The sequence below is a fragment of the Fringilla coelebs genome (genome assembly GCF_963513975.1).
Source record: "Fringilla coelebs genome assembly, chromosome: 2".
NCBI lineage: Eukaryota > Metazoa > Chordata > Aves > Passeriformes > Fringillidae > Fringilla > Fringilla coelebs.
The window spans coordinates 71,008,757-71,080,845 of record NC_140029.1 but is presented as its reverse complement, the minus strand read 5'-3'; the positions used below and the strand labels follow the sequence as shown (position 1 = coordinate 71,080,845).

General features: G+C 39.3%; 1 protein-coding gene across 2 annotated transcripts; it reads left to right on the top strand.

The window, feature by feature from the left end:
• Positions 1–22,250: 22,250 nt before the first annotated feature.
• On the top strand, positions 22,251–42,794 carry WASF3 (WASP family member 3; the record flags this gene model as incomplete). Of its 2 annotated transcripts, none has more annotated exons than XM_084226921.1 (8): positions 22,251–22,383; positions 28,327–28,461; positions 31,898–32,051; positions 32,476–32,593; positions 38,844–39,010; positions 39,682–39,945; positions 41,561–41,916; positions 42,637–42,794. In XM_084226921.1, the coding sequence occupies 8 exons, from the start codon at positions 22,251–22,253 to the stop codon at positions 42,792–42,794; spliced, it is 1,485 nt and encodes a 494-aa protein (XP_084083047.1). The 2 variants fall into 2 exon arrangements, with proteins under 2 accessions (XP_084083047.1, XP_084083048.1); XM_084226922.1 differs by lacking the exon at positions 38,844–39,010 and adding an exon at positions 36,925–37,100.
• Between the last annotated feature and the right edge of the window lie 29,295 nt (positions 42,795–72,089).

The following is a 72,089-nucleotide window of genomic DNA, read 5'->3' as shown; positions in this document are numbered from 1 at the left end:
GATATGCTTGATGATACTCAAGATGCTTTTCAGCATATATGTTCTCAAAGAGATTGTACTTTAAGTTAGGAAAAAGAAGACTTCTGGAAAATGTGTGCATTCACAATTTCCAGAAGGAAACTGTTTTGAGGAATGAAGTAGAATAAGGAAGCAATATGGTGCACACTGGAGTGAGAGTTATGGTAACAGCTTTTGAAGGAGAAAGGTGAAAGAAAACCTACTCTTTCCCCCTTTCCCCCTCTTGCATTACCCATTAAATGGAAAGATAAATCAATGGTTATATACTGAAATTGTTTCGAAAAAGATCTCTTGCTGTAAATGTCAAAAGTGGAGGAAGTGTGTCAGGGAAAGTAAGTGGTCTATAAAAAAAAAGGGGTAAACCAAATGGGCATATCCAAAATTGAAAATATGCTTCACTACTAGATTATCAGATTACCATATTGCTTATTATTTAATGAAGCAGTGAATGTTACATCACTATTACATTTCAGTTGTGTTTCATGCTGCATGGAAACATCATTGTTTTTATTTATGAGGAGCTATAGAAATTCGTTACTACAGGAATAAGAACCTTGGTGTTGGAATATTTTACCTTGGTTATATTTATTAATAAAGCTTCAGAAATTATTTTGAGCTATTTGCTGTTCATTCTCAGTGTAGTTTTATCACGTTTTTTTCTGTTTCTTTGTGTAGTTTAAGCCCAGCTTTCATGTACAGTTTAATTGAAGTGTCAAGTGCTTAACTAGACTGGAGTTTAATGTAACTGATAGGTGTATAAAGACAATACTGAATATACTTGAAAATATCAACCTTTAAGTTTTTAAAAAAAAACATTAAAACCTAATTCCGGTGAACAAATTCTGATTTTTGATTGAACATTGATCATTCGTGTATCACAAACATTTAGATTGGTCATACAATTTGGAAACTACTTGATCAATAAAATGAGAAACTGTACTTAATGGTTGATTTCTACAGAGATGTAATATATTTTCTTTTAAAATTTCTATTCAAAGAATTTCACTTGCAAGTCAATAAAAAATTTAAACAGCTTAATTCACCTGCATATGTACTAAGGCATTTGAATTTGAAATTCACTCATTTTGTCACTTGGATTATAGTTGTGCCTTGTCTTGCTTCTCTGGATTTCCTACTGTGTTTTGCTAATATATATATATATATATATATATATATATAAATACACCCAAAAAGTTGCAGATTGCTTAAAATGCCATACTAAGTGAGTAGCATGCACTAGCTTTTCTGAACTTACATTATAAACCTACAGCACCACAGTACAAATGTGTCTTCCACAAAGAAAGTTAGAGAGCATGCAGTGAGGAGTGAAATACCAGATGCAGGGCTTGAAAACAGCCTCTGATGCTTACTAGGCCCAGCTGTCAGTTCAGTACACTACCAGAAGAATTCTTTTGTCATCACATACAAGTAAGTCTAACAAATACACCTTTACACTTATTTTGGCAGATAAAAATACTGTGTATTCAGTTACATGTTTTGAAAAAAAGATGTTAAAATTATGTTTGTGATTGCTGTGTGGATAATACACACAGCTTGGATATTTTCAGTCAGGGTTAAACCAAATTTATGTGCCAAGGCTTTTGCCTGTACTAGACATCTGACTTTTCAGTTGTGTAATCTGTATCCTTTAACCTTCATGGCTGCTTAATTATAGTTATTTACTAACTTATATGTTTGATTTAAAACAAAACATTAAGAATAGTCCCCTGAAAAAAAGAAGCTTTTTAGAATGGGGCAGACTGAGTGTGAAAAGTAGGTTGAGCTGGAGAGAAATAGTCTCTGGAGAACGGTGGAGGGTTTTTGGACTACTTGACCAGCCAAAAACTGTGGATTGCTAATTGTGTAGTGGTGGATGGGGGGAGTAGCAAGACAGTGTTTTCCCAATGGTCTCTCAGGGGTGGAAAAAGACCTCTGAGAAAGGCAAAAGTTTTGCAGAATTCTTGCATTGCAAATGGTAAAGCCAAAATGAGGTGCAATTAGTTTTGGGAGAGACTAACTTCAAACATAGTAGAGAAGTGATCAGAGATTTCCATCTTCAGGTACATGCATTTTTGATGAGCCTTTTCATGTCTTCTCTCTCATTTTGATGTTAGGAGAGGCTGAATATTTTGGCTTAGCTCTTGCCTATCTGGGGTTAAACTCTTTTCAGTATGCACTTATTTACATTTTGGACTTGACTGCATGGAGTTGAATTAAATTGCAGTCTGGCAAAATGGGTTTGATGTTAGCAAATTTCTTCTCTTTGTGTATTAAAACTGGTGTCTGCACTGTGAGAGCCTTAGCATGCTCATCACATATAGAAATATTCTTTGTTATCACTGTCTGAGACTGGGAAATTTTCATTTTTGCAAATAAATGCAGTCATTGGCCTCTTCTCTGAACTTTTCTGTGATTGGCATCATAATAACTTCCCTCTGAATTATGCAGCTAGTGCACAGGGATCTGCTTGAAGATGAGGTTTAAGTCTTGGTTGCCTGTGCAATGATTAAATAAATCAGCTTCTAAATTTAACTGATGTAGTTAAATTACTTCTTGAACTGTGTGTAGATTAGTCTCTAATGGCTTGATTTTTTCCATACGTGCTTGTAGTCTATGTAGATTACGCTGATTATTTAACGTGTAGTTAAAAGCAATGTAAGTATTGATAGGTTTGTTACATAATTTGGTGGGGTGTATGGAAGATCCATGTAATCACAGATAACTTTAAATTACAGTCTTTGAGAGTTGGAGTCAATATGTTTGTGCCTACAGTCACCCTGTCAGTTCATAAAAACAAACTGGTCTCCAGTCACAATGGGTTTTGCTTGGTTTGATGTGATTCTCAACCTTAGGAAGGGTGCCAACAACCACAGCATTGCCGCTGGAGCCTCATCACAGAGATGGCAATAGCAGTCCTTTTTCTGTTTAGCAGCCAGCTGGTCACAGCTGTAGTTAAGAAATCTATTCCTCTTGGATTGGGGGATCTCATCAGCTCAATGGGTTTTAAACTAATAATTGCATTTCACAGGAGAAGATTTTATCACCAATATAACAGCAACAGCACTGCTTCGAGGGAGGCAAGTTTAGAGTAGGTTCACTTCAGAATTTAGCATCTTTTTGTTTCTGTAGTATATTTAAAGAAAAACAAAAGCTTCCTGAATATTAACATGCCAGGATTTAATTCCCCCTCCCCCCATTGTTTTCACTTCAACATGGTTAGGTTCAAAATCTACTTACTAGTGTTAAGAATGAGCATCTAGGAAATCTTTTTGTTTAAAGCAATTTAATGATAGGAAATACTGAAAGTGTTTTGATCCAGTATGCAAAATATTTTGAGGCAAACTCATGGCAAAGTTCACTACTAACCATTGTGGAACTGGAGGGGTGAAAAACATCAGTTGGGTTTTTCTTTCTTTGGAAATAGGTGCCCTAATTGATTTCCTGCTGCTTTCTTTAAGTTTACAAGAGACTGCTTGATCATGAGGATCTAGATGGGTGCCCTTTCTTTTTTCAGTTCAAGAATAAAGTTAAAGCATATTTCATCAATATTCATTGCAGTGTTATACTTTTACTTGTAAATAAAACACTTAACGTTTAATGCTTCCTCATTTGTTATTCGGTTTGTGTATTTCATGGAATGGGTCAGGTTGGATGGGACCACAGTGGGGCGTCTGGTCCAACCTCCCTGCTCAAGCAGGGTCATCCCAGAGCACGTGGCACAGGGTTGTGTCCAGATGGTTCTTGAGTATCTCTAGTGAGGAAGGCTCCACACCCTCTCTGGGCAGCCTGTTCCAGTGCGCAGTCACTGCACACTAAAGAAGTTCTTCTTTGTGTTCAGGTGAAACTTCCTGGGCATCAGTTTCTGCCCATTGCCTCTTGTCTTGCTGTTTCGCACCACTGAGAAGAGCCTTCAAGATAAAACAGACTGACCTGAAATTATCTGGTTGCAACTACAAGGTAGCCTCAGCTATGCATTAAAACAGTTTTAAATGAGGCATTAATAGCTCCTTATACTTCAAAAATAGATCACTGAGCCTTTGCGATAGCTACCTGGTCTGTAATCTGTCAGCATTTAGTAAGCTAGGCGCGTTCTCCTTATTGTGGGGGGAGAAGCAGCATTTACTTCTGAGGGTTTGTGGAAAGACTTGTCCTGCTATGGGGTGTGTTGGAAGAGTTTTCATGTTCAAATAAGAACAGCCTTTGTATAGGACTGACAGTGGGAGGGGAGTTCGGAATGTCTCTGGGGAGTGAATAGGAAAGGGGGAAGAGCAGCTACCCCATCTCATTCATTTAGTTACTGGACTCTTTCTTCTGAGAGTAAGAAACAGTCTTTAAAATCTGTCTCTGAATAGTAAACAGTTTCAATAATTAAAAAAAAAAAGTGTTTTGTACCAAATAGGACAAACACTGGATTGTAAAAAGGGTGAAAGAGTTGTCAAAAGGATTAGTTTATATCTCTCCTCTTAGCTACCAACTCTTGTTGGACCCACTGGCATCTTCCAAAGAAACAGTGAGACATGGCATTGCAGAAGTGAGGTGTGGAGAGCAGAGTCCCGGTGAGTAGAGGAAGGTGGCTGTAGGCCATGTGAAGGACACAAATCTTGGTTGCTGTGTCGGCAGCTGGAGTGGTGAATATGTACAAAGCAGAGGTGCTGGATATGAAGGAAGAGATAAAGCACTAGCAGTAGGACTCTATAAAGGAGGAGGTTGGACTGTGGCTCTAAAATATGGGCAGGGCATCTTATCAGTATAAAACTGAGTGGCTTCAGGTTTTTGGCTGTGGGATGCTGATAGATGCAGTTGGGAAATATGAATGTGATTTTGTTTCAACATGCAGTCTGCCTGTTTGCATTTTATGACTAGTGATTAGTAGTAAAAAGCTAAAGAAATATTCTGTTCTCTATGGATTACAAGACCAATTTGAATTAAATTTGGATTTTAGATTGAAAACATAGAGGGAATGGTTCCTTATTTTTTTTTAATGGCTTGTCCTTGATTCTACCTTAGTCTCTTGGAAAGAAAAAAGGGACCTTCACAATTTACCAGGAGCTAAGTGCAATTACTTTTCTTGAGATGTGATGGTACCTTTAATCAGAAAAGTGACTTCTTGTTCCTGAGAAGAGGATACTAATTTTTGTCTTGAGCTGTTATCCATGCTTCTGTTTCAGAGTACTGTGTATTTATTTTAAAAAGGACATATTTAATAATTCATTCTTTAAAAATAAATTTGGTCTTAAATATTTATAAATATATGCTGCTTGTTTCTTTTTATAAGCAAACCACAGAAATCAATGTATACCAGGTTAGCATTCACTAAAAGCCTGTTTTTCAGAAAGAGATGGAAAGGATACAGACATAAACTACTTATGTGGCCAACATGATAAGCAGAATTTGTAATGCACACGTGGGATATCTGTTTTTCTTCTGTTCAGTAAATTTTTTGTTGACCTACTCAGAGTTTGCTGGGATGCCTATGTGATTTTTGGGAAATGTCAACAGAAAGTTCCTGAAAGTTGCAAGAGTTCTGAGCTCTTTAGTGTCATTGGTTTTTGTTCTTACTAATAAGATGGGCTGAGACTAGAGAGAACAGCTTCTGAGGAGCAGCTATGTGTAATCTTCAGGAAGAGGGTACCTTATTCCTTCCTTATGAGGGGGGTGGAAAGGGACATGCTGATCCAGCCTGTGTCAGGTGTCCAGTGAGAAGATGCAAGGGAAAGACATAAAGCTGCATCAGAAAAGTTTAGACTGGACGTTAGAGAAAAGTTGTTCACTGAGAGTTGTGGTCAAGCACTGGAAACAGCTCTGCAGGAAAGTGGTTGTGACTCCAAACCTGTCAAGAGTTCAAGAAGCATTTGGACAACACTTTTAAGTACCTGGATTAACTTTGGGGTTGCCCTGTATGGTCAGGAGCTGGACTGTTCTATCCTCACAGGTCCTTTCCAACTCAGCATATTCTATGACTCAAGTAAAATTCTTTTAATGTGACAGTATTGGTGCCATTTCTTGTCGGAAGCAGTTGCTAGTCTTTCAGTCTTGTTATCTTGTCACTTGGTTTAGCTTGCTCTTAACCTACACACCTAAACACTGTAACTGGGTATGAAATGGGAGTTCAGCTTGAATTGCTTTGTTTTTTGGTTTCCTTTTTTTTTCTTTTGTCCTGAAGCAGATTGAGTGCTTTCACTATCACTTCCATGCTCTCAGATATAAGGGTAGTAATTCCATAAACTGCTTTGACTTCTTTCCCCTGGATTAGATTTTTGCTGACTTCCAATCTGATTCCAGCAGGAGAAGCAGCTCAGCCAGGAGCAGTAGCTATAATAACACAAATGTTGAAACAGGAATGGGAAAAGGAATCCATTTAATTAAATCAAAGAGCAGTTGGCTTACAGCTGTGTTAAAAAGCACAACTTTGGGTGGAATGGATCTTAAGGGAATGACTGGGTTTTTCTACTGAGAAGGAAACATAACTCATCTTCTGGTTGAAACATTTGTTGCTAAGTATTGATGTGATCTAGGGCCAATTTCTGATCCTTCTACAGGCCTTGATGAAGCTGACCAGCACACAAGTGGCTCTAGTGCCTCTCAGCAGTATGAATGAGATGCTGCTTCTTGCCTTTCTCATGTTTGGAGAGTAAGTTTAATGTGAGGGTGTACAGATACAGTGCAGGTATTGGGTAACCTTACTGTAATAGGCTTGGGAATGCTCCTTGGCAGTTGCAGCCTTGCTAGGTTTAGGCAGTCTGTTCCTCTTTCAGTGGGTCTGAGTTGGCTCTATTGCCAGGATTTTGTTGTGTGTTTGACTGACAGTTAGTAAGGAAGATGAGGTCCTTCCCAAAGGATTGGGAGGCTGAGTGCATTATAGGCAGTGAGAGGATCAAGGTAACGCTGACTCCTGTACATAGTTTTGTTTTATTCCTCCCTTTTCCATGGAACATTCATTTCTAAGTATTGGAGGGAAGCATAATTAAATACTGTTGCATATTTTCAGCCCTAAGATGATTCTTTTTCTTTCTAACCTGTATTTGCCTCTCTTACATCTTGTTCTGACAAAATTAAAACAAAATAAAACTACTCTTTTTCAGCCTTTATATAGCAAATTAAATCATGCTGAAACAACATTGTAGGATGTATTATGCTGTAGGTTTGGTTTGGATCCAGGATTATATTTATGATGCAAATTCCCCAGATGTGAAGTATATGAACTCTTTCAGATGCGTGTAAAACCAAAACATTGTCTGTAGGGGCATATGTGACAGTGTCAGCATCTGATGGTCCAAGGACTGGGAGAGCACTAGCTTGGAACAGCTATTCCTGTTTCCCTACAAAAAAGAGTGTATGCAGGATGGACTCACGATCATCACCGGCAGCTATTCTGCTCTGAAGGTGCTTATGCTCCTGTTGTACCGCACAACTTGCTAATGCAGTCTCTGAAGTCTTTGAACATCTCCAGAGGCTCACAGGTGAAAAAACTTGATGGCTCATGCTGTTCTTTATTGTGGACCCCATGTATTTTGATGGTTTGTGCTTTTATTATTCTAGGTAAGACTGTTTTCCTCCGAGCTCACACTTAGCATTCACCCATACTTGACTAAAAGAAGAGAATTACAGACATAACTATAAATCAGTGTGATGATTTCAGGTACTGTTAGGTTCTGGAATTTCATAGTTCCTTATAAAGCTAAGTTTATATTTTCAAGTCATATATATATATATATGTCTTGAAGAAAGACAGACAAAAGTTTGCACAAGGGGTATTTTAATGCACTGATTTGAAATACAGGAATAAAGCCGATGTAAAAAATTTAGTGTTATTATTGTTAACCTCTGCATCCCCAGTAATCTTAGCTGTGATTTGATGATTTTTTGCTAGGAGAAAAAGTTGCTTAAGCCTTTTCTTAGTGGTTGTTTGTACGTAGTAAGAATGCTTTTTTCATTGAAGCTGGTTTCTGGAGCACTTCTATCCTGCTCCATGGAGATGTGTTGATACAGTGCCAGATTTCATGGAACACAACTTTCTTTCCAGCCTTCAAGTGTTGAAAGGGGATTTTTACAGGAGACTAACTGCTGAATTCTGTCTGAGACTTACTATGGTTTTACAGTAGCTTGTTTGTCTCACAATGGGTGTTACTGTATGTGTAAGGAGGAAATCTCTTTAATGCTGAAAATGAGGTTTTGTTTGTCAGTGCTACTGTATCAAAGCATGTTACTTGTAGTACTGCCTGACACTGATTTTAGCTTTAACACCCCCCCAAGAAAATGCCAACCAAAAAAAACAAAGCCAAAAAACCCACAAAACTCCAATACGAAATGCTACTAAAACCTCAAAACAGCAGAAAAAGAAAAATCTGAGGCCAGCATTATACGTTGAATTATTAAGAAGGTAATGGTGGGCAGAACCTTGACATCTAAATTTGCGATCCTAGCAGGAGAGAGGATCTGTCACAAAAGAGCCAGAAACACCAAGAGAGGATGTGATGTCTCAGTGTGCCTTACATATCAAGTGTGCCTTACATATCAATAACAAATATATCAAGTGTGTTTAGTTTTAAGTTTTTTACTGTGGTTTTATTTCTCTCAGTATTCTGTTTCTGGTGAGAGGTACAAGTGGATCTCTGCCCATGTAAATTAGGTTTGAAAAAATGTCTTCAGTATTGATAAGGGCAGGAAAAAGGAGTATGATCCGTCTTGATTTCTGCTGGACCCCATGTTACTCACTTGTGATTCAGTTGTTGAGGTACAGGGAGCTCCTGTACTTCTGATAACTGATGTTCTGCTGTCATCTGTAACTGTTACTGTTTCGTTTTATGAACTGAAAAATTACACATTGCTTATTTCTCATGTGTCAAGCAGGAATGGTTTCTGTGATTAACTTGAAGATGTTAACTGTGTGGAGCAGACTGAGGAAGATTAGCTGGGAGAGGGAAATAGCATCCTTACTGCTCAGGTTACTGTGCACAGGCAGATCACATAGCAGAGCTCATATAGGAAAGACATAAAATGTGTCCCCACCATGGGAAAGTCTCTGACCAGAGCTCAGCCTTCTTTAGGCATCAGAATGAAATAACCACAAACAAAAAGCTGTATTAACAGGGGACCTTAATAAGGCTGCTTGAGCTTTGTGGTGATTTTTTGGGGGGTGGTGGGCTGGGGTTTTTTTTGTGTTGTTTTTCTTTGGTTTTTACTTTTATTTTTATGACTCTCTTGAGTGTTGCTTTCTGCCACTTGTATCTTTCTTGATTTATACACCAGTCCTCGATCACATGGCACTTTGTGATAATGCTGTAGTACATAGCTACCAGAAGATGGACTTCGTGGGAACAGATGGCACACTTGGCTCAGGATAAAAATAGTTGGGAATTTTCAATTTACTTAGACTCAGCTGTTGGATCCGGACACAAAATATTTAGTTCAGTTTTTCCATGAAAGCACCCAAAATAAATCTGGTTTTCCCTCACATAGGTTAGTTGCCATTTCCAGGTTTCTGGTATATAGGTAAAGTAAAGTGTTGGTAGGAGTGTCAAAATGAGGAAAATTTGTGGTGTGGACGTAAAGCTTCACTTGGAGGAACTTTTGTAACAATTTAAATCTTCTTGGGCTGTCCGTGTGTTTGCTGACACACACCAGGAAATTTCTGCTGCTGTTGTGTGGCTGTTCAGATGGATATTGAAGTTGCTTTGACAAAGTGTTTTAAGAATTGTGATACATAGTGTGGTAGCCTGAAAAAGCATCATTGCAGGTGTTTCCCAGTGGTAAAGTCTGTCCTGCCTGGTGAGAACTGGGAGTGGAGGAGGTTTGTTGGGAGTAGAGGTGGAGAAAGTATCATGGCAATTCAACATTAAGCTTAAGTGCTTTTTCTTTTGCTGTTTGACCTATGTTATTGGTCTCTTCCATCATCTGTGTGTCATATGTATAATAAATGTGTATAAATTGCATGTGTATATATAGAACATAAATGTACACAAAATGTACTTGTGTGTATATACGTATATGACATCCAGAGGGTTTCTTGTACAGAAAAGAACTAAAAGAAAACTTGACACTTCTCTGTGACATTTTGAATTTTGGATTAAGTGAATTATGTAAAAATGTAACACTTCCATGTGACATTTTAGATCAACTGCTGGCAGTGAAAATAGTTTAAGAACAGATTTTTGTTTTTCCAGGAAAAATCCCGTTTTAAAAGGTTTTTCATGGTGAATATTAGATATGGGAAATGGGGAACACTGTGTATTGCCATAAAATGGATATTATTTGACAAAAAATTCAATCCTGCATCCCTTTTTTACTTTCCCTTCCAATTTAAGGTTAATTTGAATTCTGAGAAACAAATTACTGAATTTGCTTCTGGTTTAGCTTGAGGTCATTGGAGGATCTGAATGGCATGTTGTCCCTGCAGGAGGGCTCCTGAGGCCTCACCAGGTGGCCTTTATCACATGGACTGTGACCCAGACAGTTATTTCGAGCACTTTAAATCCAGTAAGGCTCTGTTAAATGGGATCAATGTAAGTCAGCAAGCCTAGCTGCAACTTAGGTTTTCTTTATATAATCAAGGCATTTGCTTCTGATAACCCTTGCTATTTGGGAAGGAGGAAGGCTGGGACAAATGTACTTTAAATGGTCTGCAGGAGTTATTTGTATATTATTGTAGTCTGAAACACTAAGAAAAGGCTTGTTTACAGTTGTTTCAATATTCTATTACGAGTTCTTCCAGCATCAAATTGTCTGAAGCAGTGTAAAGAAATTATAGGATGATGGTTCTCGTCACAGAATTTTTCCATTTCTGTATTGTAGATAGAATGCAACTGTATATAACTAAACTCTTAAAAGAATGTGCATCAGATAACCAAAACAGACTTAAAGTAAGCACTGCAAGGTGTTTAATGCCATCATTCAAGAGACTGTTGAAAGAGTCATACTAACAGTAGCTTTTCAGTGGTGTATCCTAAATTGGGACATGAAAAGCTGTGTTTTGTCATATTTTAATTGTCAGATAGCTGAAGAAGGAATGTACTTGCAATGATGCTTTTTGGACTGCAGTAGGTGGGTAGGGAACAAAGAAATTTGCTTCAGGTGGGAAGTATCCTGGTATGGTTAATTGTTAATTAAGTACTAATGTTTATTCAATAGCAGTTCTCTTGGTTTTGTCATATTTTTTTCTTTTTTTTTATTATTATCGTTGCTTTGTGGTATTACTATGCTAGAAAAATTAACAGGTACTAAACATGTGGGAATGACTAGTGTTGTGGTACACAGCACGTTACTTGAACCATGATTTACATTTAAGGCTCAATTAATCTTAGCCAGTTCATGGCAATACTTCTGAGTTTTGAGATAGTGGCCGGTAGACATTTTCTCAGCTGTCTGGGCTGCTGAGTTTTGCTGTGGAAAGTGAGAACTGTGGCTCTGTCTGCATAGCAAACTCTGCTCACATCTGATTAAGATCCAAGCCTTTTTCTAGATGACATCTGGAAGCATTTTGACCTGCTAGTAGAGGGCTGTTCCTGACCTAATTAGCTTGGTGGTATAACTAGCTCTCTGCTGCTTTGTGATTTTGTTCCTTTTGACTTCATCTGGTTTACACTTCTCACTGAATGTTACCATGTAGGGTACTAAAGGTTAAAACAAAATTAGATTTTACAATCTGCTGCTCTTCCAGTCAATGTTTCAGTACTTCTAAATTTTCATACATGTAATCATTAGGTATTCCAAGTACAAAGAGCTGAATAATTCAGCAGCCGTATGGCTTGCACATGTCAAGATGATACAAAAGGGGGGGATGATCAATCTAAGTCTTCTTTCCTGTGCTGTAGGACAAAGCACTGCTTCCTTCTCTTTCTGTTCTGAGTTTCTCCTAGCTCTGCCTGGGTGCTTCTTTTCAAGAAAGAGGTGGTATTTTTAAAGGATAACTGCCACATGAGAGGTAGACAGTATAGTGTAGTAAGGTATTTATATTTTCATTTCTTTCAACCCTGCTTAAAAAACAAAAGGCTACCACTATTTCTTTATATGCACAAGCAAAGTATTTTTTTCGCTGCTGTACCAAACTGGACAAATGAAATTTAAACAAGCTCCAACAAATGCATAATGTGCATCTTTGCTGTAAAGACAAATAATAAATCCAAAGGGAAACAAATGGTGACTCAGTTCAATTCTGTTTGCTTGAGTAGGAGAAGGGATGATAATTCTTGGGGTATAATACAGAAAGGTCATATGAAAGAAAACCGTGTTTTCAGTACAGCATAAGTACTTTGTGATTGAAGCAAGTCTGTTCTTAAGATAGCAAAAATGAAACAAATGCTCTTACATGATTTGAAAAGAGGTTTTTTCCTTTCTCAAGTGCATGCATAACATTTACACTGTGTTTGCTGTTAGTCTAGCAGTGTTAGGTTGAAATTGTAAAATTGATAGTTGCAGTAAGGTTTTTATTGTTTTTTTAAACGTATGAATGCAGTGGAACAGATGTTCAGAGCAGCATGGAATATTCCTTGTTCCCCATCCCACCATCTCTTTCACACTGAGCCATCTGGAAGGGACTAGGAGCAGGATGAGCAGCCATCACGCTAAGAACAAGATTAACGTGTCGGCATCTTTTGTTGATACTTTAAACCGGTCACTGTTTGTTCAGCGGAAAGAAACAATGGGACGTCTTTCTCGTGACTCCCTGTGTGCTAAGATCATTCACGTGGCTATGGAAAGAAGGCAGAAGAGAAAATGTGATTTGTATAGAACAATTAATAAATTCAATGGTAGTCGGGCTGGACTTGGACCCATACAGGCAGAAACCAACTTTTTCCCCATTCAGATGTATTGGTGTGACTGGCCACCTTTTACCATTGAGCACAGTGTCAGGGAATAGCATTCTGTTAAAACAGATTCAAATTCACTTATTTGGGAAGAAACTTCTGTACATGTTTTTTCAGTTCATGCTCTTAATGCACTTTATTTTTTTTACCCTGAATTTTCTTTTGTACAGAAACAAGTATGCCATTTGTGGATGTCTTTCAGTTTACTCTGTTGAATTTCTTTAGTACCCTTTAGCCTTACATCTTTTGAGATAAAGCGTAAGTGTTCTGGCTTAATGAACAAAATTTTGGTTGGAGAAAGGACAGCTTGTGGTTTAGAAGCGAGGGACTTTAGTCATGTGTGAAGGTGCCCTGGATCATCTGTATTCTGAAACAGAATGAGTAGAAAAGGGTGGGTGGATCTGATGCTGGCAGAGTGATTGGATTCAGTGCAGCAAGCTATTGTATTGTGCACTCTTTGAACTTCTGTTAGATTTCAGGTAAGCAAATCTGTTTCTGAATAGATATCTGAGTAACACTGGGTGTCAAGGAAGACTAAAATGTGTTAGTAAAGGAGGAATTGGATTTCAAAGCTTAACACACAAGTTCAGTGGTACCACAGTGTATTTCTTGCATTGTTTTGTGTTTCCTTCAAAGAAGAGAATTTTAAGGAATGGAAATTTGAAATCAGATTCAGGAAGGTTATTTGAAAATGAGATGCTTAAAGACTGAAACTACTACTGCAGTGCTATAAGCTGTTCTAAGGGAGAAGATAATCAGAAGAAAGTGACAGAATCCAAGATATCAGATCTCCATTTTCAGAGTAAAGATAAGCATGAGAAAAATAAGAGAGGGTAAAACTAGTTAAGGGATATGCATAGGTGTTCTGGGGAAAGCTTATTCTGTGAAGAAATGGAGTGGTGGAATTAAGTAAATATTAGTGTTGAAAAAAAATACTTCAGCACAATATGCTTTTCCTGTATTTTTATGGAAACGATAAGACATGTTTAAAAAGTATAAAGATTTAAGTCAGAGGAGTTAAAAAATCCAATGCAATTTACTGGTAAAGATTTTTGCATATTGGGCAGTGGAAAAAATGCTGTGAGTATAAACTATGAAGTCCATTAATTTGAACAGTGAGAACTTGATACAGGAGATACATTCTGTATTCCATAGGTATGTTGCAGTTGGGCTTGAAAAGTTGCCTACTTGGAAATTGAGATAAACCAGTGTTAACCTTTAGTTAAGTGGTTTCATTAGCAGAGAGCGAGAAATACCTTTATTTCTTCCTTGAACAATGATGAAGCCATTTAATTGGTGAGATGTACGTGATCCCTGATTTTGGAGCAGGAGATGAAACTTCATCATAATCTGTCTGTACTTCCTAGTGGTAAGCTTTTTATTTTCTTAGAAACTGCTGTGAAAAGTATTGTAAATGGGAAAAATTATTCTTGGGATTGTGGCTTTGAAATGTTACAGTTCCTTGAGAGGAAAAAGTTAATGCAATAACTTTGAAGTGGTCCTTCAGTCTTCTTTTCTTCACTGGGGGACTCTTACTTGGCAGTAAACTGTAGACACAAGTATTTAATCAGAAGTTGATGAGACTTTTGATACTATCAAAGAACAGCTGGTGCCCCAAGATCAACTTGAGCTACAGTGGGCACTAATGCAAACATGGGGTTGTAGAACAAAGGGGAAAAGACTCCAAAATACCCATCCTGGAAGCTGTAGAGAAAATAAGTCCGTTTCTGACACTATAGTTGCTGTTTTATATTACAGTCTGTAGAGTCAAAGAAAGAATAGCTACTTAATTTTAGGTTGAATCATCCTCAGGGCCTCTTTTCCTGCATTTGTGAATGTTATCTTTTCTATGCATGTTTATAGTTAATCTGAAATATTGAGAACTAAATGTAAAGTACCGTAAATGTTCACTAGTGTGAAGATCTCTTCACTTTTTTCTCTCCCAACTTTTTAATTGATGGAAATTCCTGAATTAATATCTTCACCTTTTAATGGTTCTGCAAACTTTTGTATTGCAGGCCTGCTCTGTTATAGAGGTAGCTATTATTCTGCTTCTTATGAGTCTTTTGGAGGTATGAAGGGATGACTAGGAAAATGTACATCCATACAATTTTAGATTGCGGATAAGCAAAACTGATTACCATCCCTTCTCCTGTTGTCCTTTCTCTTGTCATTACTTAATGCCTTGATTTCCTTCATAATATCACTGGACCATAAAATCTGCCCTGAAGATCTCAGCACAGACAAAACCTCTGCCAAATAAAGAAAAGAAAAGAAAACAACCGTCCAAGTTGGTGAACCTTCACAAGCAGCTCATTGCAACAGACATTGAAGAGCTCTATTAAAGAAACAAAATAGCTTTAGGAATTCCTGTGCCCTTTTCATCATTGCTGGTACTTAGATTGGTATGATGCGAGAGGAGGATGAGATGTGGTGGTCTGATACTGAGAGGAAAAAACCTGCTTTCATGCCAGCCTTGACTCTCATCCCTTTAACACAGACCTGGCAATCAGGAGGAAGATCTGTGGAAACAATGGTGATAGAATTGGCTATTTATTAACTTTTAGTGAGGAGAACATTTTCTAAGCATTTCACTTTATTGTTGAAGGATGTGGTTTGTTGTGGATAAGAAATGTTCTTGATTTTTAATTATCCTTAGGAAATAGAATTCTATTAGATTTTGTTCTATTAGATTAGATGGATACAGCAAGTCTGCCCTTGCATCACCAAACTCCTATCAAAATCAAGAGAGTTGCGTTAAAAATTATGTGAAATGTGAAAAAATATGTATATTAACTAAAAAATACAATGTCCCTTAGATTGGGTTAGCTCTAATAAAAGTAAAGTACTTGGTACTTAAAGCATGATTGTGGTTTAGTAAAACAATATTTTGTTTTGAAACTAATTACATAGTAATGTGGCTGAGAGAGGAATTGCATACTTGATAGAATTCAAATAGCAAGAAAAGACTATTAAAAATTAGTCTTGTTTGGATGCCTTTTGATAAAAAATAATCCTGTGGTATTAGAGAGCAATAACTGTGAGACAACAACTGATGGGTAAATATTCTGTATTGTTTTGCAGTATACAAAATGTGGATTCAGATTCTTGTTAGAATGAAGCCAGTTTAAAAAAAAAAAAAGAAAAAAGCACAGAACTTTTAAAACTACAGAAGAATGACATTAGATGAATCTTGTATTCAATAATTTCCAGAATATATGCTAGTTACTGTTTGTTTTTAACTTGTCATTACTGATCAGGTAGTAGATGACATTCAGAGATGACAAGTTGGAAATGTTCACAAACATCAGGTTCTTGGTTGCTTAGGATAAGGAAAAAACCAGAAAGGAGCATGTGTTAAAGGCATATTTATTCCTTACATTAGGATAGGAGGGATAGCAGTGTTTATTTTCCATGTAGCCCTTTTCTTTCATCTCATGAAGGATGAAGAGCCTTTGGAGGACATGGACATCTGTGATAATGGCACCTCCATGGGGGAAAAAAAATGGGGAAGGGAGAGCATCTTGAAAGCTGGTGCTTGGGGTCTTTCACCTTTCTGCTTTCTCTTCTATTCCAGTTTAGCACATACATGAATCTTGAAGGTGGGTGATGGCAGGCTATCTAGAATTACAATCTTGAACAGGAAAATGGGCAGTATTACCAAACTGGGTGCCATTCAGAGATGGAAATTGTGTGCTGAATTGACTGGACATCAGATATGGGAAAACAGAACTGTCTGTAAAGGTTTTAAATGTTGAAATGCCCTAGGCGTGGAGACCGTGATTAGGAGGTAGTGTAACTTGATTGTGTGGCTTGATGTGAGCAAACCAACAGTATTTCTCTGGTTTTGATGAGGTGAAATGCAATTGTAGATTCAGACACTGAAATTTAGGTGAGTGCCTATCAGAGCTTACACATGAGGTGTTTGAGCACACTGTGTCGTTCTTGTATCTGTCAAGAGATGCCGGGATTTAGTTGCTCTCTGGGCTTCTGCTGAGCTCATATATATGTAGTCATACAAATTTAGGTGCTTAATTCTGAATGGAATCCCATCTGGTACATTACTCATGGCAAGCTGTGTATTCAGTCTGTCTCATTTTTCTTCTCCATAGAAAGAGAATTATGGTATGTTCTCTTTTTATAGAGAGCTGGGAGATTGATCAATGGAAAACTCCAAAGCTCTCTGAAAAGAATAGACTATATTCAGGGGGTATTTAGAATTGATGTATAGTAAGCTCTTTTTCATGGTAAAATGTTCAGCTTTGTCATATTTTACTAGAGGATATCAGAAGAAATCTCTCAAGTGTTCAAGAAAGGGATTGAACAGTGTCTTTGAGAAAATGTAATAAGTAAACATTCACAAGTAGTGAGGCTGTTTAATGAATTGGAATTTGTTTTGTGGCATTAGTGAATATGTAAAGAACTTAAAATAAAGAACTATGGAATTCAGGTACATTATTCTTAGCACTCATGTAAATTGCAGTGCCTTTTTGGGGATGTGAAAGGACAAAAGGCAGGTTTGGGGAACAGCTGGTACTTCCAAGTTTTTGCCAGTAGCTCAAATATTTGAAAAATTCATCTTGTCTCTTGTAATAGCTGTGCTCTGCTGTTGTTTGGAAAGATTGCACATGGTGTTTGTCATCTTTCAAGTTTGTTACTGCACATCTGCTCTCTACATGATTTTTTAAGAATATGACTTGCCAAGGCAGTGTCAGACTTCTTGCAAGCAGTTTAACAGCTGCTGTCCAGGGCAAGGCAGTCTGAGTTGACCTGCAGTGGCCACTTCTGTGGCTGTGGGGGAAGCATGCAAAGAAAAGCAAAAATGCTTTGATTAAGTCTTTCCATAGCACACTTGCCTCTACAGCAATGAGTACTGGGATAAGTGCCTTCTAATTTTACGACAAATGGCAAGTTGTTATGGATTTGTTATGCAAGATTTTATGGGAGGGAAAGAGAGAAGAGAAAGGGAGGTAAGAATACTGAGGAAGCATGCAAAATCTGAATTTTAAAGGGTTGATCTAAGCTAAATCAAGCTTTTGATGTCCTGTCCTTTCAGAATGTGTGTGGAAATCGAGTTGCTCATGCCTGGAGGGTTTGGAGAGCAGTGTCTGTTTGTACTCCAGTCAGAGTTCAGTCCAGCCAGATGTCGAATCTGATCCATGTCCAGTGAGGCACTCGTGGATTTAGGGAGATGTTGAGCGACATCTCACCCTCTTAGTTTTCTTCTCTCCCCTTTTGACTTCTCTGATTTTCTTGGTCTGACACTAATGTGTCATACATTTCCACTTCAGCCAGTTGTATATGTGCAATATAGCATCTTTCTAGAGTCTTCCCCTCTTGTGCTTGATGCAGCTGATGGGTTAAAGGCAACTGTCAGGCGTAAGTGGCCTCACAGTGGAGATGAACCCCTTTATCCAAATTATAAGTCTTTGTTTTCATTGTGTACTTGGCTGGGGTAAAATGAGTGGAAAAAAAACCTACCAACTTAGGATTGGGGCCAATCTACTGCACTGACTTAGTTTTTGAAGATAATAATTTATTTGCATTAGATTTTTCAATTATTTGTGGATGGAAGGCGTTCTGTTTTTGGCTGGGGTAGAGTTTTTTTTTTTTTTTCACAGGGGCTAGTAGGAAGCTGTGTTTCAGAGTTGTGCTGAACCCAGGGTTGTTACATTAGAGGTGCTGTTGCTGAGCAGGGCTTACACAGAGCCACAGCCTTTTCTGCTTATTGTACTTTGGCATTGTCAAGGAGAATACTGGGGTGCTTGAGAGATTTGGGAAGAGACATAGCTGGGACAGGTGACCCAAAATGACCGTGGGAGTATTCCAGACCATGTGACATCATGCTCAGTGTATAAAATGAGGGGAAGAAGGAGGAAGAAGGGGGGATGTTTGGAGTGATGGTGCAGTATTTTGACTTCCCAAGTCACTATTATGTGTGATGGAGCCCTGCTCTTCTGGAGATGGCTGAGCACCTGCCTGCCCATGGGAAGCAGTGAATTAATTCCTTGGTGTGCTTTTCTTGCATGGGCAGCTTTTGCTTTCCCTATTAAACTGTTTTTGTCTCAACCTATGAGTTTTCTATCTTTTACTCTCTTGATTCTCTCCCTAATCCAGCTGGGGGGGTGTAGAGAGAGCAACTCTCTGGGAGGCTTGGCTCTTGGCTGGGGTTAAACCACAGCAGAAGGGAAGTTATTAAACCTCTGTACTGCAAAATTGAATATGATTTCTAAATGCCAGTGTATTTCTTGTCTAGAAAGAAACTGGGACTGAGTGTGACTCAAAACAGGTGAAGATGAATGTGGAAGGCGGTGGAATTGCCATTGCAAATTCTTGGTTTCTGCTCCTGGTAACACATTCCCTTCAGTCTGCTTGTGTCTCATGAAGACCCTGTATTTCAGAGGCCTGTTTTGTCTTGATTCCTTGTCTAACTTCTTGCTACATAGATTTTGAAATGAATTTAGCCTCACTTCTCATGCATTTTCTTTAAAAAGGGTTAAGTTCATCTGAGTTGTGTGTGGTGAAGAAAAAGGTGGTCGTGCTTTAGTAGTAAGGACACAAGCTTTTTACTTAGTAATAGGTTAATATCTAAATAGGTCTGTAGTGTTTAATTCAGTTAGGTAAAGGGTTTAAATTAGAAGAAACTTATTGCAGTTGCAGAGTTCTTTTTTTCGTTTCCTCTGATTAGGAGCAGGTAGTGGATTGCTTAATTTTTTGCATATATTTACTCATTGGTGTTCAGTTTACCTTTTGGAACTAAACCTCAAACTGAAATGAGGTTGCTACATAATAATTTCAATCATGCATTCAAATGTGAAAGTTGTTTATTTTCCCCTACCCTCAGCCCTGGTGTGTGCTTTAGCCTGCTCTTTAGAGAAATGGGATTTCTTGTGTTGGTCTGTCACGCCCCTGGTAGCTCTTGAACACCCTGGACCATTTCATCAGTAAGTGGCAAGAAAACAAAAAGCTCAAACTGCAGTTCTATGTTTTCTTCAAATTAGCTTTTACAGGCAAAAAAGAACATTATGTGGAGAAGGGACTTAAATAAGAGCTCCTGGTGGAAGGCATTCTGATTGTACTCAGTATGGTAGGTGTTTCAAGAGGTAGAGATGATTAGCTGGGCAGTGTGCAGCCAGCTTCCAGCTGGGCCCAGGGTGCTGTGTGGGCTAGTGAGGGAGTTAGGTGAACTGCAGAATGTGAGGGCAGCGGGCAGCTCTGAGAGTGCTAGACAGAAGGCCATGGGAAAAACAGGCCTCGTCATATAATTAATGTAGCACTAATTTGTGCTCCTTTTAATTTATTTCTTACAAATTATGTTTATATGAAATACATTTTCACTGTAACATTTACATTACAGTGAAAGAATTCCTCATTATGATTCCTATTTCGTAGCTCCAATGCACTAGCTTGTTTGCAGAGTGTTGGTGCTAGATGTTGCTCTTCAGTAATAGTGAATATCCAGTTTTGACTTATTTTTGATCAATTTCAGAAAAGTGGCTGCAATGGATATGAAGTAGTATTTTGAAATATATATGTTTGTAGAGGAATACGAAAACATAGAACAGAAACAGGAAGGTTTTTTTAATTAAATACAGAAATTGTTCCTCTGTTACCTCTGATGTGCTGTGTAAAATTTAGCAAATTCAGCTAATCTTAAATTCTGACATATTCAAATCGTCTCATATTAAGAAAGACGTCCAATATCATTCAAGACTGCTTAGAAGTCATGAGCTTGTTCCTTCCTGACCTGTTATGAAATAGTCTTACAGTTAAATAGTTTCTTTTTGTTCATTAAGGCTGTTAAGCTTTTAGAAATGCTCTTGAGAAGAAAATATTTTAAATTTTCAGGCGGAAGTCATTACAAAAATTATTGTGCAACATTTGAAAGGCAAAAGAATTTTTTAATTTACTAATGTGATTTTAATTAGAGAAATTAAAAGGCTACTTTAATAGCTTTAGTACAGTAAAAAAATAAATTTTCAGCTAAGTCTTTCCCAAATGAACTATGTCCTTGGTAATAATGTAACTTCTTGTTCCAGAAAATTTCCATGCCACATGGTTTTAAACAGAATATTATTCATGAGTAGTACATGGACATTGAATTGACTATAGTTTTAAAGAAAACTGCTTCAGATGTTTTTGTTTTATGTCGCGTCCCTCTTGGGAAAATTCTGTCTCACTTGGGCATCCTTGCTCTCAAAGCTGCTCTCTGCAGGACAGTGTTTTCTATGCCATTGTGCCCTTTTGTTATGCTTTGAGATCTCTTTTTCTGTTTGTTTTCCCCATCTGTTGTGGTTAAGAATGGTACTCCACGCTTTAGTTCTCCCCCTGAGACTTTCCAAACCACACTTGCTTGCTCCCCTTCTCCCCCTCTTCTGCCCCCTGCCCCCAGGGTGGGCAGAGAGGAGAACTGGATGCACAAAAGGCAAAGATCACAGCGTGAGATAAGAACAATTTACTGGAAATAGCAATGAGATACAAAAGCAAACTGTAGCAGCAACAATATTAATAAGCATATAAAAAGAGAGAATGATTCACATGCAAAAATGCTCAAAAAATGCAGAGCCTGGCTTGACAGAAGCCAGGTTGCTCCTGAGTGTAGAGGAATGCACTGCTTCTTGGAAATGAGAGAGGAATCCCTTTTCCCTGCCCCTGGCAATGATGTGAGATGGTATCAAATGACACGCTGTCTTGGCTCCTCCCCTTGGTCTGGGCTGGAACCAAGACACCATCCTCATTTATTTCTTTTTTCCAAAACCAGTTCTGACAACCTTAGTTTTCTCAGATAAATGTCTTCCTGCATCTGGCATAAGCTGTTTAGTGAATGCCCTTATCCCATTCAGAATGCCATACAGCTCCCTGCGTGGAAAACCATCTTCTTCCTCATGCAGCCTAATTCTGAGAGGCACTTGCCCTTATGTGTCAGATGAATTTATCATTTTTACTGAAAACTGTCAGAGCTGGGGTGGGTTGGTGTCTGACGTAATTGGGGGCTGTAGTGCTTGGTCAGTCTGTTGGTGGCCAGCTTGCCAAGGCAGGATGCCAGCCTGCTCCAGACAGTGACCTTTCCTGCCACTCCTGTGGGGACTGCCAGTTTTTTCTAAATGCAAATGTGCACTGAAGTTCAGTGATTGTGGAACTGCAGCACAAGTTCTGTGCATACAGTAAATCTTACACCAAATCTAAGGCAAAAAGCCTACGTTACCTATATTGCCTTTACTTATTCTGGCACAAGTGCACAGCTCCAGTGCCCTGGTAGGAATTGTACAGTATCTTACAGTGGGAAGGCTGAAGTAAGGCTTTAAAAGAAGAAAGGTGAAGTACTTTTTGAGAAAAAAAGCCTGAATGTGTGCTGCACTGATTCAAAGCTCTTAATTTCATGTTTGTAAATGTCATACGTATTTGTTTGTAAATTCCAGATTGTGAGCCATGCCTTTGGTGAAAAGGAACATTGAACCACGGCATCTTTGCCGAGGAGCTCTGCCAGAGGGAATTACAAGTGAACTGGAATGTGTAACAAATAGCACCCTTGCTGCTATCATACGCCAGCTAAGCAGCTTAAGTAAGTATCTGTAACTTCCTGCAAGTATTTGATTCATGATGAAAAGCTTTGAGATGGATTGTTTTAAATAGCGAAAGTATGGTATGGGACATTACCATTTATGTATTGAAATAAAATGCTATAATAATAATTGCCTTTATGCTCTTCTATATTTTGGAGTTTATTAAAAACCCAATCCTCTCCCCACCCCCAAGAAACGAGCCAGCACTTGAGTTCTACAGGATTGAGCCAGCAAAGTCTTCTGCCTCTTGGCATCAAATGACACATTTGACTGAAATTTTAGTTTTTCGTAGTGTGCTGGTATTTCCTAAGCCTTCTCTTTTATATATATATATGTGTGCTCAATTCATATGAATGAAATTAAACACATTGAAAGGATGTCATTTGCTGAGCAGGCTGCTGTTGAGGCAGACTAACATCAGCTCTATATAGAGTAGCCTACACACCACACCTGTCAGGTGACACCACCACTAGCAATTCTAGAAGCATGACTGGAGTGTTTGCAAGATGAACAATATTTTTGATGAAAGGGATAAGAGATGTTTTTCAGACAGTCTTTAACAATCAGCAGCTGTTGTTTGTGCTGATAACGCTGCTCCTAGAAAAGAAATTACTGCTTCATCAGTTGCTTCTCTTTGTAAATGGATGTGGTTTTAAAACTGAGAATCTCTATGAAGCTCAGAGTATGGGGCCCACTGGTGTTCAGTTCATGATGATAGGAAAAAGCCTTTGCTTAGAGAAAGAGGACAAGAGACACAGCATTTCCTCTTTGCAGTAGTCAGGGATTTAGGGATTTTTCTGAGCTGGAGGTCCATCTGAATCATCCTATGTAATGAGCATTTGTAAAACTATCATCTGTGGTATTGCTTAGATCTGTTGAAATAGGGATTACACCTTTTTCTTGACCAATGACCTTTGGCAGAATGTCCCACAATGGAAGTTGACCTGTTCCTTCCTTTTGATACCTTCTCATTCTAGTGTGATGAAAAATAATGAAAGGTGCTTTCATCTTGTGCATTTCCATAATAATTTGTGGTTTTGCTAAGTCTTTATCCTGTTCTCCTGGTGATATCTTTTCCAGATTGAAGTGTCCTGGTCTGTAAGTGATCTTCTTGAATAGAAACCATTTTGTATTTCTGATCACTGTTATTTCTGCTTTGGATATGTAAGTTAGGGTATGTTGTGGGTTTTTTAAGGTGGCGTGTTGAGGACTCCAGATCGTATTCAAAACAGACTTCTATTTTATCATTGTTGCCCCAGGAATTTGTAGAATTTTGATTGTTGCTAAGCATGGAATTATTATTTTTAGATAAGCTTGCAAGTGGTCCTCTGATCACTTTCTTGAACAGCAGCTGATGATTTAATGTCTAATGTTATTTAGAGTTACTTTGTGTTTGCATTGTCATTGAGTTTCATCTTCTGTATTCTCAGACAGTTGCTTAGTCGTGCCATCCTTAAATTTCAGAAAAGTTAGAATGGCTAATCTTCTAATTATACTGAAGGAGACCTCACTTTGAATGATAAGACCTCATTTTGGTGTTGTGCTGTGGTTGTCCAAGTGCGGAAAATACACTTTTTACTTGTCTGACTTCCTAGGAATGTGTACAGCTTTCATTTATCCAGATTTGGTCTTTGGGCTAATCTGTTATGCAGTGTTATTTACATCCTCTTATGATTGTTGCTGAGGAACTGACTACTTATATTCATATCCGGCAGTTTTCCCTTAGCAGATTTCTAGGGCCATCTGAAGTCTTTGTAGACATCCCCTAAAGTTCTGTTAGTGTCAAGGTAAAGATCTGTGCAAATAAATGATGGGTCCTTAGTCTTAACAGATGAATACGTGGTATTTAACAAGTGAAATGTACCACCATTCTCAAGCACAGTCTGAAATATGCCATGTTTGCGGAGGGTTTTTTCTGCAGACAGCATTTGCTTTGCCTGTCTTTTGAGCCAACTGGGAGCAAGGAAATGATCACAGAAAAATGCTGTGCTGGAGCTGAAGTAGTATGTTGTGCTGACTGCATCAGAGCTGGTTGGTGTTCCCGCAGCTTGAGGCATGGACCAAGCAAATTCAGTTCTATCTTGCAGTCACACTGGTTTTTAATGTTGCACTGTGAGCTCAGCATGGATTTTAAAAACTGGCAGGTCTGTACTGTTGCATACAAACTTGGCTTGCTTCTGCCTCTGCTCTTTTTGGGACACGTGAACAAGTTCCTATCCAAAGGGAATGTGCTCTCAGGAGAGCTTTTTCTGTATTATGTTTTCAGATTTGGGTTCATTTCCAGCCAGCTGGCTCAGAGCACAGGCAGAGCAAGCAGCATTCTCTATGAAACTGTGCACTTTTATGTGAGGCAGAATCTTGTCTAGGGGATTGAGTGCCGCTTGGGTGGAGAGAATCTTCTGGATGGGAAGGACAGGGGGCACTTGCAGCACATACCTCTAAGTAGCATGGAGGAAATGTAATCTGTGGAGACTTGGAAGACTTTTTTTTTCCATGCTGAGAACAACATTCACCAACTCACCTCCTTGTATTTTCTTGGGTAGATTGGCCATTGATTCAGTTTCACTAGTTTTTGTGCAGGTCTGGGCACACTACATCTCTCTGTGTCACTTTCCTCTGTAGTACTGCTGATCCAGGCTGGGTTGGAAAGGTTGCTTTTTTGCCATTAAGTATATCATGCTAGAGGGACTGTGAGAAAGGAGATGGGAATCAAGACCTGGTCAGTAACAGCTTACCACTTTTGCATCTTTAAAAAAAAGGAGGGTAAAGTACGAGTCTAATGTTTCTAGTTAATGCAGTTACAAATGGGTGGGTGGAATCACTGTCTTCTGTAGTTGGAGGGAACCTTAGAAGGAAAGACTGCATAATTTCTTAGATGGGTTTTTAAATTAATGTATAGGTTGGCCACATGTTGGGCAACACCTATTGTTTTTAAATTATTGTCTTGCAGTACCAAAGTCAGCTCTCAAATTGAAAGACACATGCTTTTTTCCTGCTTGTTTCTGTTTTTTTAAAGATCTAATTTAAACCATGGCAACAGAGAAAACACTTGAAGTATTATTTTATTTCTAAAACTTACTGCATCATGTTAATCACAGCAGCATGTCCAATCCTGCTTTGCCATGCCACTGTTTTCACAGACAGGAGATTGACAGTCTGTCTTTCACATGTTCTGGGCTAGAAAGTGTTGAAAAAAAATCAAGTATTAAAAGAAGTATGCTCTCACTTTGCCTTCTGAAAGATAACTGACAAACATCTGTCTCCTTGACTTCTCTAGGGGTAATATGTTTAATCCTAGGATGTGGCAGTCCTCTCTCAGCAGGCTTATTTCAATATATTAACATAAACTAACATTTTTAAAAATTGCTTGAACCCTCAGTACTGGTGGAAGAATGTCGTAACTGCTTTATTTAGCTGAAGAGTTGAAAAGCTTATTTTTTCCATGGCTGGGAATAGCATGTTCATTTGGAGCAACTAAATCTAGTGGGGCTTATAAGTAAATTTCAACTAGCTGCTGGGAACACTTAGAGAACACTTTTAGTGTGCAGGCAGTTGAACCCTGGCACAGGTAGCCCAGAGGAGTTGTGGAGCCTCCATCCTTGCGAGTGTTCAAAACCCAGCTGGTCAGAGTCCTGTCTCATTGTACTCTGAGCTGGGAATTGGACCAGATGATTTTGAACTACAGCTGTTCTGTGGTTGTGTGTGACTTCTGTTTTGGAGGGGGAGGAGATAAGGAGCAGGTAGATAGCATACCTTTCTTTTCCACCTTCCACATATATGTGTATTAAGCAGAGCTTGCATACACTGATATATCTTAACATTTTGGGTTTTAGTTATTGGCTGATCTTACACGTAGTAATGAAGACTACTACTGGTAAAGTCCTTCATTCGGTGGCAATCACTTTTTTTTTCTTGTGATTCACAGTGTTTTCAGATGTTATTTTAGTCTATTTGTTGTTTCCTCCCCCCCCCCAGATAAGTGACCAAGAAAAGGCCAGATTGTCCTGTTGACTTCTTAAGTGTGGTCATTTTTTTACACTGAGTTATCTCCAGACGTTCACAGAATGGGATCTTAATGGAAATTTTAATTGTATTTTTACTTTTTTTTGTGAAGTATTTTTTTTGTGAAGTTGGATGTTGGACCAACTTAAATTGTCAATAATGGCTGCTTTGGAAGTCCCTGCCATTTAGGTGGTTAATGCATATTCCATATTCTTCCAACTAATAAGACAGTTTTACTTTGCCCCCTTCTCCCCTCAATTCCATTTTCACTTTTCAGACTCTCCTTGATACAGGTTGTAACAAGATGAGCTTAATTCAGAAGTAGGGTTTTGAAGTTTGTTTTTGTTTAAAAAGCATGGTTAAGTGCAGGAGGCAGGACTTTTCTTTCTACAAGGGTTTCTTGAGGGGGTTGGGCTGCAGAAATTGTAGAGGGAGACATCTTAAATGAAAATCAGCTTTTTGGTAGGCGGGACCATTAGTTCAGTGAGTGGGAGCAATGGGTTTGGGTGGAATCTGAAATTTGTAAGGGAAGTTCTGGGGCAGGTGAACTATTCAACTGGGGATCTGGAACCACTGATCTGGAGTGGATGAGAGTTGTGGAGTGGGGCACAAAGAGAGTCAAGATGTGGATGACAATGCCTAGTCCTGTGGGAGGACTGGGAGAGGAATGGCCACGCATAATGATGTGTGCATCAGAGAGGGATTTCGTTTATCATGTGGTACCTTCTGTCCACTGTAGCACTTTCAGGGAAGGGCCTGAGGCTGCAAATCTGTACTAGGCACTGGTGAGGCCACACTTTGTGTATGGTGTCCAGTTCTGGGCCCCTCAGTTCAGGAAGGACATTGAGGTACTGGAGTGGATTCAGGGAAGAACAACAAAGCTGGTTTAAGGGTCTGGAGCACAAATCTGAGGAGCAGCTGAGAGAGCTGGGGGTGTTTTGTCTGGAGAAAAAGAGGCTCGGGGGTATCTTATTTTTCTCTAAAAGTGCCTGAAAGGAGGGTGTAGGCAGGTGGGGGTTGGCCTCTTCTCCCAGGTGACAAGTGACAGGATGAGAGGACAAAGTCTTAAGCTGCTTCGGGAGAGGTTTAGGTTGAACATGAGGAAGAATTTCTTCACAGAAAATGTGATTAGAAATTGGAATGGGCTGCCCAGGAGATTATGGAGTCACCATCCCTTGGAGGTGTTTAAGGAAGGACTGGGTGTTGCACTTGGTGTCCTGGTCTAGCTGACATGATAGTGTTTGAATATAGGTTGGACTCAATGATCTCAGAGGTCTTTTCCAACCTAATTGATTCAGTGATTTGGTGATCTGCACTGCATTGTCTACTGTCACAGTGATTGAGAACATAGATCAGGTGAAAGGGAGGCTGAAAAATTTGTGCACCAAGTCCAGTGTGGCCATGGGTAAATGTGGTCAGTGGCCCCCGACCCCCTCAAATGACTCCAGAGGCAGCAGCGTTTGCAGTCAGCATTTGTAGAAGTAAGTGGGCTGCTGTTTTTATCTGTTTAATGCTGTTTTAATTTTGATGTTGGCCTGTGCTACTATGAGTTGCAAGATTTTAATTTCAAAATTTACTTCAGAAGCTTTTATTGACTGCAGTAACTTCAGACCTTTTCGTCACAGAGGTAGGTTTTACTGCTCAGTTGTCTGTCAGTTGGCACTAGCTCAACGACATAAGGATTAGAATTTGTTAGTCTCCCTGTGTTTTTAAAAAGATTGCTAACCAGGATGTCCAGAAGAATAGACTTCATGCAGAATTTATGGTATATTTTGACTTTTTTGTACAAATCTGTTATCCCAAATTTTGCTGAAGGACAAACTGCACTGTCCTTATCCTGCAGCTACTGTGTTTTATTATTCTTCATGATATTGAAGCCATTTGTCTAATGTTTTGTAAGCCACTAGCAAAGGGATTTCCTTGTCTATTTTCTTACACAGGCAAGCATGCTGAAGACATATTTGGTGAATTGTTTAATGAGGCCAACAGCTTCTACATCAGAGCAAATTCCCTCCAAGACAGAATTGATCGCCTTGCTGTCAAAGTCACCCAGCTGGATTCAACAGTGGAAGAGGGTAGGTAATTGCATGAAAGCATTGAGCCAGAAGTGATGTTGACAAGAGCACAGTATTTAATTGCACAATAACCTCTGTCTTTTCAAAGTAATCCTGTAACGATATTTCATCTTGTTGTCTCAGTAAGGCAAGCTGGGAATAATCACTTTAGCAGAGCAAGTGAAAGTATTCTTAGTCAAGAAGCCCCTGTAGTAATGGAGCCATTAAGCTGCCTTTTTCACTAGGAAAACTTTGAGTTTGTGAGTGTAATAAATCATAAATGAATAAATATAGACCTTACTGGGAGTAAGTCAGAATATTGGAAAAAGTTTGGGCTGGGTGTCCCTATCAATTTCAGAGTAGGGTAATCACAAACTACGTTAGTACATTAGTCTGTTCTGTGGTCATCAAAGATCTTATAATACTCTGTATCTAAACAAGGCACTGTGTTTGGATCAACTAGGTGAAATTCTTTAGGGGGTTCTACTCACTAGAAACTCTATTTCCTTTAAAAATATTTCCTGCTTATGAGCTTGGTCATTCACTTCATAAATACCCAGTAAAAACAAAGGCTTTAAGTAACATCGTTACATTGTTTGAAAGCACTTATTTGGGTAGATAAAGCATTTCTCTGTCTAGTTTTAAAAGCTGTTAACGTGCATCTTGGCCTTAATGCCACATGTCTGAGCCAGTTAATGCCTGTACTTCCTGTTTAGATGATTCCTGACATTTACTAAAATGTATGAGCTTTTTTTATCAGTACAGTAGTGTAATATTGACTCAGTGGTAGTTAATGCTACTTATGATATATTTAATAGTGCTATTTATATGGCTTATATAGTTCATGTGCCATTCAGATTTTTGTAGTTTATGTATTTATAGTGCCAATTTTTAGTGCCAATATTAAATTTTAGTGTTGATATTTAATAGTGTAATGGTGTAATATTTGGCCTTCCTTTTTTAGCTGGTTACTGTCTGGTAATCATTACGTGTTGTCGTTTTATGGTTTTGGAACAGATGAACTGTTAGACTATCACAGTTGCCCAGAGAAGCTGATGCAGGTGCCCTATCTCCAAAGAGACAGACCTGGTTGAGTGAAAGGTGTCCTTGTCCATTGTAGGAGGATTGGAATGAGATAATCTCTAAGATCCCCTCCAAACCAAACCACTCTTGTTTTTTTGGTACAACCTCCTGCATTTTTCTGTCTTAAGAGGCAAGAGCTATATGGGAGTGGGAGCATAAACTAACCTCCTATGGGATCACTGTTCAGCTTAGTTTTTGAGGCATATTGTGTTGGTACTATGAGCAAACTAGATGATGTTAATATATTGTACTTTTGGAAATGGCAGTTCTCGTCTTGGTTTTGCCGGTTTTGGCTCCCTTCCCCCCCCCCCTTTTTTTTTAAATGCCTCATTAATGTCTCATTAGTGTTATGCAGTAGCACCCAGCTAGTTTTCAGAGTTTGGAGGATAATTAAAAGCAATCTTTTGGAAGGGGAAACTAGTGTATGGACTGAGAATTTAATCAGTGTTTATTTTAAATTGACAGCAGTTGTTACTCTTGCATTGCTAATCATGCTTCATATTAATAAGCTGTATATACAAACTGCTGTCACCTTAGTGTCAGTAGTAAGTTTTATTAGCTGTTTCACTGTAGGAGTTGAAGTCTTTATAATAATACATTGTACTGTCAGAAATAGTATGTTTCTGGATAGCTTCGGCATTTAAGCAAAATGTCAGTTGCAAGGTTGTTTTAAAAAGCCCTTCAGATTTGATTGCATCAGTGATTTCTTATATTCTTAGCTATAGCTAATACAGTGTATATAATTTTTTTTTAATATAAAAAACTACAGTTGTAAAAACCTTTAAAAATGATTGTGGTAACGTTTTAAAAAATATGTAAGTAACTTATTCTAAAAATCTCCGGAAAAATGGTGGGGTTTTTTTGATTCTTTTGAATGTCTCCCATCAAACAAGAATGAAGCAATCCAAAAAATCTGTCTGAAATAGCTTTTACTTACAGGCAGTTTTAAATAGAAAGTACTTTTAGAAATGATGTTTTGATACATCAGATGATGTGAATGGGGGAACGACTATTAGACATTACATATTCTAGTTTTAATTTTTTGCTATTTTCAATTGCTATACATTTGCATTGTAGAAATTTTTAATTTTTTGCTGTTGTAGAAGTTACAGAAGAAAATAAGTAATTCTTGGAGTGAGAAGTAAGACCTCAGCACAGATAACAAAAATAGTTGGGCAGAGAAGTCTGAGTGGGATTTGGTGTCTATCATGACCAACAATAACAGTGTAGAATTTCATCCCTTTATCTTTTTTCAGGTCATCAGTATACTACATTTTTGGCCATTACTGTTCATTTGCCTTGTGAATTTTTTCACAGTTTGTCCTTGAGACTCAATAAATTGGATGAATGGGCAAGAAGTATTAGATGAAATATCAATGGCAATAAAAGCAGACTAAGCCAGTGCATTTTGTTTGCACAAGTCCTACAGCATACCCTCTTATAAAACACTTGGATTGAATCCAGGAGTGGTCAGTGTCATTGTTGACAACCTAGTGAAGACTTCAGCATCCTCTTCAGCTGCAGTCTAAAACCTGTATTTCAGGGTGCTTAGGGGTGGAAGATGGTATCAAGAACTTTCTGTCACTTTTAAATTGTGATTGGCCTTTAACTGGATCTTTTTTAACAATGATTGCTGTATTTAATGAAAACTTATTAAGAATGAAAGAAAGCCTTGATAAAAGTGACAGGAACAATTAAAACCAACTTCAGCCTTTCATTTGAAAAGAAAGAATGAAAAGCCTGGTGTCATTTTCCCCAGAGCTGTGTATGTGAAAAGATGAAATGAAAGTATGAGAGTGCAAATATTTCTCTCTGTAGAGACATAAGCAAAACATAAGAGCAAGGAGTGTTTAGTTATATGGGAAGACATAGGAGTTGAAGGAGAGGAAAATAAGAGGAACTCTGTCTCTCACAGGAGGTTGTTGCAGCTGTAATTTAATTATATTTAGAATGGGCTGGAATATGAGTATAGATAGCCTGTACAATTATAAAACACACGGTATCAAAGGAATACCAGACCCTGTGTTTCAGTCTTGAAGCCAGTCTTTCCGCTGTTAGAACTCCAGAATAAACCTTATAAAAAGGGGAAATGGTTGGACATCTGCATGTGATAGCATTCTTGCATCATTTTCCAAGATACAGTCCATGGTCCCATTATTTTAAGTGAGGTTCTGGACCAAGTGAGACTTAAATCTGTTTTATTACAGGAATTCTTGCATGCCTTTGTGCCTGGTTATCAGGATTATCCATTAAGGGAAAACCTGTCTTTGTGTTAACTTGCTGAAAATATTTCAAATAATTAGTGAAAAAAGGATGTTGTATATTCACTTTAATTCCTTTCAGACCTATGGTAAATGTATTTCTGTTGTAACAGTGTCCTTACAGGACATCAACATGAAAAAAGCATTCAAGAGCTCAACAGTTCAAGACCAGCAGGTAGTTTCAAAGAACAGCATTCCGAACCCGGTGGCTGATATTTATAATCAAAGTGACAAACCACCACCTCTGAATATTCTTTCACCTTATAGGTAAGGAAATATTGATTGTTTACCTTATTCTTTACCCTGTATTTCCTAATTGGATGCAGAGAATAATTACAGCAGAGGGGAAAAGCTCTATTGATTATTGAGATTTGATTTTTCAAGATTGATAAAACTCAATCTGCAATAAATAATTTATTTCTTTTTTAAGAATGGCACAGCACAGCATTTGCAGTGTATTTTATTTTTAAGAATGAGAATTTTTAACTGGAAGGTAAATGTGTAGGATTTATGACCAAGGGATGTAGTTTTGCTGCTGCTACAGACAGTGGTGGTATTTGTTTATGGACCTCCAGTTAGTAAGGGCTGTTGTTGTTTAGATTCAGGCTTGGATGATCATCAAAGGTAAGTTTTCTGGATTTAAAAGATAATAGTTCATGTATTTTTAGTTTTTCTTCTGCTGCTTTTCCAGGGATGATAAGAAAGATGGATTGAAGTTCTATACCGATCCTTCCTATTTTTTTGATCTTTGGAAAGAAAAGATGTTACAGGATACTGAAGATAAGCGAAAAGAAAAGAGGAGACAGAAGGTAAAAGCCGAAACATAATAGCACATTTGTGCATTACAATTTGTGCAGTTGTCCAGGCATAAAAGTTTCCAGGTCATACTTAGTTTGTGTGCATGGAAAGATTGTTCCTCTTGTGTGGCTGTAGATTCAGTACATACCATTTTTATAGCTTATCCTGTCTGTTTTAAGAAGGCAGCAAATTGAATTTTAGGAGTGTTGTGGTTATCTTCCAAGATGCTGTTTTGAATCCTTTGCCAATAGCTGTTTATTGGTACCCAGAAAAATGGCCCTGTTATGCTCCAGAAAAAGACACTGTAATGAGAGAGGAGTTGAAATTAGAGTTTTTTCCATTCCAGTGTCCCATTCTTTCCATTCTGATTTTAAAGGAAAAAATACAGATGCCTTTATAAGAATTTAGGAAATCACTTGAGCATTTATTCATTCCTCTAGAACAATTTCTACAAAACTTTTATATATATATATATATATATATATATATATATATATATATATATATATATAAAAGTTACATTTAGACTTCAGCTTAGGCAACACATGTTGCTTATTTCCATCCATGGTATATTTTCCGTAGATTTTAATTGTCTTCTTACAGTCTACAAATGCAGATATGCTTAATTCTGATCATGTAGTATTATAGCCATACATCACAGAAATACCCCTTGATAAATTCTAGCTGAAGTACTATTTGATTTGATTAAATATATGCCAAGTCCAGCTAAGAAGAAAGCAGCATAGAATTGAGTCTGTGTGGATAAAGTTCACTTTGTGATGGAAAGAAATCTCAGGTTTAGCTTTCCAGAAGATAGTTTTCAAGCATCTCATGATCTGTGTCCTTTGGAGACCAGGATGGTTTGGGTGAGGTGTGTCCCAGGCACACTTTGTTCCACAGGTTGCTGAACCAACCAAATGTCCTTTTATTCTTGTCCTTCTGGTAGCAATGATCAGGAATGAATCCAGAGCATTTATTGACAATTTGATATCTGCACTTAAATTTCCAATCTATTATTTTGATAATTTGCCTTAAGTGCTCACGCTGTTGCAGCAGGAGGTTTATGAACTGTCTGATTTTCTTCCCTCAAATATGCTTTTTGTTTCTGTATACAGTTTAATTGGAAATATCTGACTGACTTCCTCTCATTTGGTTCTTTCAGGCAAACTTTTTTCTGAAGAAAAATGTAATTTTAATTCTTTAAGTTTAAAATCTGTGTAGTCTATTTTTTTACTTTCTGTATATCAGTGTCTGAGAGTTCAGCGTAGTTTTGACTTGGTACGAACCAGTAGTATTCTAAATTGAATGGCTGTAGGTAGGGCAGTTGTGATTAAACAAAAGATGAACTGTTCTAATTTGCTCTTTATTGGCTGTCTTTTTATCTGAGAATAATTAGCTATTCAAACAAGTAAAAATTCTAATATTGGAAAGCTTATATTTCAGAAATAATTCTTGATGACTTGTGTTTTGATAGGATTTTATAAATTTGTGGTCAGGAAAATACTCTAGGCTCGTGCTGCCAGTTTTCTGAAAGTATTGCAAATACTTGGTGAAACTGCTTTTATTACTTAATTCTTTATTAAGATGCTTGAAATATCGTTTGCTAATTCTTGATGCAAATATCAAACTTACAATTAACTCAACCCTGTTTGAAGGCTCTAATATGTTTTGTGTTTGCTGAAATAATTTCCTGCCAACATGAATGACTGTTTTCTGGCTTAATCTACAGCACCCACTTGTCTGCCACAGCTTCTATTACAGCTAGCTAAAAAAAAAGTAACTCCTCTTAATATTGCTTTAATTTTCTGAGAAATATTTCCAGCTGTAGTTAGCTAGAAAGGTTTCAGCTCCCCTACAACTCTGTCTCTTTGCCCTGGTTCATAAAGCTAGAGCTGTCACCATTGTCAAGGGAAAGAAACTCCTACTGAAACAACTTAAAACTACTCTTAGAGGTACATGTAGCTTTGTCAGCTGCTAGTAATAGGGCTGCCCCGCTGTTTTGCAAGACATTTAATGTTTTTGAGATGTATTGATATAATATTTAATCAAAATATCGCTACCAGTAGGGTTTAGTACTGCTTGAGTAAAAAGGATTCAAGTGTATTTATTCATTAGCATGCTTACAGATGCTGATCTGGAACAACCTGTCCAGCTGAAATTTTATCCAATTAAAACCAGCTAAGCTTTGTGCTTATTTTTTGTTGTTTATACATCCACATGTATAATAATTTTTTAAACTTTTTAACCTTTTAAAAACTTTTTATAAACTTTTGTTTTTCATAAAAGAAAGCTGATCTCTTTAAAACTAAACTTCTAAATAATAAGCAGTAACTGTAAGCAGTCATGTAAGCACTCATGATTGTACAGGAATTGTATCAAAATTATTGTCTTCCCAGTAGCATCATATATTGGTCAAAAGGCGAATATTTATTTTACTTAGAATCTTGCAAGCAATATATAGCTGTGACCCCCAGATGACAAAATTGTTGTTCCGAAGGAAGACAAAATGAAGTGTTTTCAGAGAAAATGCTTACTTGAGCTTTCTTCTGAAATATAACATGACTCAAGAATGAGGATAAAAATTTAAAAAAACCAAAAATATTTCCAGCAAATAATTGAAAAGGACAGATGAAAAGCTTTTAACAAGTATATATTTAACCATGGCAATTAGCAAAACTATATATATTTAAAATAAAGCATGACTAAATCTGTGTCCTTTCTGTTCCAAATCCTCTGTTGGCAGAATTTGATGTGAAAAGTGGTTATCAAACCTAAAAAGGTTGTGATTCTAAAAAGTTTGTGAAGGAAAAATATTGTGGGAGAACTGATTAAGAACCAAGATGATCATTGTTATTAAACATAAATCAGACCAAAAATCTCTTTACTGTAGAAATGAGCAAGAGTTGTCAAAACATTTGAGTGTTGAGCTTCAATAAGTCTTTTCTGACATTCTAAATGTTAGAAGGGTCAGCAGGTCCCTCATGCAAATATGCATGAACGAGTAAAAGATCCAAAACAAGGAGAAGGAAGCAGTTTGTTAGTTTTTGGTTAGATATGTAATGCCAAACACATTTTTTCAGAATTATTTACTCAGTGCTGTTTGACAGTTGGAGTAAAAAACCTGTGTTCATCTGTGATGAACTTTTTGTTGAGCTGACTTTCCAACTATTATCCCTTATTTTATGGGTCTAGATTCCCCAGTAAAAGGTTTGCCAACCAGAATTTGACCAAGCTCTTCTCTCAGTACAATTCACAGACTGCATTCTCAGAATAGCAATATGATTCTTTTCTGAGAAACTATTTTTCTAGCAGCCAAAAGCCTAACACCAACCTACTAATAGATCAGATATCTATTCTAAGGTGTAGGATCTAGAGCTGATTGAAAAAAAACCCTATGCTCTCATGAATACTGGGAAAAGGAGTAGCAGACCCTTCTCAAGCAGACCCTTGCTCTGAATTGAGCAATCTTGTTCATTTTTTGTGCAGAAGCACCAGTATGAGTTTTATATTCATACTGCGTAGTCAGAAGTAGGTGAGTACAACATTTCCAAGGTGTGAAAGCATTGGGTCTCAATATTAGGAGATCTTGCTAACAGTAAGGTAAAGATAAATAGCTATGATAAACACTGACATTGGTTGAGTCTGATGTTGTATTTATTGAAAGATAAAAGCAGCCAAGTTTGTCATAAACCTATCAAGCTGCGATATACTGCTGGCCTGAGTATTGCTGACTCACTGCAGAGAGAATTAGTATAATTCATTTTTATATGAATGATGAGGAGAAACTAGGAGGAATTTCAGGAGGTAATTAGATCTAAGAAGGGAGAGGAAGTTAAACAAAAAAAAATTCACATAGACTGTGGAATAGGAAAGTGAAATAGAAAGTCCAATTTCTTCTTACTTCCCCTGGCCCGGTTGATTGTGACCATAATGAATAACCAGAATAGCCCTGAGCTTATTTTACATTCTCAGAAGTTTGATTTTCAGGAGATGAAAATTCCAAGTGCTTCATGGTGGTGTAAATAAAAGGCATGACCTCAGAAGAAGTTAAACTTTCTGGCTTTTAAAATTGGTCCCGTTTCTGTATTAGGAAAACCAGGAGATTAGCATCACAGTAGCACATGCATCCTTACAGAAGAAAGGCAGATCAAAAGTCCTGCTACTAATGAGGTTCATAGTGTATGGAAATATTCTTATTTTAGTGCAGAGAAATTTTATGAAGACTTGGTTTCATCTGTAAATCTGGTCTTATTTTCATGCACTCTAACTGCATTTTAACCAGCTTTTTCCTTTCCTTTTTTCTCTCTCTTTGCATGCTTTATTTCTTTTGTTTGGACATTAGGAGCAAAAGCGTATAGATGGCACCACCCGTGAGGTGAAAAAGGTTAGAAAAGCCAGGAACAGACGCCAGGAGTGGAATATGATGGCATATGACAAAGAGCTTAGACCTGACAACAGGTTGTCTCAAAGTGTGTACCATGGAGCATCTTCCGAGGGATCACTGTCCCCAGATACTAGGTCTGTTTACAGCAAAGTTGTTTGTTATACCACAGTTGTATGTTCAGCAATGCTGAGTAGAATTAGGTGTTTTTACAGGATGGGAATAGTTAGACAAAACATACAATGCATGTTTAAAACATTCTTTTCAAATTTAGTTTTAAAAATAAATGACATAACAGATTCTGTAATGATTTTTTTCTTCCTCAGCTTCACATGAGCATTTTGTCATCTTAATGATATTGCAGAGAATGAAGTGTTTGCTGCATGCTTTGTATTTCATCTTCAGTAGCTGTAGTTGCAAATCATTTAAGCCTCTACTAGATAATGTCAGTAGCTCTTCCTTAGTGTCTAGTCTGTTGTTTGGTGCCCTGCTGGTAGCTTAATAAATATTTTTCTGTGATCTACTCAGTTGAGAATACTTTTGCCTGTAAGGAATATTTCAGTGAGAGAACAGTTCAGCTTTTTGATGTTATATTAGTCTAAAAACCAAGCCACAAAACCAGATGAGATGTTACTGCTTGAAATAACAAAAAATCTCTTCTGCTGTGTATCTCTAAGCATTCATCTTCATTGACTGAGATTCCCTTTGAGCTCAGTGGGTGTAACCTGATGTGCATTGAAGTCTTCGTTTTTGCACTAAGCTGGTCTCACCAGAGGATTTTCCCACTTATTTTATTTCCTTTGTCTATTGTGATTAAGTGCTAGCAATAAGCATAGAAATAAATAGGGTTCACTGGAAAAAGTGTTTAAATTGTTGAATGGCTAGGTTGAGGAAGCAGCTACCACTGCAAGATGTGGAATGAAAGCTTTAGTGCACTGTAGAGTGGAGATTAAAAGATAAAAGTCTGCTCAGAACTTCGCAATGTTGTGGTCTTTGTGAAAAGTAATGAACTTGTAATTGAAACATAGTCTTTGATATTGCTATTCATCTTTCAATAATGTATTTAGACTCCCTCACTGTCTAAAAACTGTTGTTTTTTTAGTTTTATTTTACAGTTTCTAATGCAAAACTTTGACTCCTGTTAGTCTTAATGAAACACTGCAGACTGACAAAGCTTTACACAGGTTGATCTAGCAAAAGCTGTGGATTTTTTCATCAGGAGTTCTGTTTCACACTTTTTGAGTATTTTTTTTTCAGATTTAACACCTTGCTTTCAGGATTCCTGAGTTTAAATTATCGTATTGAAGTGATTTATCTCCCAGCAATGTCAACATGTATTTGGCTGTTTACAGTCTGTGGGATTTTTCTAAGCAGAAATTGTAGGATGCATCTGTGTTGGATTTTGATGTTGTTTGTGTGACAGATACCTTGTACTTACACATGCCTTTTATATTTTATAAATTATGGAGTATCTTACATTTGAGTGAATCAAATATCTCAGATTTTGTCCTGAAATCTGTTTTACGTCCATGAAGCATTAATTCTGAGAAAGGTGGTGAGGTGGAGAGAGGGCTTTCTATTTTTTCACCTTGGAGTAGTCTTAAGCTGTAAGAAACCCATACGTATAGAAATATGTACTGGTTTGAGAGACATTTTCATACTGCCAGCTACTGCATGAGCAGTGTTCTTTGGTCAGATCCCAAATAAGTGTATTCGGTTATATTGTCTTTTTTCCCCTACTGCTAAAGTAAAAAAAAAAAAAAAAAAAGTCATATATCTTCTCATTTTGCTACTTGTAAGACTTAAGCATTAAATGTTGACATCCCGGTGTTTGGACTGTGGCAATTTACAATGTATTTGTTATACTTATTGTACTTTAGAGAGAGAAACACAAGCTGAATCCAAACAGAAACCAGCAAATTAATGTGAGAAAAGTAAGAACAAGAAAAGAAGAGTGGGAGAGAAGGAAAATGGGCATTGAGTTCATGGGTGACGCAAAGAAAATGGAACAGGCAGGAAGCATGAAAGAGGACAAAATGCCCAAAGGGTTTGTTATTTTGTTTTGCTCAAAGCCCTGGCTTTTTGTTGCTTACCTTGCTTCCAGTCTCACAGATAAGTGCATCACTTCACTGTGTTCACTAAAAGCCAGGCTGCACCATTGTTCATTACTAAAACAAGTCTTCACAGTAATGGGATGAAAAGATCCTTTTGCTCCCTCTCTTGGGCTTATTTGACAGAACATCCTAGACTTTGTATCTTTATGAACTCTCTGCTCAACTAATACTTACATTTCCCAGTTTCTTTAAGCTTTTCCAACAAAATTAATTGTGCAAACAAAATAAAAAGCATTTTCTACCTTTCAAAATTGGTTTTCTCTGCATTGGTAAAATATGTTCTTCTGCATAATTGCAAGTGCTTGTAGTATTGCTTTTCTTTTTCTGCTGCCACTGTTAACTTGAGGCAGGCTGGTAAGTATTGCCATTTCAAACAATGGACTGTCAAAATCATTGACAAAAACCATAAGCTTCATTATGGCTACTAAAATTCTTGTGCTTTCTGTGGACTTAAAAGGGAGTGATAACTGATAAATCGGGGAATCCTCTTGCAAGACAAGTAATGCTGATTGTATTCTTTTTTGCTTGTTTTGTCAGTTATTTAGGTAATGCCCTGTTACACTCACATAATCTGTTCTTCTGCATCAATTTACTTTAATTTTAGGTCCCACGCATCCGATGTTACAGATTATTCTTATCCTGCTACTCCGAATCATTCCCTCCATCAGCAGATAGCAATGCCTTCCTATGGAGCAGGAGATGGTCCACAGTACATGGCAGCATCCCAAAGCCACGAGCATGAATACAGACCACCCTCCACCACTGTACGACACGCCACTTTAAACAGACCTCAGCAACCACCTCCACCTCCACCCCAGCCTTCAGATGGCCAGCACAGCTCAGTACCTGTGGTACCAGCAGAATATGGGTAAGTCTGATTTATTCTAGTGGATTCTTGGCAAAACCAGAGGAATGCATGATTTTAGTAACCGTTGTAATGTGTAATGCATCAAAGAAAAAGACCCCAAATACATTAGTTACCTCCTTGGGGAGGACAGAAGAAAATTGGTATAATTCCTATGTATGAACTGAATTTAAGTGAAGAAATAGTGACAGCAGAAATAACCAGGTTTGTTTTAAATGAAGTGTGTATTGGTGAAGTCAGTATGATTGTAAAGTATTAAGGGTGCCTAATACAATATTGAAGAAGGGATTATTTTCCTCTAAAGTGGAAAGTAGTTACAGGATAATTTGGATAAGATTTTAAACTTCAGGAAATATGCAGAAAGAGTATGGTTGATTGTGATTAATCTGGCAGTGTTTGCTGCATCCCTGAAAAGCCTTTTTAGAGAAGCTTGCGATGGAACTGGATGGGGCCTCTTCAGAAACAAATTCCATACTGCCACAGGAGGAATGCCACTTTTTAATTCAAGACAGAGATTTATCAAATGCCTGTGTAGATATTTTGCCTGAATGCATTCTGAAGGAAGGCTTGCTCCAGAGTTCTGGTTCTCCTGTAGCAAGAAAACATCTGTTTTCTAATAACTCTGTGTCTGTTCTTTTGTGTAAATAGCTTAAACTTTCAAGTTGTAACCCCAGGAAAGTTATAGTCATTCTTGCCTGTGTTGTTTTTTACTATGCAAGCCGAGGTTTGTCATCCTTGCTTGATGCATCCTGGGATAGCCTTTGTCTGATTCATGGCTATTGTGCTGCAAATGACTCAGTTAGGAAGGACTGCTCCAGCCTGCCCTTTCTCTGTTGTTTCCAGTGTATAAGACATCACTGTGCTTAATCCTCAGGTCCATGACAATTTTTGGGGTGTTGCAGTTGTCATACACTGGCACGTTGTCACTCAATGTCATCAGTCACTTTGCTTCAACTCCTGTCTCTTGTATCTAGTTCTTTATCTACTTCATAACTCTTATAAAATCTCTTTTTTTTTCTGATTAAGATTTCTTTCAATGACATTTTAACAAAGAAATGAGCTCTTCCCTTTGCCTCCTGTTTATAGAATCGATCAAATGTATCAATTTAATAAATGGTATTCAAACTGATAAATATGACTGAAGAAGCACATGAGAAATATTTACCTTTGGGTAAATCTTTCCTTTCATACTTTCCATTGTTCTCTATGTCTGTGTCCTCTGTTACCTCTTGACCTTCTATGGAATTGAAGGGTGTAGTCTGCAGTTTTCTTGGTCCCTTCTTCTTCAAAGACTTTGCACTTTGCAGTCCCACAGAGCAGATGTTTAATAAGAAATGTAGCTTCATACTTAACTGGGCAGGAGAATTAAGATAAAGAGGCTTATTTTGTAGAGTGCTGAAAGGACTTTGCTTTTAACTTCAATATTTGTCTTAAATCTCAATATATTAGTAATATTTGACAATTCTTGCATGTATAATCACTTGGATAATTAGGTCACCAGTTTAAATTGCTTTTGATTTTTATTTTACCTGAGGTTGGATAAGTGCAGTTTAAGGGGCGATCATTTTGGAAGTTCTAACTTTGAATGCATTAAATGTTTTTGTTCTGTTTTATATAGGATGCTCCCAGCTCAGATGGTGGATTATTACAATCCTACAGGTCCTCCCCCTCCTCCTCCCCCTCCTATGATTCCTTCAGCACAAACTGCATTTGTTAGTCCTCTTCAGCTTCCTGTGCCACCTTCCCATTCCGGACTGGTGACTGGCTCTACATATGCAGCTACTCATCCTCCTCCTTCTGGTGGGCTTATTGTCACTGCTCCTCCTCCTCCCGGCCCACCTCCTCCCCCTCCAGGCCCTCCTGCTGCAGGTGCATCCCTCTCTTCCTCCCCCATGCACGCTCCTTCGGCGTCGGAGGCGAAGCAGGCACCGATGAGCGATGCACGGAGCGATCTGCTGGCTGCCATCAGGATGGGTAAGTGCACACTGGTTTTAGGTATTCCTGTTTTTCAGCGAGAGTACTGTATTTTCCACTGAAATAAGTTTATGGCTTCTTTTCCCAGCTGGGAAGATTTCATTAACCACAGGTACCACACACCTGTTCCAACATGTCAGCCATGAGGTTGGATCATTTTCTAGCTCCTAAAGCTGCTCAGCTTTGTCAAGCGTGTTCTAGTGTTTGTGTGGACGTAATCTAACGAACACAGCACTTGTGTTCATTATGCAAAGTGCCAGTACATGTACATGGATTTTTGTTTCTGTTCAGAAGAACTGAATTACCCAGCACCAGGCTTTGGCCCACTGATTTTTTTTAATCAATGACTTGCAGCTCTTCCTGACCTCTCTTATGGAGCTTTATGGAGCTCTAGGTCTAACAGTATTTCCAAATACGGTTTTGAAAACTTCCATCTTTAGGTCAGTATGACCTGTACAGTCTTGAATATTTAGCTTCAACATATTGTTGACAATTTTAGAAGTCCAGAAGCATTCAGTCTCTTAGAATTATTTCCAATCTGTTTTTTTTGTCTTTCCCTCTTCCTTGCTCAAGGAGGCTTTCTTCTCTCAATGCTTGCTTTCTTTTTTCCCCTCCTTCTTCCTGAGTATTTTCTAAGGATACAACAAACTCACCAATAACAGTGTCAAATACGAAATCTCTTGCCTGGAAAGCTTTGCCTGAGAGTGATTGTCTCTGCAGGAATTCAGCTGAAGAAGGTGCAGGAGCAGCGTGAGCAGGAGGCGAAGCGCGAGCCCGTTGGCAATGACGTGGCCACCATCCTGTCGAGGCGCATCGCCGTGGAGTACAGCGATTCCGACGACGACTCCGAGTTTGATGAGAACGACTGGTCAGATTGAATGTGGCCCAAGCCTGCTGGCAACTGCATTAAATACTTGGCTTCAGTGATTGCTTTGTTAGCGAGATGTAAAGCAGGACGTTGACATGTATTAAGGCTAGTGAGGGAAGTGCTAAAATTGAATTGGTATTATTCAGAATGCTGTAGCTTAGCAACTCTGGTAATGATGATGTGATTATGCTTATGCAGATCAGAAACTTGTCTTACTTTCAGTATTTACTGCATAATACTTAAGTGCCACTAAATGTAGCAACTCTTGTGCTGCGTGCAAAATATGATGCAGTTGTTGCACTGTTACAGAACCAGCATTTTATTTTACTTTCCTGTTCTTGAAGGGATAAAATATATTTTTTTGACTTTACATCTTATTCTTTTAATTATGTAAGTAACTTAGATACTTGTGAATTGGTCTGGTTGTTAGTCTTTGAGGGCAGCTAACTGTACGGCTGAGTGAAGTGTTAAGTTCCATAAATGTGACTTTTAGCTTTTTTTATTAAGTACTAATTATGCCCACTTAGTCTATTTTTAACCACTTCTGGGCTTAAGTTTTTATGCATACAGAATTGATTTTATACTATCTTCCTTTTTATCTTAAAAAATGTAGCAGATGATGAAATATGTACTTTAAAGAATGACCCCACATGATCCAAAAAGAACATTTGGTGAGTAGACAGATATGTCTGTAACAGTACCAGCTCTAAGTTGCTGGCTGCTTGTTGGGAAGTGTTGGGAGGGTCTCTGCTGGGTAGCAGATGCATGTCCGTGTTATAAATGAAAATGAAAATACCTGTAGAGCTTTTCAGTCTTACAGTAAGATCAACTGGATGCAGGATAGACCTGATGGAAACCCTGTGGCTGTTGCAGTGCAGGAATACTACTGCTATTGCTAAAGATTGGAAGAGTCTGGATCTAGCAATCAGATCTATTTCACAAGTATTAAACTTTATGCCTGTAGGTATAAATGTGTGTAAATAAGTTCTGTTGTTGTTGATTTGTACATGTGTAGTTGTGTAGCACATTGACTCAGAACTCTTACTTTGAATGTATTTCTTTCCCAGTACATCCCACGGATAAAACAAGGGCAGTTAGAGCAGTTTTGTTGGCTATTGATGTACTATGCCATATATACATATACACTCACTTTCTTGGTCCTTTCCTAGGCACAGTTGTTGCCATAAAGCCTGCTTTGACTGTCTCTGTTTTCCTTCTTTTCCATTTTTTTATCAGCCGTATGGTATTAAAATGGTTTGTTTTGTTTTGGGTTTTTGGTTTTTTTTTCTGGACCAAGAGTCAGGCTGCTGCTCTGCCTAATGAGGCTTTTAAATTTTATTCATAGCAGGGGAAGATTTCTTTCCTTACCAGATTACAGTTTTAATCTTTGTAACAGAAGTCTCTGTAATTCCAAGTCTAACATTTGGTAAACCTCCTTTGTTCTGTGAGGCACCCCCATCTGTTCTTCAAAGAAGTATGTAAAATAAAAAGAGAAATGGAAGGTGATTATCTAACCTGTGTTTACACCATTAACAGTTTTAGTCCTGAGAATGTAACAGTCTAACACAATGTTTGCATGCAAACTGTTGGCTACTGCATTGCTGTTTAATCTGCATATGATTTTGCAATCCGTGGTGGCTGCCTTTATGGTAGAGGGATAACATGCTGCCTCAGGGCTGGTGTTAAAATTTATCACACAAAGTATGACCAATCTCTGCATAGTGGTGAGCAACCACAGCTCTGGATAACCAGGGACAGCTGAAGGTACTTGCTGATCTCTGTCCCAGTTGGAGCTGGTTTTGTCTTTGCCTTAAAATGCAGAGCTGAAGTGTGCTTTATTTTGTGTCCTGGAGTCTGAGGTCTGTGTGTCCAGGGAGGACAGAATTTAGGCTGTAGCCTGATGGTGGCTTTCATCACCATGTGGGACACGGCTTGTCCTTACCATCATGGTGTGCTTGCACAGTGGCCTACAAAATGATTCTTTGGAGAGGCAGCTGAAGGTGCAACTGGGACCTCAGTGTTACATCACTGCATAGGTGGTGAGAGCACTCTCAATGTTCTTTTCATACATGCTGAAATGAAATGTCTCAGCAGAAAATTCTTTCCAGTCTATTGAAATTTGATATGATAGAAGATATATTTTATGAGCACAGAAGTTGGGTGTGTCTGAAATTTTGTAATTTTGCTTATTTTAAATAATAAGCATTAAACAAGCAATCATTTGTGACCAGTGAAGATAGTGTAGATTTTTCAGTCATAGTAGCCAACCTGTTTTTCTGAACCTGCAATGTTGTCAATTTTCCTTTTGGTATTTTATGGACGAAATGTGAATTGAATTTAGTGATGTAAACACTATTCTAGGCTGTTTTTATCAGTTTTATCATACTTCGGGTTGTGCATAAGTAACAAATATGAATAAAATCTCACTTTTAAGCCTGTGTTTCTTTCCTTAGATTAGTAAGATTTTGCTGTTAATCTTTATTTTAACTTACCAATAACAGAAGTGAAAACGTAAGACTTCCAAATGCTGTCTCTGATCTCAAGGCATGATGTTCCTGGGATGAAGGATGAAGTCTACAAAACCAGATTCCCTTGAGGTACTGCTGCTCCTGCTAACATCCATACTTGGTTCTTTTGCAGCCTTGATTCAAGCTCCAAGTTCCTGGCTGGTCTAAGCAGGTATGAATTTTCCTACAGGTAGCTTTAGGGATTTTTTTTCCAGTGAAATGTATTAAATGCCAGCTTTGCTTCCAGAAGGAACAAGAAAGAAAATACAAGTTACATCAGCAAATCTTCTTGCCCACTTTTTTAATAAGAAGTTGCCTTTGTAGGTTTGTGATACCCAGCACAATACTTTAAAATACAAACCCATGTAGGCCTACTAGAAAAATACTTTAAATTTAATCTTTTCATTGTAATCAGATTAAAGCTGGGAGAGGCTTTTCATCCCACTGGGAAGAACTTAAATAAACCAATTGTGTAATTTAGTAGGTTAATTGTAAATGAAACAATTTGTTTATGCATTTTAGAGATGGTTGTTTCTTGGGAAAATAAATTAATCTTTATTCTGTTCAACTGAAAACCCCAATCCCTCTGGCTCTCAGTTCTTACTTCTCTCAAATTTCCCACTTTTTGATTTGAATTTAATTCAAATAATTTAGACCAGAATTCTTAGACACCAATTCTACAAAGAAACTGAATATGCAAGCTTGAGATTTTTTGGTTCAAAGGTCGTCTTAGTAAAGCATTTATAACTGCTTGTTGTAGCTCAGTTGGAGTTAGGACTGATGGTCACTCAGCATGCTGCTTCTACAGCTTTTGTGGTTGCCTTTGAATTTTAAAGAATTTTCATGGAACTAAACTGAACTGGATTTTTGGGTATTTGAGAATTCTCTTTACCAAGATGAATGGAGAAGAAAAACACCTTTATTGTAATAGGGGGTGCGTGGTGTTGAGAACAAGCTCCAAATTGAGCTCATTTGCAATTTGCAGATGGAGTTTGGAGGAAGGGAATGGTCTCCTTGGAACATTGGTGCTTGATGTATTTTTCAGCTATGTTCTCTCTCCTGTGCTGGTCACTGTTTTAATAATGAAGAGGTTATTCTTTTCCCCTTGAAACAACATACCTAAGGGTACAGCAAAGATGTAATTTCTAAAGATGTTTAAAATCTCACTGTGAACTGAACTGAGTGTAAACCTGATAATAATGAAGACTTCATTAGAATCCTATGGCTGGAAGCTGAAGTTGTACAAATTAAATTTTGAGCTGAGGTATTAGTTCCTAGCCAAGAAGTAAAATAAATATTAGAACAGCTTATCCAGAGACTGTTTTTTACAGTGAATTTTCTTTAAGGTGATTTTACACATTTTTTCCTTCTGAAAAACCACAGAGAAATTCAGCCTGCTGTAGTCTGCTTTGGGAAAAAGTGCTTGCCCTGTGGGGGTGTGGATTTTTGCTTCTGAGTCTGAAGCATTCCTGCTAAGAGTGAGTCCATACATACATGAGCTCAAGTCCAAGAGTTTTCAGCAAATTGAGGCAGATCTGCATTCAAGTACTACAACACTGAAGGTGATACATAGGGAATAAAAATAAATTAGGATCCCTGCTAGAATCCCTCAGGCCCTGGTGTCTGCTGCAGAACAGTCATGAGAGACTTGAGCTTATCAGTGAACGCCGTTCCCAGTTTCCTTGGACTTTAAAAGAAGTTAGGTTACTCCAGAAAGACTGTGGGTTCCCAATTGCCCATCTGTTGTTTAAAAGATGAAGAGAAAGAACCCTAAGAAAAAGAAGTCCTTCAGGTATAAAGCAGGGAGATAAAATTTCACATCTTGCTTTCTCTACTAACAGGCAAAGGATCTCTTTTTATGTCCTGTCAAGTCTGTGTAGGTTTCTCTGGAGCAATGTGTTCTCATCTGTGGGTGACATAGATGTGCACTGCTACAAGAGGAAAGTACTCTCAGGTTTGTGCTGGGCTGAGCTTTTCTGCTACATAAGAAGACAAGTTGCCCCTAAGAATCTTAGCTAAATATAGTAGTCTCTTGGAGATTATTCCTACTGCTGCAGATAAATAGAGAACTTCTTATCTGATTAGCCAGAGTAGGGTGGAGTTCTGTGCTTTTCTCTTGTCAAGGGGTTATGTGCAGAGTGATTTAGAGATTAGAGCTGAGGGCCACTGTTCTGAGATGTCTCAGCAGCTTGTCTTAAGCTGTTGCCTTTCTGAGTCACTTGGCATTTCAGTGGCTCTGTGCTGTGGCACCACGTGAAAACTGCTCTGTTCAGCAGTCACTTGTTGCCAGTCAGGTGCAGAGTAAAGGAGGGAAGAGGGGCCTGGGAATCTGCCTGAGTTACCCTAATGCCAGTTAATACTGGACAGCCTGTCCTCTCTGTCTGGGGCAGCAACTCTAAACATAAGTCCTGCCAACTACACTGAAGGTGGTGGCAGAACTCATCTAGTTCTTCTCTTCCTGGAAATCAGGTGCTCTCTTCCTATCTGCCAGTGCTGATGAAAATTTTAGTCAAGTTTTCCTGAGTCATCCTGCTGTTAATGTTTGATTTCTCTGCTGAGTTTAACTTTCTAGTCTCTTACCAGTCACTTTCTCTACTTTCTGAGCAGCCCATGCCCACCATGTCCTGTCACCTTCACAAACTGGATGCAGTCACCAGCCGTGGTGGCAGTGCTTTTGCTCTCCTGAACTCCACAGCCCAGCATGGGCTGTCACTTGCAGCCTGTCCCTCTGCCTCCTCTTCTCATGAGTCTCCTGCTATTTAGTAGATGGTTTGCATGTTACCAGCCAAGGATATTCCCCTTCCCTGTTTCAGAAGAGCCTGGGGTTTGGTTGGTTGGCCATGGTGTCTTTCCCTTGGGTAGATCCTTGTTTTGTGAGTGTGCTGGTACCAGTTAAAAGGGGTGCAGATTTAGGGCACAGGGCTTTTCCTCTACATGGAGGAGGATGATGGTAGTAGGATTGTTTATCATAGAGTCACACTTTATCACTAAGCTAAGCCTTTCTAAAGTTGCTGCTTATCCCAACCATGTGAGGCCTTACCTTAGCCTCACTTGAGACACTCTTCCATGCTTGTTTGTATTCATTTTCTCTGGTCTGGTTTTGGGCACCACAGCTATACCTGTGGTGCCTTAGGTTTTAGCTTTTATATTTTTCATATTCTGTACTGCTTTAGTGTGTAGTTATGAGCTTCATATTAAGGGATGGTAAGCTCTCTTCACAGAGTAGGTAGACAAAACAATTCCTCTTCTAGCCTGGGACCAAGGACAATGGATCAAAATCTCAGGCCCAAGAGCATAAACCATGTGAACTGAAGAAAGAAAGGCAAGAAGGATGGGACTTCATAACCTGAAGCTATAATTGGACATTTTGCTAATGGATTAGAACTTAGAAAAGTAAGAGATTCTGTGACTTGTCATCCATTTTGTGACTGTTTTGGGTTCATCTTGGGTGTAACCTTGGCTGGGCTCTTTTACTGCTCATGGTGTATGCATTGAGGCCTTTTAAAAAATACCTACTTTATGCTTTTGCTCCATCTAGCCTCAGCTTTAGGTCAGCCTTTGCAAGGCATCACCTACAGTGGTTTGTTTTCCTGTTCTGTTTGTGTTTCATTCCAAATTTAGTATGCTTCCTAAAACTCTTCTTAGGTTGCCTTCACACAGCTGGGTACACTGCTTATGGTTGCCATTATGTTGTAGTCATTATTTCTGTCTTTGAGGAAGAAGGATTTTTGTTTGCTTCATATGCTCAGAATGACAACCAAAGTAATGCTTTCAAGGATGGCTGTTAAAGTTTCCCCACAAATTTATTTCTACATAATTTGTATTTATGGTGCATTTTGCTGTAACAAAGGTTTAGGAGCTTTGCTTACAGCAGATGGTAAAGTTTTTGTATTGCTGTGAAGAACTTTCTTATAGGTTCATCGGAATATTTAATCTGACTGTGTTGAGACTGTTAAGATGTATAATGTATGCAGTTCTGTGCTGCAGTGTGAGCTTGATTAGTTATAAATGTCTGCAGTTCCTTGGGGCATTTGGGGTTTACCTTAAAATACCTGGATCCTGCTGGCTCACTGCTCCTCCCAGTACCAGTCACTGATTTGGCATAAGTGATGCAAAGCACCACTGTGACATTTCACAAATGTTTACAGAAAGATAAGCAAGATTGCTGCCTTGTACTGATACCTTGAGAGGCTACCTAGAACAGAGGCTAGACAGAGTTAAAGGAATAAAGTAGGGATTTATTAAAAGGCCTTCAAAGGATACACCTTGGGCACTACAAGAGCCTGGCCGAGACTACACCCAGGATGGACCCAAAGTCATGAGTCTTCACATTTTTATAAGTTTTGGTCCATTTACATATTGGGGTTCATTGTCCAATTACAACTTTGGGTCATGAAGTCGCATCCTCCCAGATTGCTCTCCTCAGTTTGCTGTTGTTTATACCTTTTGGGCCTGAAACTGCAACGGTGTCCTTGGTTCTTGGGCTGGAAAAGGATTGTTTTGTCAACTAAATTGTGAGGAGAACTTGCTAACACTTTATATGAAGTTCATAGTCACACACTAAGGCAGTACAGAATCTAAAAAATATGAAAGCTAAAACTTAAGGCATCAGTACCCAACAGACAGCCATCAGCCAAGTGCTTACCTGAAAGAGTATCCCATTTTTGATCATTTTCTGTACTCTCTTCAAAAATGCCAGGGACTGTCATGACAACCAATGCTTTTATAGTTTTTTAAGAGCCATCTTTATTCTATAAGTTGACATGGTCTGCTTGGAAAACTGAATTTAGGTCTACCACAGGCTTTTAAGTAAAGGACGCTCCATCCTTCTCCCGTGGTGCCCCTCCTGTCCTATATTATTTGCTTTGTTTCTAGAATTTATGTGAATAATTTATATGGCTTGATAGATTTACTTCATACTTTACTGAAAGCATAATAAATCCTTACTTTAGGGATTTTCAAACCTAGTTAAAATACACCAAATGGTGAGGCAGCTGCCAACAGCTAGAATTATTTGAGAGGAGATGTGGGAGTTGTCTATAACATTGCTGCTTATTTACTGTTTTAGCCAAGTAAAAGCATTTAAGCATGGATGCCTCACTTACTTGGGGAGAATAACAGCGCATATCTGTGGCATTCTTCTGTCTCTTAAATGAGAGGTAGAAAAATAAAGATTTTTACAACAGAGATGGGGAAGAAGAAAAAGGTCCGGAATTTTTTTCTGTTCTAAACAATAGGAGAAAGTGCTTTGGTGAAATTTGTGTTTGCTTTATCTCCATACAGAAGCCTCCAAATGGTGAGGCTACATTTTAACCTTTTCCCTGAAGATCACCTTCCCTATTTTATTCTCCTCACCTTATCAGCTGCCGTATGCAATGACCTTTCTCTTCGATTCAGCCATCTGCCTGCCTCAGCTTTTATTTCCTTCACTGATCAGATGAGACATGAGGGTACAAATGGCACTGGCAGCGCTGCTGGCCTCGGTAACTCATTAGGATGAATAGACTTAGGCTGACATTTTAAATAGTAAATAGGTCTTTTTTAAAATTCATGAATACAAAAATTGCTTAAGTAGTCTAGTGAACTGGTAATGTGTTCTGCTCAGAAAGCAAAACATACTATACTCAGGGTGGTAGGATATATTAAAAAAAGGTGTGGATAAAGCACAGCTCTAAAGTCCTGCTCTGTTTTAAGGCTTCCAGATGTGAGCTTTGCACAATTGCTGCAATTACCAGCCTGCTGCAGGTATTGCTTCTTTCAGGGTTTGGGCTGCAACCATTTATTCTCACCCAACTGCTTGAATGCTAACAGGGGAATCAGTGCTGTAGAAAGGATGCAGAAAAATGTTGCCTTAGGAAGCATATATGGAATGAAATGGAGAGCTAGTGGGATGGAAAGAACAAATTTCCCTCTGAGAACGTCAGTGATCTTGGCAGGACAGAACTGAAGATACAGCAGGCACCATTAATTTCTTAGCATGGTATTAAAGAAAATAAAGTAGAGCTTCAAAGTTCCAGGTCTTGCAATCCACAGCATGGGGACTGTCTCATCTCATCAGTCTTAATTCCTGAAGCTGCAGCCTAGACAGCCCTGATGTCAGCTGGCCAGTGAGATCGTGCCCAGGTGACTCGGAGTGGGGCTCAAAGGGAGCCAGTCTATAGACCAGGGCACGGCAGGTGCTGGGCTTCAGGTTCTGCTTCCTGCAAACTAAATGCCTGGAGCTGTAGTGAGAGCCGGTCTTGTACCTGCCTGCATCAGGCAGGAATCGGATTCACGTGCTGTTCCATGATGGAAATTACAGCATGGAGAGATGGAGTGAGCAGATTTGCTTCCAAAGTGCTTCTGATCCAAGCTAAAGCACTGGTGTGGTCTCCAGTGCCTGTGCTGTGTGTGACTGCCAAACAGCCCATTCTCGTGGCCCTTCACCCTTCCTTGCCACCGCTCCCTGGCTCCCGGTCGCTGCTGTTGCCATCCTTCAACATCATCTGTTGCTCAGCCTTGGAGAGGCAAACACCCCTATCTTTGTGCTGAATGTCTGGCAAAGTGTTGGCAGTAGCTGAGGAAGCCTTGCTAATGAGCGGGTGTTGCTGAAAGCAGCGTGGTGCAGCACCTCTCCCACGCAGCCTGAGCAGCAGCCGAAACAGCCGCCTTCTCTGGAGCTCATCCTGGCACACGAGCCAAGTAGGATTTACTAGATAGTAAAAATCTGTTGGCTGGTAATTACACTTTAGTGTTTGATTTACATACAAAGCCAGGTAATGCAGAAAGCGTGAAAATGTTTCAAAATGCTCATTCATCAGTTGCGAATTCCCTGCCCAACGAGAGGCTTTTTTTACCCAAGGGAGGAGTCTGGCACTTGGCTCCTGCAACGCTGCAGTGGTGGCGGGGGAGCTGCAGGAGGGCCCTTGCAGCTTTTGGATCTAACCTACTCAATAGCTGGGAAAACACTACGTTTGAGCTTCCTGCAATTCTTTGTGTCACTTTGAATGGGAAAGGTCATGCCAGGAGCAACCTTCCATTATGGACTGCACTAGGTTTCTCTCCTCATCTTGTACCCAAAGCCTTAAAATCCTGTGACAGGAAAATGAAGTGCTGCTGAAAGATTTCTGTGCCCTGCAGACCCGCCAGGTAAGAGGGACCGTCTTTCTGTAGCAAGAGACTGACCTCCAGTGGACAAACGGGGCAATCATAAGAGCTTGTTCTAATTAAAATTTAGCTGTATGAAGACGGAGAGAAGATAAAGTTCAAATTAGAGAGAGAGAGATGTTCCTCTCCCAGTTATCGAGTGGTAGTGTGGTAAAAGTGGATGTACAGAAAAATCTCTGTGCATGTGCAACTGTGCTGACTGCTGGAGACTCAGAGTCTCAGTCCTTGACAAACTTGGAACAAAGTGCTCTGAAATGTAAAACTGCCATGAAGCTAAAAGCACTGAAGCGACAAGGTCTGACAGCTGAGGAACTTACTGCACCTTGGCTGAGCTCCCACCTGTAAATGACCTCACAAGTCACCGGAGCATGCCCTGGTTGTGAGGTGATAAAGAGGAGGCCTCCAAGGAAGTTGGGAGATGGGTATGAATTGCTTAATGTTGGATGTTTAAAACTTTTCATTCCCAGAATCACAGGGAGCTTGAGGTGAGAAGGAATCTCTGGAGGTCATGTGCTCCAGAGTCCTGCTGAAGGAGGATGACCTAGAGCTGTTTGCCCAGGACCATGTCCAGATGGCTTTTGATTATCTCCAAGGAATGAGACTCCACAGCATCTCTGGGTAACCTGTGCTAGTGCCCAGTCAGGGTCACAGTGAAAGAGCATTTCCTGATGTTCAAAATGTTCCTCTTGTGTGTCATTTTGTGCCCATTGCTTTCAGCTGTGTGCTGCAGCTCTACAGAGGCTGCCCATCAATGCTTAATAACTGTGTTGCTGTAAATGCAATGCTTGGGTTAAAAATCGTGAGTCTCTCTTTTTACAGGGAAAATGATGTGTGATTAGAAATGGATGTGCTGTTCACTAAAAAATCACTAAAGAAAAAGTTAGTTGCACAGCAAGTTTTATCATCAGACTTCCAATGGCTGGAGCTGAGCCTAATACAAAAGTAGAAAACCTTGATTATTCTCCAGCTTTGCTTGGGTAAAGTGCTTTGAATTTCACCACACAGCAAGGCTTTCTAAAGCCTATCAGCAGCCTAATGAGAAATAATCTGAGGGTCTTGCTAGTTTGTTTTTCAAGGAAGTGAGAGTTGTGTGGTAAGGTTGTTTTTCAAGGAGGTGAGAGTTTTGTGGCTGCCTTTTAGAAAAGGACTGGAGGGTCAGAACGGGATTTTGGCAGACTTAAGTTTCCCCACATTCTGTTATGTGCAAGCATAGGCTGGATGGAGAGGTGATTTGAAACCCATCTCCTAGTCAGGAAGGAAAGTATGTTTAGCAACAAGAGCTAATGCTGTTTCCTTAGACTCCAGTGCTGCTCCTTTGTGTGGTGGAAGCCACTCTTAGTAGAAAGCCTTTCCACTGCTCTTTCATAGGATCACAGGGTAGTTCAGGCAGGAGGATGCCTCAAGAGCTCTCCTGTGCAGTGTCCTGCTTGCAGCAGGGTCAAACCAAACTGCTCCATGCTTGATGTGGCCTCCGATGCCTACAGTAACATTTGGTTTTTTCCTCCCAGTGTGTGACAAGGACATTCATGGTGGGATGAAGCTTTCCCCTGCCAAATGATTGAGACCACAGTCTCAGTTGCTCTGAGGAGGAGAAAAGAAATGCATCCTGGTCACTAGGGACAAGCATATAGGAAACACCTTGCTGTGGCATGGGGAGAGCTGTTGGCAGTGCCCACGTTCCCTGCTCCCCATGTGCATGTTAGGGGAGAAGCTGGTTGGGGGGCTGTGTGGGAGACCTTACCATGCAAATGCTGCTGCTTTATTTTCCCTCTTCTGGAAGTTCTCCAAATATCTGAAGGATTTGAGTAGTTGGTAGTTGGAAGACTTTGCCGTCTTCCCCTGTCCTCAAGTGAATAGAAAGGGAGTAATTATTCCCCTAGGACAATGATGGTAAGTGATGCTATTTGCAGCGCTGCTTTGTACACCTGTCATCTCACAAGAAATACATCCCAAATTTCCTTATAGTGTTTAATGATGTGCCTGTAGATGTGAGTGTTAATGGGCAAAGGCCTTACCAGATTTCACTGTGTGGTAGAAAGAAGAAAGAACTGGGTGTCCACTGGCTATTGCCTGGAACTTGCCTGTTGGTATGAGAATTGATCAACGCTTGAATGACAACTAATCTATATTGTAAAGTATATTATACAATCTTTAATTTACATAGAGATGAAGTCTGCTTATAGGGAGTGGAAATCAATAAGGGCTTTTATATCATCCGCTGGGTAGAATATTAAGTCTGAAATTCCATAATATCTAAACTGCATCAAGAGATTACAAGTCAATAGTACTAATAGCATAAAAGGTTTTATCATTTATCCTCTCTTAATAAATTTGATATATCTGCTGTTTCCAGATGAGGTTTTTTGTTCTTTTGGCATGAGAAATATGTTGCAGGCTTCGTCATTTTATTGCTCTTTGAGGTTATGGCCAGAAGCTTGCAATGCAGGTGGTGTATAAACACAGAAAGAAAAGGTGGTCCCTGCAGTCTAATCTGAATTTGAGGGGTAGCTGGTGGGCAGCCACATTATCTGAACAGCAACCTTGACTTTTTCCTGATTCAAAGCCTGCCCATTTGCTATGGACCAAGCTGTACTCAATTAATGCTATACTGATACCAAACAGGGAGTGGATTCAGATTAAACCCAAAGAACCTATTGCCAGTGCATTCCTACAGCAATGGTGTGATTCCCAGTCCAGCATCCATCTCTGCTGTGTCTTGGAAAGGCATTGCTGCCACTTGATATTTTTTTGTTCTTTCCTTTGAGCTGACTGGAGCCGTATAACAATCTGCTTCAGCCATTCTGAAGGCTCTATTTTGCTATAATTTGCTTTGACTCTGAATAGATGGGAGAAGTGAGAGTGAAAGAAAACATTTCAGCCAGAACAATGTCTCTTTTCAAAGGCATGTCACAACAGGAAATACAATTTAAATTGACTGAATGGCCATGGTTGGTACATAAAACCTTGTGCTGTGATTCACAGTAGCAGAGCACAGTGAACATGATGTGCTGGACTATTGATACTCCCTGGCTGTGTCTCTGCAGTTTCTCCAAGTTGTGCTATTTTTCTTTCACCCCCTTCACCCCCCCTGCAAATGCTCTCTCTTCTTCTGTATGATGAATACATACATTTGCCCAAGATTATTCAGGTTCTTTACATCACCTCTTCTCCTCTGGTTTTAATCAGCTTGCACAACCAAGCTGTCTTAATTTTTCTTTGCTTACAAAGGTGCAAGTAGAACCAGCAGGTGCACAAGGACTGAAGTAGGGGGAGGAGGATGACAAAATTGTGAGAGTGGGAGGAAAATAGGTGGCTTTTCAGATGGGCTGATTTAATAGTGTGAAAAATTACCTTTTCCAGAGAACATGTAATGACTTCCAAGTAGTTTACTCAAAACTGTGACTTTTTTAGACTGAGGTTTTTCTCATAATTTCTGGGGGATTAGAAATTAAAGATCTGAGACTATTTGATTAATAACCATCTGTTGTAATGCAGCTGCTTTTCTGTGCAGCAAAACCAGGTTCAGACAGACAATTTTTTTTCTGTAAACTGTCTCTACTACAGCATTTAAAGCCTGTGTCTACTATGCATTCCTTATTTCCCATGCTGTCATGAGGAATTAATTTGAATTCTTTGGTTGTGCCCTATCTAGGCAAAAAAATATGGAAGAAAACTTCAGATACTGCAAGTTTTATTAAACATATTGATGTTTTCTAGGAAAGAGAGCAGATTCTGAATTATTTCTTTCAAGGTAATTAACGTGGCTTATAAATAATTCTGTTGAAATGCCTAGAGTTTGTGAATTGTTCACAATTAATATTTTCCTATCTCTGTAGCTCTCTAGCCAAAACGAATTCCAGGTCTGGCATTCTGATTTGTGTTTGCATTTCAGCTCTGCCAGATGACTGCTGTTTCTTTAAGTGAGCCAGACTAAAAAAGCCACATGTGAACAGGTGGCAAGAAATAGAGCAGACAGGATTCTTCTCATCATTCTGTTCCTAGATTGCCTCCTCAGCAGTGAATCTCTTTTAGGATTCGATGTAGCAACATACATATTTTTTCTGGCCCACTAGTATTTTTAATAATTCCAGGCCAGTTTAAGAGTGGACCTGAGGTAAAACTTATTAAGTGAAATTTCAAATTTTGCTTGTAAGGATTGAAGGCTGGAAGCTTCAGCCATGGAAGCATAGCTGGGACAAAAGCAAAGTCAAGAGAAATCTGCAATGGTTCAATGTAATCTGTACTGTTATAGCAGAGATCTGAAAAGCTGTTAGCATCCACTGAGAAGGTGACAATTCCTGAAAGATTGGATTTATTTCATACTTTATGGAAGTGTTGGTGATTATCTTCATCTGGGTACCCGTGAGCGTTGCTGTATTACTAACTTATGGTATGGGGCACGGTGTTGCAAAGATGTCTGGTCTCTGAAAGCAGATGGTTTGTTATGATACTGCTGATGCAAATTATGCAATGAAGCCAAAAAAGTGACTCAGCACTGGATCTGGTATGAGTTACTGCTCTTGGTAGCAGGTCTGGCACAGATTGACAACAAAGGGACCTGGAAACAGAACTGCTGCCTCCCTGTGGTGCCATTTGAAGAGGAGATGGGCATTCCAGAGCTGTATTTGCTGTCCAGATATTCCAGGCACACGCAGAGGGCATAGATCATACAACTGCCATAAATTTCTTATCACTGTGTGTTGGAAAGGTGCTTAGGGTTCAATTTGCTGTCCGTGTGCCACCTAGTTGTGATGCTCTCTGTGTCTGCACTGACCTTAGACAGCCCAGGCCTACTGCATGTTCAGCATTTTCCCTTTTCATTAATTTTTAACCAGTCCTGTAGACTTCCCAGGTGTTCTTTCAGCTGTTGACTCTGGCTGTGCCACAGCTGCTGCTGTGAAGCCTCTCAGTGTGATCCTCTGTGCTGCTCACTTCAGGCAGAGGAAGAACAAGACTCAAGAATGGCCTGTGAAATGCAAATTACTCTGCCAGGTAGGAGAGCAAAAGCAAAGCAAATGAGGGTGTCGTCTAATTAAATGTAATGACAAGGAGGCCAAAGAGCATCCCCTGCTAATTCCTGAACTACTTTGGCAGGAGGCAGAGAGGAAGCGGAAAGGGAGAAGAGAATACCTGCTAGAATGGGGCAGGGAAAAAAAATAACAGGACAAAAAGGGAGGTGGCATTGCAGCTTGTCCTGCATGTCCCCCTGGGCTTTGGTCAGGGCCCCTCTGCCCTGCTGCTCACACCAGGGCTGCCTTGCAGCAGCTTCGGGATCCTTTGCCTCCTGGGGCTTGGCTTCTCCTCGGCAGAGCATTACACAAGCAGTCTCTCATTGGTAGGCAAATCTTTTGGATGACATAGCACTGTTACTAGCTCTTCTGGTTTTAACCTGTTCCTAATGCTTGCAGGAATATGCATGGACCTAAGAAAATTTTAGTAATGTGGTTTCTGTAATTCCATTTTATTGGTTATAGAGAGCTGAGGGAAAGCCCTGCTGCCCTGGGAGTTGTACTCATAAAGACAAAACTTCTTCCTTCGTTTATTTCAGTTTCTTTGTCTTTCAAGTGAGAATGTGCTCTGGTGCACCTCAGATCAACTTCTTGGCAGGGCTCATGCACGATTTTGTGGTGTAGCAGAGGTAAGGGGCAGGTACCCTGCACAGCTGGTGTGCAGCTCTGCTGGGCTGTGTAAACTCCACTTCATTTTGTTGCTCAGACCCCACTTGGGAAAACACCAATGCCAAGCAGGTTCCCCCAGGAACTCTCCTCAGCTGCTCCTTCTCCTGTCAGAGAGCAGAATGGTGATGGACAGGCCTTACCTTATGGATGGGTGTAAATGTGTGACACTATTATTTTTGGTACATCTGGAGCTTCATAATCTCTCTGTTGTTTAGTCTCCATTGTGGAATACAGTCCATGTGGAAGGGATTCTCCACACACCTTCATTTCCACAAGTGTTCAGGGAATGATGTGAGCATGTGTCCCCCAAGTCTCACTTCTACACCATCCTGAGAACTTCCCTTCTACCCAAAGCTAAGAGGTTTGGTGTCCTTTGGTGGTCAGTAGAGTAACCCAGGTCAGAGGGCCCAGGTTTATATGGCAAGGAGGGACTTTTTTTTTTTTTACCCTGTTCTGTGTGGGTATGTTTTTTCCCCCCTTATATGGAAAATTAGGAAATAATGCTTTTCTTTTAAGGTGAAACCTGACACAGTTTATAACCCACATTCTCCTAAAGACAAGCCTTCCCCTATCCTCCTTCATCCTCAGGTTAAGTGAGGACTCTCCCTGGCAACCTCACACCCTTCAAGGCTGAGCTGCTGAGGATTTGTAGGGCACCTTCTGCTCTGTTTCAGAGTGGGCTCCCTGAATGTCACTCAGGAGTTAGTACTAACTCAGGGTTTTTAGTGACCAACTGCAAATGAACTGGGGACGTGTTTCTCTCTCTGGCTGATGGAGATGCAAGCTGCCAGGTGAGCAGGTTTTGGCTGGGCAGGATGGTGGTGGGCCCATTGTAATTGCTCCAGATGGCTGATATGGAGACTTCCATCAGATATTTTTTGAGTATGAACGTATCTTAAACATTCATGCAATAGAAGTCAGGAAAAAGTTCCTGTTGCAGATTCAAGACTTTCAATGAATCTTTTCAACAGGACCAAAGCCTAAAAGCAGCTTGACCAGGATTCCTAGCAAGGGGTTTTTACAAGTGGCTGGGACACTGACAAACAAGCTGTTACTTCACTTACTCAGGTGGTTTGGTCCACTGTAAAGACAGAGCAGGGAACAGGCATCTATAAACTGTGGATGTGTAGTACTTTATTCTGTTATAGCAGCAAAATTGTATTATATCTAGAGAGATAATACCAGACATAATCATATGGAAAATAGTATTAAGGAATATATATAAATTTAGCAATGCACCAGCTGCCATAGAAAATGTTCATGTCATAATCATTAGTACTTGATTAGCAATGCTGGCAGAGGCAGAATTTTTTCCTTCCTTTTTTTTTCCCCTTGTGACTTCAGCATTGATAGTCCTGGAGACTGGAAGGCTCACTCCATCCAGAAATTGTGCAAGCTTTTCCTTGTACCTCACTCCTATGGAGGACAGGATGTCTTTAGGTTAATTTTGTGTTCTTGGTCCTTTTCCAGTCTGTAAATAAGAGTCAAACATCAAAGGAATAACAGATCAGTCACCACCAACTAGACTGATACCCTCAAATTATTTCAAGTAGATAAATCATAGTGAACTCATAATTGTGATTGATAGTCATATTTTTTAATTTGCATTAAACAGAGGTTATCCATGGTTCTGAGGTGAGGACCAAGGTATGTTGTGCCAGGTACCCTGCAGACACAAGCTTCTGCTTTAACTCTTCCAGATGATATGGCCCTGCAGACTTGTATTGTGCCTACAACTTGGGCTGGAGTTGAGTGACTGTGAGCTGTTTGGTTTGACAAAGAACATGTTTTAATGGTATTAGGAAATTTTTTCCCACTCAGAATCCAAATGCTAATGCTGCCTCATGCTGTAACTTGATCTTTCTGTTGTTCTGGTTTATCTGTTGAGTAGACTGACACACAAGTGTTAACTTTTCCTTTTAAATACTGCCTCTGATATGACATCAATCCACTGTGGGCCAGTTAAGATCTTGGTATAATTTTAACCTCTTAACACCCAAATGCAGCACAACATGATTTGTTGAGAAGTCAATTTGTTGGGCAGAAGTCAATTTGTTGAGCAGTCTGACCTCTGTTACCTTGATGACAATTTAGGTATTATAGAGCCTTTGGAGGTTAAAGGACAGATGTCTGTATGTTTTACATAAATGTCAGAGCTTTCCATCAGGTCCTCTCTAGTGATTTTATCTGCTAAATTTGATTTTATATCAAAACTTAGGCATCAACATTAAAATCCTTTCCTCCAGGCTGGTCCAAGCTGTGTCCCTCTCAGCTGCCCTGCTGGCTTCCAACCTTTTTTTGTCTCGCAGTAATCTAAATACCATCTCTATACCTCACCAGCTACCCGGACTTCTCTTTCTCCTGATGCTGAAACAGAGGGAAAGCAGAGCTATCAAAAAGTTTCTGCTTCCTGAATTCTTTTACAATGCTCACTGTAGATAAGATGAGCTCTCACATAACACCAGCTCATTACCCCACTTATTTCTGGAACATCGTATCCCAGCTGTGATGCTGTACACTCAACAGCAACATCCTGCTCTTCCACTTACACATTTGCTCTGCTTTTACCATCAGTAACAAACCCATAATCTCTCCTGGGCAGGATTTTGTTTCGAGTTCTGGTTCTCACAGTCAGCTGCTACAACACAGGGGCAATTACAGTGCTTGATAACTGCTGCCAGGTGGTTTTTAGATGGAGTTTTAAGGACTGCTTTTGACTCGGAAAGCTGCAAATGGCCTGTGACCTTTCTGCAGGAAATTGTACCTGTGCTGCAGTTGAACCAGTGGATGCTGGTTGCAAAATATCTCTAGGGCTCCAGCTTCACCAGGAAAGAAAAGCATCTGGTAAAATCCTCTTGGAAGCGAGGCTTTTAATAACTTTTAATGGGTCAAATAAATCTTAGGCCTCATAGGTTCTAACCTGATGCACTGCCCAGAACCTCTCAATTGCTGTCTCTCCCCTTGGGTTTTCCCTGGCTCAGACTGGAGGCATGTCTGCAGTGTGCAAGGGGAGGCACAGTGCCCAAAGCTGTACGGAATCTGTGAAGTATCCCTATCTCTCCCCTGCCCCATTACTGGAAGCCTTTCAAATTGCCATCTCTTTTTTTACACTGTTATTTGCTTCTGCATCAGCAGAAGGCTGATGCCAGCCTGTTTTACACTCTAAGATTGAAACAAAGCAATATTATGTTAAGCTTTACAACTGCTGTGTGGTGGAGCACTCTTCCAGATGATATAAGCTATGGAGAGGGAGACATACAGGTGGTGTAATGTGATGCAGCCTAGTTAAGGAGTGGAAATTGTTCCGAACTTTTAAATAAATGTTAAATTAACTGTAATAATTTCTTTTATACATTAATCCCACAAATGCACAGTGACAGAGAGAACTGGTCTAATCTGCCACATTCTCACAGCAAACACTTAGGGAAGCAAGAAGGAAGAGCAGCAGATATTTGTGTTTGCCACACACTTGATATGACCTCTTTGTGCTCAAGTTGCCATCTGTTGTGAAGCACTTTATGGGTGTTTGTCAAGCCTTCTGTATCTTTCAAAACAATATTGCTACTTTATCATAAAAGGTCTGAATTATTCTATACATGGCCATACCTTTCCAGGAACACTGACATCTTTACACTGTACTCATCTGCTCCTCAGGATTTTTGCTGCTGATTTCCACCATGGGGGCTGGAACCCTGCTGACTTTTGTCTCTGAACAGCTTTCCAATAGGAAACGCTCTCCACAGCGATGTAATATCATGCAAGCTATTCACAGGGGAAACTTTACCTACGGCTTCAATGCAGCTGTGTCTGATGTTAAATATGGAATCCAGTGATATTTTGACACAAGGGGAAGACCTGTGCTCAGGGAAGTCCTTTTATCATATGATTAAGCTGTCATTTAAATGATGTAAAAAATAGCTTCTAAGCAGAGGAAAAAGGAACAGTCTTTTTGCAAATGACTGCTGAAGGTGAGGTGATTGAAAGGGACATGGAGCAGCATTTTGTTCTGTTTTTAACTTGTCTTTAATGAAACACTGTATCATTCTGTGAAGCAGAGGAAATTATGGAGATTCTGCTGTTTAGATCTCTGGAGACAAATGTCTGTGATCAACGACTGCTCACTAAAACAGCCTCTACAAGAATCAAGGAGAAGCAGAAAAACACTGAAGAAGCACTGAAGGGAAACTACTGAACTCTGAGGAATGCGTTATCTCATCTCTGAAGAAGAATACAACATTCCTGGGTAAGGCAAGGAAATACATTGAACTGATGTGAGCTGGAAGCCAACAAGCTGTTGTGGGTCTGCAGTGCACACACTCCTACAGCACAGCCTCAGTGCATGTCCACAGGGCAGGGCTGGTGTCTATCAGCACCCAGCCAGCCAGCTGAATTTTAGAGAGAAGATGCACCATGGATGACTGAGCAGCAAACATATCCTGGGCCAGGTAAATGTCTGTTCCTACACCTGCTCACAACCTGGGATCACGAGGGAAGGAAATCAGCCTCCCTGAGCACTGCCTGTTGCTCTTTGTCCCTCATGCCCACCTCCCCAGACCCCAGGGATGTGGTGACCACAGCAGCAGCAAACAGCACACCAAGGAGAACACTCTCTTGGCTGCCCCTTCTGCCAGCAGAAACACCTGATTTTAGCAAAGGCAGGTGGCTGCTGCTGCTGCTGCTCCTGGGGAAGGGGGCGGCTTCTGAGCACGATTCTGCAGCCGATATACAGCTGCTAAATGGGAGCCAGCCTGAACGACCCTTTGATGGCAGACACAGGGCTCTGCAGATCTAACACCACACTCATCTATTGGCAAGGCTGACTGTGTTTTTGTAGAGGCTGTGCACAAGCTGTGGCTGGGTGGAAGGCAAACAAAGACTTTCCAGAAAAAGCATGATGAACGAAACGGACCGAACATTAAGAAGCCCCACCATTTTTCTGTGACATCTTCCTAGGAGAGGGTAAAAACTCAACCAAAACCAACCTTAGCACAGAGAGCTCTGGGGACACTAATAAAGGCTGGTTAATTAAACAGCAAAAAACAGATCTCTTTTATTAGTTCCCACAAAAAGCTGTGGAGGGGTTGGGAATCCAGCATTGACAAATCCTGGAGCCCATCTGAGCAAGAAACAAAGCTGCAGAAAGATCCAAAGCATCAAGGGAGAGACGAACTGCTGCGGTGTGGCCCTGGCTCAGTGTAACATATCCTACCTTGCCAGGCAGGGAACTCGACCCTATCTGCAGAGTTCTAGAGCAAATGGAGTGCCTGCAGGCTGGGCAGGGACCAGCCCCTCCACCCCAACAGTCCCTGCCTCTAGGCCAGGGCCAGTGGGAAAAGCACTGGAAGCAGTGAGGCTATCCAACCTGCTTGGATGTCAGGGAGTGTTTTTTCAGTTGGGCTAAACTGACAAATAGCAAATACTTCCTTCTCCAGCCTCATGCCCTTGCAGATTCATGGTTTGCCATGTTAACAGTAATTTCCATGTACACCCTTACACTGCATCACCAGTGGCACTCCTGAGTGGCACTCCGGAGGAATTCCATCTCTTGGAAAAAAGAAAAGTGGAGCTGGAGGCTGCAGCAGCTGATGCCATGGTGGGGGGGGGGTGGGGTGGGAACAAGAACCAGCCCCCTCTGTCACCCCTCATGCAAAGGTTAAAGAGTAAGAGTAGCCAGGGGAGTGAAGGAAATCTTGACATCAGTTTGTTTTTTTGGAATTGTCTGCTGCCATTTAGACCTGTCTAATGCCTGAAACTGGAGTGGTGAGGGCTCTCTCCCACTTTAGTTTGCCATATCCTCTGTATTCCCCTTGTAAGCTGAATGATTTGGAATGTGTTGATCCTTGTTCTGGAAATCGTGTGTTTTTGAGCTTGACAGCTCAAAATGATGATGATGGCAAACTCAATGTATCTTAGAAAATGTGTTTATATAGGCTTTCAGTCAAGCACCATTTAAATGCCATACATCATGATAAAAATGAAGGTGAAAACAACTCTGCTAGGCCACTGGTGGGAAGGCAGTGTCCTGGTTACATTAAAATATCTTTTGTTGTCAGATAAAAAATGTCTGCATTGAAAGGCCACCAGCTTCATAATTAGTGCAAAATACAGGGATGAAAGGCTATTGCAGATATGAAAGAAAATCCCAATAAAATTTGCAAAATTTGCTCAGGTGAGAGATGATCTGCATGCAGCAACCAAGTGATGGCTGTACAGCAGTGGGGTTGCTCAGCTCACATCCACATTAGAGGAATGCAAAGTAGTACCAACCCCATGGAGCATTTTATTATGAGAATGACATTTCAATTAAAAATTAAAAAAAAAAAAGAAAAATTAGATTAGAGCTTCTAATTTTAATAGCAATTTTTGAGAAAAAAATACTTGGATGTGTATGATTATAGAGAATTTCAAAATAAGTTTAACATGGAGGATTTTTAAAATATCTGCAAATGAAGTTGTCTTTGTCATACATGCAAGATTGATGATTTCAGCAATGAATGTAAAATCTCCATTAACTGCATGGGCCTCACACTTTGCATGGACATCAAAGATTCATGGTATAGGACAGTGGTGGAGTAGTTGACACTCTGACATCCTGCTGTACCTAAGACAATTCATAAGAATTCAGTAAGAGGGTAAGATGTGCTGCATTGTGTCCAAAAGTCCGTTCAGCCCAGCAGCTCATCTCTGGTGTGACTTACAGACACTTAAATGAGCCTAAGAACAGGCATGCACACCTGGAACGATGCAGTCAAGCACCCTTCAACTAAAGGATACTGAAACTACACTTTTTAATTTCCACTTTTGGGCCTCATACAACAAAACTGTGTTTTGCTTACTGTAGCTGGGAAATTATTTCATGTTCTGACAGCTTTCAACTGTTTCATCCTTATAAGTACAGTGGCCATTTATTATTGGCCACACACGTTGCATACCCATTATTCATAATTCTGTTACCTTTATCAAACACATCCTGGTCACCACTCCTCCAGGATCCATCTGACATGCAGGACTGCAGTCCTACATAGTATAAAGGAAGCAGCCTCACTCTTGATCATTTACCTGGATATCTGTCAGTCGCTGTCCCATTTCTTTCAGAAGCCACATTTCAATGGCTATGGTGCATGACAGTCCTGTGGTTAGAGATGTAACTCATTCCATCAATTTATGTGCCTGGGAAATAAGATGGGTGTGCAAGAAAACCATTCAGAGGAATTAAGTTGTACATTTTATAAAAAAATTTAATTTGGAAAAGGAGACAGTCCACTGTTTTTTTTTTTTTTTAGCCTGTCTGAAACAGTCAAATTGGAAATACAGAACTGTGATCATGCATCTGATTTTTCAGTTACTTATTTCAAGGATTAGGACCAAACTTCTAAAAAAATATCTAGGTTAACACAGTTTCTTACTTCCATAGTAACTTTTACCTCTCCTCTCCAGTTAATGACTGCTAACACAAATATTAAGTATTTAGATCCATTTAGCATGACCAAACGCAGATCCTCTTATAATCCATACTGCATTTTGTTCTCCAAAACTGAGTGTATACAATGATAATAAAAGGCAGCGTGTCAGAAGGGAGTGCAGTATAGATAAATTAACTGATAAGAAAGGTAGACATGGAAGGTTACTCTGGCTTTCTGAGTTTTTGTCTGTAGTGCCTGGTATTTCCTTCTGTAGTGTTGTAAATGCAGGGGATTTACAGAAATTCAACTTAAGTCTGTACATCTGAATTTAATCCCCCAAGTTTAGTCAGTGTCATCTGTCATCTCTTTGCACTGGAACACACTTAAATCTCATATTTGTAGAAGGATATAATTTTGTTGTTTGAAACAGAATGGGGAATTCAATGAAATGAAACAAACAACCATTCTTTTTTTAAAAAGAAAAATTTATTTATGGCTACACACACCACATATAAAATTAACATTTAACTGAAACATGTAATTGTTTCAATCATTTATGACTAAACACAATGTTGACTACAAAACTGTACAGTTTATATTTAATAACCAATTCTTACAGCATAGTGCAATTGTAACATTTTATAAAGAAAATAATTTGTGCCTTTTTAAATAAAGTGCATTAAATTACTATCTTGTATACAACAAGAAGCTCTGTAGTAGCAATTCAAAGCTTTAAGCTTAAGGGAAACTGAGGCAAAGATGTTTCACTTCCTTTAAAAATCACTTCATACACTGTCAAGCCATGGTTCAAAATTAACCACAGTTAAATTAAAAAAAAACCAAAACAAAAACAAAAACAAGACCAAAACCCTATATTAGTGTAAAAAATAACCACAGGCCTTTATGTACGAAACCAGTAACTGGTTCTCATATGAAAAGCACAACATGCAGGATTTCAATCCACCTGACTCCTAGTGAGATGTACAGCATGAGAACTATCCTCCATGCAGATGCTTTTGCTAAAGCTTTTAGAATTCAGCATGGAACTACACTGCAGTCAGTAGTATCAGGTGTCTACCTGAAATGTACAATGTTTCCTAGGAAAAGGTCTCTCTGAGGATTTGATGACATGAACATGGTAAACTACAGGTTATTTTTAATTGCATTTGGCAACAAAAAATGTGGGGGTCTAGTTAGTAAATCTAGAAAATTACAAGTGGTTCTACTAGCCCAGGAATTCCAAATTTCAGGGCCTGAAATTAAAGACAGAGTTTACAGCTTTACTTCAGAGGCACACTTATAGCACTTATCCTATGAAATTCCATTTGTAAACACATTTACAATCAACTTTTGTAGATTTTGGCTGTGACAGTAAAGCTCAGACCAAACAAAGGAGGGCTTTAGCCCCAGAGAGTAAAAAGCTATAGACATCAAAAAGGAGAGAGGTGTGATGTGTCTCTTTCCAGAAAAAATGACAAAACCAAGAATGCCCATTTCCTTTGGCTGCCTCTGGCTGAGGCCCAACAGGAAAATCCATATTCTTCTCCGTCTCCATACATATATGGGACTGCTATGAGCTTCAACAAAAAGTATATTTGAGCACATGCAAGTAACCCTAGAGACTGCCTGACTATTTTGCTGTATATGTAATCCAGGCAATTTACCTGCCTCTTCAGCTGCAATACTCATTCCACACTTTTGGCACAAATCACACACACTGTTCCTGTATTCTGGAAAAGTGCATTTTCTTCCTAGAGGGACCAGCCTGAGTTCAGCACCAGATTATTGTACCTTCAGCTGCTCAGCTCTGGAGAGCTGCCGCGTAACAAGCTGTGTGCTGGAGCATGCTAACTCCCAACAAGCACTCACCCTCCTCCTCCTGGACTAGGGAAAGTCTCTGCTTACACTGAGAGGGCTATACAAAAGAAAAGATTTGGCTGGAATGTGATTGAAGAAGGCTCCCTGTTTTCTATCACCTCTGCAGAAAGCTCTGTGCTGAGAGCAGAGCTCCCTTCCATACCCATCAGAAAAGCCTCACCTCTGTGCTCTTTTCTCCTGAGCCCTCTGGGGCAGAGGCACTACAAGGCAGACTGAGTGTTGATCATATATTGAGGGACTACATTGGCAGAGGGCAACCAAAGAGTGGCAACAAAAACCCATGGATGGGGCACAACTGCCCACACTCCATGGGGACACAACCCTTTTGTCCTTTTCTGGATTTGGATATTTCAATTTTCAAAGGGCCAGGTCATGCTGCTTTTATTTGCATACTATAAAATATCTTTCCCCTGAAAGTAGGGGAAGCCAAATTCCTCATTATTTTAATGGGTTTAATCTTAGTGAACACTGAAGTAAGAGAAAAATTTTGTGGTGACCATAAGTAATCAATGCATTAGAACTCTATATCTTGGCTCTAAATCTTAGAGGTCCTAGGCCTTTTCCCCAGAAAACCCCTGAAGCATATAGGTATTTTATGTGCCCTTTAAAAAGGAATGCATAATTTTTTTTAAAGTACTCTAACATTCCCCAGCTTAGCATCAGCCAGTGCAAAATGTCCACCTGCGTCCCACGACTGTGTGGAATCATGCTCTGTGCAGTCCTGTTACCAATGCACCCATGGAAGACAGAAGAGAGAGAAAAGGGAACAGTGTGTGGAAAAAGTTGTAACTGCTTCATAGGCCTGTGCTTGTGAGTACCATAGGCCCAAGCAAGTACCCTTCCTGCCTTCTGTACCATCTGTGGTCACGGAAAACATTCCTGTAATCTCAAAGATGGCAGTGGGATTTGTCCAAATTAAAGACGTAAGAATTTGCTTCCCTTCCAAAACCACTTGCCTGTCTTTGTTTGCTGAAATATCAATTACTGCTGAATCTTTCAGTATTTGCAAGACTCATATAAGTTGGGCAATATTTTTCTTTGATCATAAGAAACTGCCGAGCAAAGAAGTTACACTTTAACCACATCTACAATGAAGGTATAAAGCATGATATATGGCATGTCATACATGTAAAAACTAAATTAAATAACTGTAATAATTATGTGTATATCTATCTATCTATATAGATTTAGGTATGTAATTATGCTATTTAAAAGTGATAGCCCATCATACTTAATCAAGTTAATGGCATACTAAAATACTCTTAAGAAACTGTTTCTCTATTCAGCATGTAATATAACTAGTATGTTAAACTTGGACATAGGTATTTCCTTTCAGGAATGAGTTTACACTTAAAAGAAAAAATTAAAAAAATCTATTTTGTTGGCATCTATTTCTTAAAAGGGAAAGCCAGCCCCCTCCATTTTCTAAGGTAAATCATTGCAGGATGCAGTCTTCAGCATGTGCAGTTGGTATTGGCTTATTTTTCCTTGAGAAACCAGGACTAGGCCTGTGCTCGGGTATCATGATAGATCATATGGTTGGGATCAAGTGGTTAGAGGAAAAAGAATATTACCAATGTAAAGAAACCAGTAGTATTAGACTTGTTTTCCCTCCCCACAGGTGAATCAGACATTTCCTGTGCAAGGGAAATGCTCACTGAAGTGGTTCAATGAAAAAGGGCTGCTGATATGTTTGAAAGGGTTATAACAAACTATTAAAAACTTTGAAAATCAGTTTTACCTAAGAATGCACCACTGTACTTAAGAGAGGCAGGTACTTAGAATCAAAGAATCATTTAGGTTGAAAAAAACCTTTAGGATCATTGAGTTCAACTGCAAGCCAATGTTTGCCTTGAAACAAAAAGACCTGTACCAGACATCTTATTGCTGGGGGCTGGGGTGGAGTGGAGGTGAAGGAGAAAAAGAAAAATAACCCAACCTGTAATTCTATGGCCATCAGTTAAAATTAAAAAAAAATAAAAATCTCCCCATCCTTTCCAAGGGGACTGATTTAGTCTGCATCACAGCAGTGACACTAATTAACTGCAATATGGTTTCATCTAACCTACATTCAAGTTTGGATTTTTCCCTTCTCTTCTATAAGAAGTTTGTTTAACAGTAAAATGTGCAACTCCTTCTTCTAGTGGGGCTTAGAAGATCACAACGATTTTGTGAATAAACCACAGCATGGACTTTTTTAGAGCAAAGGCAGGCTGTTTTCAAAGAAACATTTACTACAAAGTTACAGGCTTAGCTGCTCCCCAAAAGGAACAGAAATACATAATGACTTACTGTAAAATAATCTTCTGGTGGTCCTACTTTGAATGTTCAATATTTTCCCACAAAAACCCTCTTCTGATTTCAAGTGGGACCACCCAAGACTGTGCTAACAAGGCAAATAATAATCAGAATAAAATATGGAGCAACATTTTCAAGGAAGGGATACCTCACTTCTGATCATCTCCCCTCTGCTCTCTGAACACCACTCACGAGGGGCAGCCATACTGCCCGCCCAAGGACCACACCCCAGAACAGGGGCAGCCCCTGGGGCCCTCCTGGGGACTCTGTGTACCTGGGGTAAGGGTCCAAATGGACAGTTTAGAACACTTCTAAACACCCTTCTTACAGGGGGTGCATTTATTCAAGCATCCTTCCTGCCCGAGCTCAAGCACCAAGTGATTGAATCTGGCTGATTCACCAAGCTATAAAGACTTCCATCTCTCATCTTTCATCATCCACTTAATATGAAAGTAGAAGCAGTTCATTCAGATTTCTGATCCATTATAAGGAACTGCATTTTCTTGATCTGAAGAAGACAGCAGCACCCAGTTTTAAGGGGTAATTTCCTCTTGTACCAAAAAAGTATCTCCAGTCAGGAGACCTTTCAAGTTTATTGGGAGTACCATCATTCTTTTACTGACAGATAGGGGAGATACATATGCCTAATTTATCTTTCCTGACCTATTGCTTATTCATGAGATATAAATTATACCACTCCCTTATAGTTCCTTCCTTTTAGTTCTCTATAAGCAGAGATTGAGAGATCTTATTTTTTCTCCATGGAACATCTCTGGACTACCACTAAGCCAAGTTAGAACCACTCAGTATCTTAGATAAAGTGACAGGATTGCTGCTGGCTTTTTAAATAGCAACTGCTCTGTCCAATTCTTATTTTTATTTATTGCACATAGAAAAAAACAGACTCTACATAGTTTCTCATCATAAAAGTCAGAGCCAACATTCTGGAAACATTGTTCTGAATGTTACAGAATCACTTTTTTCTCTCTTTTTTAAATTTTTTTTTTTTTAAAGTAATGAGTGTGTAGTTATGCTTCAGGGGCTTGATTTGTAGCAATGCAATTTTATCCCAACTTCCAGTCACACTTGCTTATAAGGCTGCTTATCACCTTGGGGAAATGAAGTCACATGTATTTAGTTTTATTTTTAAAAGCTAAAAAATCCCTAAGAAAACAAGGCAAGAGAATAATAGCTCTTTGGGGACAGCATGAGCAGGAGCATGAACTTTGGTCTATGCCAAAGTTCACTGCTGTCCATGGAGGAGTTTTAGCGACTCCAAGATCCCTCAAGGCTGGTCCCTGAACACTAAAGGATGGATGCAACTGCTTATGCCACTGAGTGTCCATGGTAGGAAGACACAGAAGCAGTATCAGTCCTTTGAGCTTGCTTCCAAAGAGCCTGGGAATTAGCAGGAGTTTCCTTCACTGGTATCATAATCAAGCTGCCTTCGGAATAGGCTAGCACCATTTATCTGTCACCCTGATGAGCGTGACCTATTCAGGTATTCTCAGGATCAAGTTATAACTGGAAATCTTGAACACTATTTAATTTATCCACAGAATGCTGTACAACTAAATGCCAAACAATGAAAAGAATAAAACTCCCCAATGCAGTATATAATTCTTCCAGCAAATAGCACAAATTCAGGATCCAATAATTTAGGTAAAATGTTATTGCTGTGTAATTCTATTCAGGAATTCAATGATTATAAAACAAATCAACCAGAAATGATGTCTTACATTGGTCTGATAGGATCTACTTAACAAAGGAAGACTTATGCTTACTAAAATCTTTATGCAAGTTACTTTTTTTTTGTCTAAAGTATATATTGCTTCCTCTCTATTGCTCTGAGTTTACTCAGCAGTTTATAGTATCCACATCATGGAGGATTTTATTGCTCTTGTGCTAAAAACATTTCTCCTTATTGCTGAAATACTACTATTGGGGTAAATGGTTAGGAAAAAAAAAGGAAAAAAAAGAAAAAAAAGAAGACAATTTTAAAAAATCCTCTCCTAAGCTTTGAGGATGAACATATGAATAAAATTGACCACAATAAATTTTTCCCATCAGGATACAACCTGTTACTAACTTTGGGTCAAGTGTGTTAATAAATAAACATGAACTTCAATTCTTTAAACTAAATTACATATTAAGGATAACACCACCTTTTGTCATTACAATGGAGATATGAAAGGTACTTCACTGTACACAGAATGGTGAATCTAACCCCCCTGCTCTTATGCACCGTTGCTGTTTGATAAGAACAAAATATCAGAAACTGCAAGTTGGCTGGATTGCTGCCAGTTTCAGGAGGACCTTGGATGGATACTGGCACCTCACCACACAGCACGGGGGCCTCCACTGTCATTCTGAGGGGACAGCAGAGTTGCTTAGT